General features: G+C 42.2%; 2 protein-coding genes across 14 annotated transcripts; one reads left to right on the top strand and one right to left on the bottom strand.

Annotated features, from left to right (window-relative positions):
* Nucleotides 1-20,731: 20,731 nt before the first annotated feature.
* On the top strand, nt 20,732-30,113 carry LOC310834422 (vomeronasal type-2 receptor 26-like; the record flags this gene model as incomplete). Its single annotated transcript, XM_083717913.1, has 4 exons — nt 20,732-20,946; nt 22,527-22,818; nt 28,904-29,030; nt 29,212-30,113. The coding sequence occupies 4 exons, from the start codon at nt 20,732-20,734 to the stop codon at nt 30,111-30,113; spliced, it is 1,536 nt and encodes a 511-aa protein (XP_083574039.1).
* A 1,205-nt stretch (nt 30,114-31,318) lies between these two features.
* On the bottom strand, nt 31,319-42,803 carry LOC310833382 (CD209 antigen-like protein C). Of its 13 annotated transcripts, none has more exons than XR_014558666.1 (8): nt 42,728-42,803; nt 40,128-40,226; nt 38,201-38,305; nt 36,361-36,459; nt 35,380-35,466; nt 34,112-34,263; nt 32,722-32,831; nt 31,319-31,692 (listed from the first exon to the last, which is right to left on the bottom strand). XR_014558666.1 is itself a non-coding variant. In XM_083716094.1 (8 exons), the coding sequence occupies exons 2-8, from the start codon at nt 40,019-40,021 to the stop codon at nt 31,539-31,541; spliced, it is 798 nt and encodes a 265-aa protein (XP_083572220.1). In that variant the 5' UTR covers nt 40,022-40,226; nt 42,728-42,803; the 3' UTR covers nt 31,319-31,538. The 13 variants fall into 13 exon arrangements, 10 of the variants coding, with proteins under 10 accessions (XP_083572220.1, XP_083572221.1, XP_083572229.1 ...); XR_014558667.1 differs by lacking the exon at nt 42,728-42,803 and adding an exon at nt 40,738-40,964; XM_083716094.1 differs by having other exon boundaries at nt 38,201-38,311; nt 39,937-40,226.
* Between the last annotated feature and the right edge of the window lie 29,286 nt (nt 42,804-72,089).

The following is a 72,089-nucleotide window of genomic DNA, read 5'->3' as shown; positions in this document are numbered from 1 at the left end:
ATCTGAAATTTTAGGTGACTTATTGTTACTGTTGATGCCATTGGCCTGTATAAAGACTTTTAAGGGAACACAATCTGAACACTCCAAGTAAAAATTTTTATCACCATATTTCATAGTTCCATCTTTCGCACCTTTACACACTTATGATTTCCCTTCCTCATAATTTAGCTCCACCACATTCTCAGGAGAATTTCATTTAACAACAGTGTGGGGGAAATGGTGTCCTTTGATCAAAATGGGGAATTGGCTGCTGGCTTTGACATTATAAACTGGGTCACATTCCCAAACCAGACCTTCTTCAGAGTTAAAGTTGGAAAGATAGACCCTCCGACTCTCCAAGATAAGAAAGATGCAGTGACCTCCCTGGACAACGTCTTCACCATTCATGAGGATCTCATCATCTGGCCCAAACAATTTAACCAGGTGCAGTCCTTGCATATTTCAGGGTGCATTTATAATTTTCCTCAATATTCAAGAAGCGAGTTATCTAGATACTCAAATGGTTGTAGTTCAATGTTCTTGAATTTTGAGGTCTCCGGTGAAATCATGCTTTCAAACCAAAACATTCACCTTGCAGAATGCTGGAACTTCATTACTATGCAAAGTCCTTTGGCCTTTTCATTGTTCTAGTCGAAGGTTGCTGGTAGTAGAGAAAATCTGCAGACTGTTCAACCACCCATCTAAAGCCATCCTGGACTCTCACTGGTGTGGCTGAAGAGCACCTTTGCAATCCTCTATCCTTTCAATGTTGCCCTCTTTCACAGTAGAGATTTAGATGAGTTCCTATGCTGGTATAAATTTCATTCCAATTTGGGGATATTTCAGAGGGTGAAGGTGGCTTTTAATTCATTGGGTCAAATCCATTCCCTTACCTTTCCTGTCACATCTCTCAATGGGCCAGAGATGCCCTCTGGAACAAATGTTATTACACAACCCCACTGTGAAGCCTTTTCTTAAATGGATAGAGAAGACTGAGATAAAGTTTCCATAATAAAGGACCTCAATATAAGCACATTGTTCTTTCTTTTATGCACAGTCACAGCCCCTTTCCATGTGTAATGACCACTGCCATCCAGGTTATAGTAGGACCAAGAAAGAAGGGGAGCCATTTTGCTGCTATGATTGCTTTCCATGTCCAGAAGGGAAAATATCAAACCAGAAAGGTAAGAAATTTCATATAGATGGTTGATCTAGTCAGCAGCTCATCAAATTGAACAGCTATGACCTTGCTTATCAACATCAGTTTTTAAAAACAAAGAGAATCTAATTACCACCCTTTTCTCTGTACAAGACAACATAGCCCATCATCACCCGCTCGGATGATGCTTCAAGGAGATTTGCAGCTCCACTTTTCAAAATGTGAATATAAACATATAAATATTTTTAAAACTGCACATGAACAGAAATGTGATATAGAAAGTATGAAGTCTGAGGTGTATGAATATCTAAAACACTTTCAGACCTTTTGAAAATGCATTTTAAAAAATATTTCATCATCCCTTTAAAACACATGGCCTGAACATACCCCTGTATCTGGGAACAGGGATATATACTGTACCATTCCTACTGCAAGATTAACTTTGATATTTTTCTTCTACCAACACTGTTGCAAAGGAAGAAATAAATGAATAGATGCATGGTGCAAGGGCTGAGATTCTCATTTATGCATGCTATGTTCTTTGCATTCTGATTCCAGATATGGATGATTGCTTTCAATGTCCAGGAGATCAATATCCAAACATTGGTCAGGATACATGCCTTCCAAAAACCATCAGCTTCCTTTCTCACAAAGAGCCTCTGGGGATCAGCTTGGACACTGTTGCTGTCTCCTTTTCTTGCATCACAGCTTTTGTGCTTGGAATCTTTATGAAGAATAAGGACACACCCATAGTCAGAGCCAACAACAGGGGCCTCACCTACACTCTCCTCCTTGCCCTCCTGCTCTGCTTCCTTTCTGCCCTGCTGTTCATTGGACAACCGGAGGGTGTGACCTGCCTCCTTCGACAAATACTTTTTAGCATAATCTTCTCCGTGGCAGTTTCTTGCTTATTGGCCAAAACCACCATTGTGGTGCTAGCTTTCATGGCCACCAAGCCAGGGTCCAGGATAAGGAAATGGGTGGGGAAACAGTTAGCCATCTCCATAGTCGTATCCTGCTCCCTGGTTCAAGCCACAATCTGTAGTGTGTGGCTGGCAACCACTCCCCCATTCCCAGACTTTGACAAACACTCAATGCCAAAAGAAATTGTGCTAGAATGCAATGAAGGGTCGACTGTCATGCTTTACTGTGTGTTGGGCTTCCTGTGTCTCCTGGCCGTTGTCAGCTTCACGGTGGCCTTCTTAGCTAGAAAATTGCCCGACAGTTTCAATGAAGCCAAGTTCATCACCTTCAGCATGTTGATCTTTTGCACGGTATGGCTGTCCTTTGTTCCCACGTATCTGAGTACCAAGGGGAAGTACATGGTGGCCGTGGAGATCTTCTCCATTTTGTCCTCCAGTTTTGGGTTACTGAGCTGCATCTTTTCCCCAAAATGCTATGTCATTTTACTGAGACCTGATCTGAATAGCAAAGAGCAGCTAAACATAAGAAAGAATTGAACTAAATAACAAGTCTGTCTGTTCAATTCTATATGGCACGTTTAAATAAATCTTTGAGATTAAATCACTTGTTACTCATTCGTGTGACGTTAGAATTGAGACACTCCCTTCTGCATCCTTTCTATCAGTGGAATGGGAATAATGTTGAACATTGGGGAACTCTAATGAATATAGACTTATACAATTGAAGAGTTGGACAGGGTCTATTGTAGTAATCACAGCAAAAGGATCCCTGACAGATGTTCATCCAAATTTGGGTTAAGAATGAAGGGCATAACAGGAAACCTCAATTCTGACCTCTGAGTTAAATATAACAACAACAACAGCAGCAGCAGCAGCAGCAGCAGCAACAACAACAACAACACAACAATTTATTATTTATACCCTTCTCACCTGGCTGGGTTTCCCCAGCTACTCTGGGTGGCTTTTAACAGAACATTAAAAATAAAATAAAACTTCAAACATTAAAAACTACACTAAACAGGGCTGCCTTCAGATGTCTTCTGCTACTCGGATAGTTGTTTATTCCCTTGACATCTAATGGGAGGGCATTCCACAGAGCAGGCGCTACTACCGAGAAGGCCCTCTGCCTGGTTCCCTGCAACCTCACTTCTCGCTGTGTGTGGGCTGAATGATGGGGGTGGAGATGCCCCTTCAGGTCTACTGGGCCGAGGCCATTTAGGGCTCTAAAGGTCAGCACTAACTTTTTGAATTGTGCTCAGAAACGTATTGGGAGCAAATGTAGGTCTTTGAAGATCGGTGTTATATGGTCTCGGCAGCCACTCACAGTCACCAGTCTAGCTGCCGCATTCTGGATTAGTTGCAGTTTCCAGATCACCTTCAAAGGTAGCCCCGTGTAGAGTGCATTGCAGTTGTCCAAGCAGGAGGCAACTAAAGCATTCACCACAGGCGAGACAGTCTGCGGGCAGGTAAGGTCTCACCCTGCATACCAGATGGAGCTGGTAGACAGCTGCCCTGGATGCAGAATTGACCTGTGCCTCCATGGACAGCTCTGAGTCCAAAATGACTCCCAGGCTGCACACCTGGTCCTTCAGGGGCACAGTTACCCCATTCAGGACCAGGGAGTCCTCCACACCAGCCCACCCCCTGTCACTGCAAAACAGTACTTCTGTCTTGTCAGGATTCAACCTCAGGAAACAACCCCTGCAACCTTGCAGAACAATTTCAGTGGAAACAGTCTCAGGAGGCTTGATAAAAGTTCAAAGTTGGACTCCTGTGTCATTCCTGTCTGAATCAGTTTGGTTCCCTAGCTGAGATGTGTGCATGTAATAGTGTGTATCTGGGGTCCCTAGCACCTTTGGCAAGGAGTTGTGTTATCGCTCCCCCCAAAAACAACTATGGGGGTCTTGCGTGTGCACTGCTCAATGGTGCCTCCTAATAGTGCCAATTCATAACCAAGTCTTACGTACCAAGGAGGGAATCATTTCCTCCCCATCCTTAGTTGGTGAGCCACAGCTTGAGGTTGTGTGACAAGCCCAGAGATGGAGGGATGTGTCCCTAGTAGATTTAGTAAAGATTTCACTCATACTTTGATGAGTAAATTGTTTTGAGTTTTATTCACCGTTCCTCTGACTTTTTATATTTTAACAAATAAACATTTTACTCCGCTTATATCTCCAAGTCTTCTTTTGGGCGTGGGGGCAATGTCAGTGATGTGCTAAGTATATTTTTGAGTGCAATGTTACTGAGGGAAATTATTTCTCCTACTATTATCATCAAGTTCATAGAAATAACTGATTCTTCTCCAAATCCCAGGAAAATTCAAGTAGCCACATGACAACGATGAACAAAGACTCAATAAAGCTGTTAATATCCCCTGTTATATTCAATCTTGGGCTGACCCTTTATGTTCTCTCAGTCTGATCAATTACTCCTTACACTGCAAAGATCTGGCATTTCTTGCCGTTCCAGTGAGACATGAAGAGTTACAACAAATCTATAGCATCAAATGTGTCCTGTTCACCCATCAGAGCTTTCATGTCTTTAGTATGCTTTTGCATTAATGCTATTGCCCATGCCTTTTGCCTCCATAAGGATAGATATGCCTTGTTCAAAATTTTGCACCTCTAGGTGATGCTTTGACTACGATAAGGGAAACATGGTTTTCTGTTGCGATCTGATAGAAAACCTACAACTCAAAAGTGGTAATTATCTCTCCTCTGATTATCAAGTTAATCATAGTCACTTCTGCTTCTTCTCTCCATCCCAGGGGAATCATACAGCAGCCCCATACAAACAAGGAACCCAGGCTAGAAGATGCAATGAATAGCCCCTGTGCCATTCAAGGCTGCTAGACTCAAGGCACTCTTAGACTGATCACTGATTTCTTTGCACTGAGCAGACCAAATTTGCATGGATGTTCCAGTGAGAATTTCCTAACCAGGAATGCTCTGTTGATACTGTGCAAAGAGGTTAATCGTTTCGTAAAACCGTATATTCAAGATGGTGCTATATCCAGTATTAATATAAATATTGCTGACTCCTATGTGTGCATGCCTCCTGTTCCTCAATGTCCTATCAGGGACCCACTTCCAATTCTTCACCAATATTATCAGTCTGGAGATGTCATCATTGCTGGCATTATGTCGCAAATCTATATAGCTTCGAGTATATTGACCTTCAAGAACCCTCCCTCTCCTGAACTTTTCGATCATACTTTGTAAGGAATTGCATTGTGGGGGCGGGAGGACTAGATGACTCTTGGGTCCCTTCCACGTCTAGGAATCTATGATTCTATGTGTTATGAGTATATTTATGCAAATTCACTGCATGGTGATAATGAACTGTGGTGATGATTTCCACTAATCTTCTCCTTTTTAGTACTTGGTTAGGGGTTAGAGAAGATATGATATCTCAAAATGCTTTCTTCAAGCTGTGTCAACCTTTGCTTTGGAATTTTTGCCTATAAAGATGTTCCAGACCTAGAAATTAGCCATTACAACTTTATCACATGGCAATATACATAGCAGAAATTACATTTACTCTGTTAAGGCATTCTGGTTATTTTAAATGGAAGTCTCTGGGTTTCTAGAGTTCAGCTTTGGTTTTTATCAGATATGTCAGGTATCATTAATCGCTCAGACTTGAAAATGATTTTTCTAAAGAACTTTGGTCAATGCCTGTATGATTGGATAGCCAGATATTGGCAGCAACATTAATAATAATAATAGTAGCAGAGTTGGCAGAAACAATTGCTTACATTCTGTGAACAAAGAAACACATTCCTGCTTAAAATTGGGCCCTAAGTCATATTCTGTTGTGTGAAATAGCTATAAAACTTTCAAATATCACTGCAGCATCTCAGTAGAAGATTTGCTTTCTCTGTTTCAAATGGCTGTCATTTTGGTGACTGCAATTAGGAAAATAAAATTGTGTGCGTGTGCGTGTGGGTAATATAATTTGATTTTATGAAGTCTCTCTCATGCATGCCATATATTCGTATCCAGAGTCATTCATTGGATAATTCAGTCATGTGTTGTTGTTTTATATGTACTAAATTAAAACACACTTCCCTTTCTGAGTTTTACCCAAACCAGTTTGGGGCTGGAGGGAGTGTTGTGCATTCAGCTATGCATAGGTTGGCTTAGTTAGCAGCACCAAAGGTACTGTTCAGGGAAGCCAAATGTCCAGGTTTGTGTGTCAATATATCCAGACGGATTCCTGGGCTGTGAGGGATACAATATATTCTTTGCAAAGATGCACTGTTATGCCATACGCAGCTCTCATTCCAGGCCATTGACACAACTCTACCAACATATCCTGGCCTTGGCACTTGCAGTAAAGGAGATCAATGAAACCCCCCAACTCTTGCCCAATGTCACTCTTGGCTTCCACATCTATAACAGCCATTTCAGTGCAAGGTGGACCAATCAGGCCTCCATGGAACTTCTCTCTGGACAAGGAACACTCATCCCTAACTATAAATGTGATGCTGGAAGCACTTCAATAGCAGTCACTGGTGGGCCAAACTCTGATTTATATATTCACATGGCTACAATCCTGTCCATGTACAAGATGGCCCAAGTAAGAACAAAATAATCATAACCGCAATAGAATAGTATCTTTTTGGTGTTGGCCAAAGCATTTCAGCCCGTGTGTGTGTATGTACGCAATAGGGGATATAAACGTTTGTGTGTTTGTGTGCATGTGTATCTGCAGTAGGTGATATTTTTTAACCTAGTGCTATAATTCCTGAAATGACAATTTATTCTTCATGCTCACCTATGTAGACAACATAGGAGGAAGAATTTCTAATTGGACAGAATATTGAAAATTAATATAACCAGTGCTATCAAATTCCTAAATATTTCAAAAATAATTTTGTAAAAATCAGTCCCTCCACTAAATTCCACAACCTGCTATCCAATCTGACCATGATTTCAAAAATATTTGAAATATAATAGCCATATCCCAACCTCTATGCCTTCTCCTTCATTTGTCTCAGCTTGGTTGGTCCCCGTCGAGCATCCTTAACAGATCTCTGAAATGGTGCATTAACTGAGCAACCTAATTCCACCCATTTAAAATATCCGTCCCCTTTCAATGTTTCTAGTTCGTTATGACTCATTTAGTGCTCATTTAAAGAAGCCCCCACACACAATGCCTACATTTGGAATCTATGCCTTTTGTGTGTACTTCTTGAAAAGAATAAAACATTTCATTCTAAATTGCACACTTTCCAAGGCTTTTCAGTGCACTCCTTCCTAAAGTGTGGTTTTTGAAGGTATCTTTTGCACAAGGGAAATATTTCCATGTGCATTGCAAAATTCTAAGTAGTGCATCTTTTGACTGGCAGCTGCAATTCAATCAGTGCACTTCAGAAAGCAGATCAAACAAAATTGTACTGCATCTCTACATTCTATATAAGGTTACCAGATTTTTTTCATTGAATCCAGGGACACTTTTCAACTTCAACTGATTTTGTATAGGGACTGATTTGTAAATCCAGGGACTGTCTGGTAACCTTATTCTATCATAACAATTTATTATTTATCTGCCTGCCACCCATCTGACTGGTTTCCACTTGAACTGGTGCCTGATAGGACAATTGGGTATCACTTTTCCTTTTCCTTTCCTTCAGCTGAGCCTTTGCTTCCTTTACTTTCAGCTCATGTATGGCTCTTCTCCCATTATGAATAGCTATGTGCAAACACTTTTCTTCCACTGGGTGTTCCCAGATGGGCTTCAGCAGTACAATGGGATACTTCGTCTTCTACTGCATTTCAGCTGGATGTGGATTGGGGTGCTTTCTCTGAGTGATGACACTGGAGAGAGATTTGTACAAAATGTTCTTCCCATGTTTTCCCAGAGGGGTATCTGCTTTGATTTTGTAGAAAGATTCCCCCAAGCAACCTATTCTGATGAGCTCCATAAAATGGTAGATGGTGGTTCTAAAATAGTCAGAATTGTCATGAGAAGCACTACCAGTGTTGTTCTTGTTCATGGTGAAATTGATACCATTATGGTAATGAGAATGATGCCCAACCTCGCAGAAACAGATAATATATCAATGCAAGGCAAGGAAAAAGTCTGGATTATGATAGCCCAGATGGATTTCACATCATTTCCCTTTCAAAGAGGTTGGGACATCACATTCCTCCATGGGGCTCTATCCTTTGGAGTTCACTCTAAGGATCTTCCAGGATTCCAGAAATTTATTCAGATGAGAAAGCCTACCTTGGAAAAAGAAGATGGCTTTCTCAGGGTTTTCTGGGAAGCGGCATTTAATTGTGGTTTTCATGATTCTGCTTCAGAGAAGAAAGATGACAAATTCTGCACTGGGGAGGAGAATATTGAGAGCCTTCCGGGGTCTGTTTTTGAAATGAGCATGACTGCCCAAAGCTACAGCATCCACAACGCTCTATATACTGTGGCACATGCTTTGCATACCATGTCATGCTTCAAATTCAAACATAGAACAATCACAAATGGAATAGCATGGGACCATCTGAAACCACAACCATGGCAGGTAATGTGATCCAACTAATGCAGATTTTTATTTTATTTTATTTAAAAAGGTTTCGGACTTAGGTATAGGGGTGATATTCTTCCTTAGGGCTCATATTGAGAGGAAACGCTACCATCCAGTAAGATTTAGAAAAACACAATGTATGGAAAATAGTTGTGCATTCCACGCCTTTGTTTAAAGTGGCCTCGCTTGTGCTCAGTTCTATAATGATTTGAATTGTGCAGTTTGCATGCATTTCCACATGCAATTCCAACACCCCTTTTAGCACTCTGGTGAGACTGGTGTACTCTTGGTCAGTAGACAACTGATTCAGGGAGAGGATTAGCTTTCAAACATAAAATGGACCAAAGCTCTCAAAGGTGGAAGATAATCACACTTATGTCAGATGGAATAATTTTGTTTACCTCCATGGTTTCTCCTCATTCCCAATTTAGCTCCACCGCTTTCTGAGAAGTATCTCATTCAACAATAGTGCCGGTGAAGAGATATCCTTTGACCAAAATGGAGCATTAGTAGCCGGATTTGATATTTTCAACTGGGTCACATTTCCAAACGAGTCCTTTCTTAGAGTCAAAGTTGGAATGATGGACCCTCAGGCTCCAGAAGATGAGGGGCTTACAATCCATGATGATGCTGTTGTGTGGCCCAGTAGGTTCAACCAGGTAAGGCCAATTTCATAGGATATTAGTCATTTTCTCAATGGTAAAAATCCTGCCTAATGGGGCCAATGTAGACTTGACTGGGAGATCCATTGTGATTGCACTTATTTGAGGTCATTTCACAAACAGAAATTACCTACCAAAGCAGTGATTGCAACTGTGATGGGGAGCACACGGATATTAACATAGAGCTGAAAACATCCGGGAGCATGAAGTCATATGTTGAAATGCATATATGAAGGTCCATGAAGCCAAATAATGATTGACTCTGTACTATTTTACTAATATTCTAAACAATAGTAATATTGAGAAACCTTATAATTTGAGTACTTCCAATGTTCTGAAAATAATTCAAGAACCCCAGTTGCAACAGTCATCACTGAAAACAAAGTTAAATGGTTAACATGTAAAAATGAAGAAGATTGTATCAAAGACTGGGAATCATGGCTGGGAATCGACAAGCAGCAGCTGACTGTGTTCTAAACTGCCTTGCCATTGGGGGAAAAAAATGAATGAAATTATGTCAAACAATTCTTGAATGCTTTCTAAAGTGATAAAGCCATAGACTCAGCTTTGAGAGCATTGGCATATTTAACAAGGGGATTAAGATAAAGTTATTCTACTGGATAAATTGAGTTCCTGGTAGTACAACTAGCTCTGGCTGCAGATGCCTAGAAAGTGCTCTCTGAAAAGGAATAATAGCATTTTTCTTTATCACTGTCCTAATGCTTAACTATAGATTTCATATTCTATCTCTGATACTATTATCTCATTTTATTTATGCACAGACACTACCGGTTTCCCTGTGTAACGAGAAATGCCATTTAGGTTATCGGAGAACCAAGAAAGAAGGGAAGGCTTCTTGCTGCTATGATTGCCTCCCGTGTCCAGAAGGGAAGATCTCAGACCAAAAGGGTAAGGAATTTCCTGCAAACAATTCGAGGGATGATCCAGCACAAGCACTTCAGAATTCAGTTTCCCTGATGTGGATGCTGTACTATCAGGTCTTGTCTGATTTATTACCATGGAAAACTGTCCCTGGGTTACAGGTGTGGTGCCTGATGATACCCCTTGGTATTCTGAAGAGCTGCAGACTATGAAACAAGCTGGAAGAAGACTGGAACACAATTAGTGCAAGTCTTGCTCCGAAGCCAATGAAAAGCTTACTAGTGAACACAATCACCCTACTATGTGGCTGTGTGGGCTATGAAAAATGCTTATTTTTGGCTCTGGAGGTTACTGACTCCCATGGGGGGGGGACCTCTGGAAGATTTGGAGACCCACTATGACCAACTGGCTACTAAATGAGTGGATAAAGCCTAGACCAGAGGGGTTGAGGGCTCTGTAAAAGATTAAAAGGTCCTTGAACCTAGTTTGGTAGTACATTGCCAACCAGTACAAATATTTTAATGGTGTCCCTTTAAAGGTTTAACCACTACATTTTACACCAGCTGGGGCTTCCAAACCAGGCCAAAGAACTGCCACACAGAAAGAATTGCAATCAGCCAGTTTTGAGGTTACAATGGCAAGGACTAGAGTTGTTAGGGTACCATTGTCCACTGCTGGAAATCAGACAGCTAGATGGTGGGCTCTGGAGACCGATCTTCAGTGCTGTACCTGAGGGAAACTTCTTCCCATTGACCTTAAGATGCACGTTGCTTGGGGATCATAGCTGAAAATGACTTCTTCTGAACATAAGGACTTGTCCTATCGAACTGGCCTAGGAGTCATAATTCAAGGCCTTTCAATACCAGTGCATGATATCTGCCAAGCACAAGAGATGGGATTTCCATGTACAAATATCTATCTTTTCCTTTTCAGACATGGATGAATGTTTCGAATGCCCTGCAGACCAGCATCCAAACAAGGACCAGGATGGATGCCTTCCAAAACAAAAAACCTTCTTGTCTTATGGAGAAGCTCTGGGGATATGTTTGGCTACCTTGGCTCTCTCTTTTTCTTTCCTCACTGCTTTGGTGCTTGGAATCTTTGTGAAGAACAACGACACTCCCATTGTCAAAGCCAACAACCAGAACCTCACCTACACTCTCCTCATCTCCCTCCTGCTCTGTTTCCTTTGTGTTTTGCTCTTCATTGGCCAGCCTGTAGAGCTCACATGTCTCCTTCGGCAAACTGCCTTTGGCACGATCTTCTCAGTGGCAGTTTCTTGCATATTGGCTAAAACCACCATTGTGGTTCTGGCTTTCATGGCCACCAAGCCGGGCTCCAAAATGAGAAGATGGGTGGGGAAACCGTTGTCCAATTCTCTTGTTCTCTCCTGCTCTCTTATTCAAGCCACCATATGTACAGTGTGGTTGGCAACCTCTCCCCCATTCCCAGATCTGGACACACACACAATGCTCAAAGAAATTGTACTGTTCTGCAATGAGGGGTCAGACCTCATGTTTTATGGTATCCTAGCCTACATGGGCTTCCTGGCCGTTGTCAGCTTTGTTGTGGCTTTTCTAGCTAGGAAGCTGCCTGACAGCTTTAATGAAGCCAAGTTTATCACCTTTAGCATGTTGGTCTTTTGTAGTGTTTGGTTGTCCTTTGTACCAACATACATGAGCACAAAAGGAAAATTCATGGTGGTTGTGGAGGTCTTCTCCATCTTGGCCTCCAGCTTTGGATTACTGGGGTGCATCTTTTTCCCCAAATGCTACATTATTTTACTGAGGCCTCAGCTGAACACCAGGGGGCAGCTGATTAGAAGAAACAAATAATCAGCATACCAAGCCCAACTCAATCTCATTGCATTCCAATGTTTATAATTATTTTCAGATCAGAAAATGCCATGTGAGCTGCTGTTAGTGAGTGGGCCAAGTTTTCCACTAAGCCAGCTATGATTAGAGTAGGGAAATATTGTATCAATGAATTCCTAGGAAGATTGTAGCCTGCTATATTATTTGCTTTTAGCAAGTTTAGAAACCTATATATCTTAATATTTGGACATAACCAAAATATAAGGTATGTGTTGGGATATGAGTACTACGCAGCTGAGAACTAGCAGTTCAATGTTTACATCACATGATGTCTCTGACCATGAGACAGGATGTTCAAGGGAGTTCACAGGGATTTGTTCTTTGTGTAATATGAGACCTTCCTGTTGCTTGTGTGAAGGAAGTTTGTTGCAGTCGCTTGGTGAAGTCTGAGTGAGCAGTCATGTTTTTGTACAGTTGTACAGTCAGAAATAAACTAGAGATGAAATAGAATTTCTGACTATCTTCTTTCTCCTGCTGGTATGCAAGAGGGAAGGGGGTGTGCACCTTTCATCAGGGAGGTGTCGCCTATCAAGATCTCCCTGGACTGCCGGGATGCCAGCCAGGGAAGATCACCGGCAAACAGGCCCCTGGGAGCCTGGGAGAGGGGCCAGACTCTCCCGAGGGGGCCAGTTTTCCAACATTATGTACTAATTTTGCACCCCCAGTTTTGCATTTCAGAGTATTTCATTTAGTTTTGCTGCCATACAGTATCATCCATATATCAATTTATGAAGGCTGTATGTAAATTTAGGAACTTTAAACTGCATTTTAGTTTCCCTGTTTTTTCTCTCTCTTAAGAGACTTTTTTCCTTTTCATGTGATATTGATGTCTTTTTATTTTCAGGTGTTATGTACATAAACTAAGGTTACACAGAGCATTTCTGAATCTATACACATCATCAATGAGTTTAGTTTTTATACATGTGCACTAGGCAGATCTTCTGAATGTTGAAAATTAGAAAATTAGAAAAAAAGAAAGAAAACTCTTCCATTTGATCATGTGATATGAGTCAGACAGCTCTTTTATGCACTTGTTGAAGTTCTGTTGAGGCATCCAAGTTTGCATCTCCCTTTATTGAAACTAGTCACAGATGGATTAACCTTCTTTTTTTTAACCCTAATGGAGCACCTGAACCACAGGCAAACGTCTGTTGGCTGTGACTACCACACAACCATTCAATTGCATCAACACACACACACCTCTCCACCCCAATCCCTGAACAATGCGAGACTCCAGGGGTTCCAGCTTCCTAGGCAGGGTTCAATTTCCTTGGAATGAGGGACAGTGGATACTGTGGTGTTTTCATCCCCGAAAGCTGGCTATCCATCATCTGCATAGAAACTTTTAATGAATGGGGTTCTACTAGCATGCAAGACCACCTGTCCCCTTATGAAACAGCTCACACTATTAGAAAAAATTGCTCTCTAAGGTCTCAGAATTTCACAATTCAGCAGATCTCCCTGATCCCTTCTAGCTGCACCAGCATGACAGAGAAGGGGGATTTAGGGCAAGCTGCAGTGACTCCCAATATCGAATCTATGAGGAAGCAGAGCAGCTTGGGATAAAAATGCCAGTGCTACAATTCATCTTTCCCCCCCCTTAGGACAAAACATTAAATATCAATATGAAAGTAATAATTCTTAGTGATGAATATCCTATGTGAGAAGCCTTTCTTTTTAAAAAAAAAGAAATGGAAGAATTAATTTTTAATCACTTACAAAAATTAATTCTTTTCCTGCTAATCTAATCTCCTACAAACTGTGCCCCTGCAATAATGAATGGACAGCCTATGCTACGCACTACTTCTTCGTGGATTTTGGGAACAGGGAGACTATTCCAAACTATGTCCAGATACAGGGAGAGTGGGCTTGTACAGAAGGAGATAACTAGGCTGCCCCTCTACCTGAGGCAATTCCCTAAGCCTGCCTAATAGAAAAGCAAGGCCCCAGCAGAAAAGCATTCAAAACAAAAAGTAGCTGTTTGAAAATGCCAAAACATAACGTATTCCACCCTAGTAATCAACTTCAGATTTTTCTAGGGAAATATATTCAAATGTTAATTTTTTACTTTCTTTTTAGCTGCTCCTTATTGTTCAGTTCTGGTTTCAAAGATTCTCAGAGTAAGAACCTCAATCTGCCTGGTATCAGGAAAACAAGTAAGGAGAGACCCAGATGGTACCAGCAGTGATTTGATGGCCTTTCATGCACTCATCTCTGGCCTTGTTTAGTGTCCTTGTTGAGGACCTAGCAATGGCATCTGAGGCAAGGCGTTAGGGCTGAATAACTGGATCTCAGTTTATGATGGAAGAGCTGGTATGCCCTGAAGAAAAAGTGTGTGTTGAACAGCTCATGATGGATGTATTTCTTTCCTTGGTAGGCAGCAGACAGGTCGGTATCAAACCTGTAACATTAGTCAACATTTAATAAACAAGCGTATACATTTTGGGATGAAAATTCCAGCCTACTAATTCATTTAGATTTTCTAGTGAAATATAATCAAATGTTAAATTTTTACTTTCTTTTTAGCTGCTCCTTATTGTTCAGTTCAGGTCTAAAAATAATTATATAACATTTAGGGGAAAAGATACAACTCAGTATCCCAGCACTGGAGGCCAAGATGGAGAAGATCTCCACAGCCACCATGTTTTTCCCTTTGGTGCTTAGATAAGAGGGAACAAAAGACACCCAAACACTGCAAAACACCAACATGCTGAAAGTGATGAATTTGGCTTCGTTGAAAACGTCCAGCAGCTTCCGAGCAAAGAAAGCCAGAATGAAGCTGACAAGAGCCAGCAGCCCCATGTAACCAAGAACATAGTAGAACATGTTGGCCGAGCCTTCATTGCATTCCACGATGATTTCTTCGGGCAGAGAGTGCATGTCCAGATCTAGGAATGGAGGGTCGCTACATAGCCAGACTATACAAATGCTTGTTTGGATAAAGGAGCAGCCAAGAACGATAGAGATGGAAAATCTTTTCCCCACCCATTTCCTCATCTTGGATTCTGGCTTGGTGGCCACGAAAGCCAGAACCACAGTGAGGGTTTTGGCCAAGACCAAAGAAATGGCTACTGAGAAGATGATCCTGAAAGCAGTTTGTCTCAGAGTGCAGGTCCATGTCTGAGGCTGGCCAATGAAAAGCAAAGAGCAGAGGAAGCAGAGCAGGAGGGAGACGAGCAGCGTGTAGGTGAGATTCCGGTTGTTGGCTTTGACAATGGGAGTGTTTCGGTTTTTGATGATGATTCCAAGCACCAAGGCTGTGGTTGCAGAAAGAGCCAGAGCCAAAACAGCCAAGCTGATGCCAAAAGTTTCTTCATAAGACAGGAAGTTTTCTCTTTTGGGAAGGCATTGGGTTTTCTCTTTGTTAGGATACAGATGTTCTTGACAGTGGAAGCAATCATTTACATCTTGAAAGGGGTGGGGATGATTAAAAGTAGTTCAGTATTGCAGACAGTCCTTTTTTCTTTTAAAAAAACATTTAGGGGTACTCTCATTTTCCTACTCATTGAAATACTGCCCCTCAGTGAGGCCAAACTTAGATTCACAAAATGTTTAGGGGTATGCGTACCCCTGCATCCCCCCCTGGGAGGAATGGAGTAGATGAGAGCATCTGGGGGTGAAAGGAGCCCCAAATGCACTAATGGAGGTGACAGGAAAGTGTTTTTTGTGGACTGGTTAAATCAGCAATTCCCCATCATAAGCATGAGTCCAATACACATAGAGAGAATGCAATGCCCAGGATCCTGCCACCATCACCACCCCCAGGACACTGGCCTCGTGAGAGTGTAGGGAAAGTGGCACATTCCTCACAAAAAGAAGCAATTATGAAGGCAGCTAAAGAATCAGCAGATTTGCCATGGAAGGGCAAAGAGACCTAGTTTTTTATTATTTAAACAGAGACACATTAAAGAAAAGAAGACACCTCTTGTTTTGCTCATACACAGTTGAAAACTAATAACAATTATTCAAGGAAATGCAGTCGTTCCTACCTGTCTGGTTTGAAATCTTCCCTTCTGGACACAGAGCACATTCATAGCAACAAAATGGTTCCCCTTCTTTCCTTTGTCTGCTGTAACCTGGATGGCAGGGGTCATTACACAAGGCCAGGGGAACCACCTACCCATAAGACAGAACACATTGCAGGTATTCTGTATTGTCCTCATCTTTTGCTTTTACAGTGTGATTATCAAAGTTTGATGCCTTTTCCTTTTACAGTGGACCCTCCGGATATGAACTTAATTTGTTCTGGGGGTCCTTACGTACCCCGAAAAGTCCACAACATGAGGCTCCGCTTTTGCACATGCGCACGGCACGATAGAGTGCTTCCGTGCATGCGCGTGCGGGGGGACCTGGAAGTATACACTTCTGGATTTGCTGCGTTCGCAACCCGAAAGTTACATTACCCGAAGGTAACGTAACCCAAGGGTCCACTGTACTATGCCACAGGACTGCTTTGCAGTATTAATAATTGTATTATAATTTTTTGTTGTTATAATGTAGCTATTATTGGATTGCATTTGAAAACTAATAAAATTTATTACCCCCCCCCAAAAAAATCAACTGTCCTAGCAGAGGTTAAACTTGAGAGATTAGGGAGCTGAGTATTGTAGGGTAGGGACTTTGCCCCACAAAAGCGTGAAGTTTGTAATTGTATTACACAAAGAGGCACCACTGTGTAAATAAATTTGCAAAACAAGATTACCCAGGCATTTTTAATGTTGTGCTAAACTGTCAAACCAGACAGGAGCCAAGTAAAGCATTCATAAGTAGTCAGTTTATACAACATACAGTAATTCTTGACTTAAAAAAGAGAGAGAAATACTGTGTGACAAAATAAAAAAAGACCTAGAACAATCTCCAGCAAATACAAACATTGTCTGACAAAGTATACAGAACACTGCACCTGAAGAGATAGAAAGAGAAAGTGAAACCCAGGCTCCTTTTCCCCTCTTATTATAGTCAGCAATACCTTGACAGAAGAGATTACAGAACCAGTATCTGAAGAACTGTGCATGCACACAAAAGCTTATACCTAGAACATATGCAGTTGGTCTCTAAGGTGCTACTCAACTTTGTACATACACAGCGACCCACAGATTCATAATTATTCTCTCTCTCTCTCTCCTATTTATTTATTTTTTTCACTCTCTTCTTATTCGCCTCTTACTCGCCTCTTTCTTTTTCTTTTTCTTTTTCTTTTGTTCTTTCATTGGAGTCCAATGTCTGGTGCCTTTATTAAGGTCCAGAGATTGTAAGCTCATGGAGGTGGTAGATGGAAGGTTGATGGAGGACCCAGAGAGACAGGGTAATGTTGGTGAAATTTTAAAGGGGGTTCCTAGACTGGAGGTTACCTTCACAGAAACCCAACAGAAGAGGATGCAGACACCAAGTGAAGATATAGGCCTTTATTGAGCGGGACAGCCTCAAAAATAAGGAGGAGGCTGCAAAGAACCACATCCAAAGCAATGTTTTATATACACTTTCAAATTACACACATGATTGCTATCCACTAATCAAAGGATCACAGCAATCTTAATAGATGCAACCCAATGTCGTCATCCTGAAGAAATCAAAACCATTTGGCCCTTCAGAACAGCACTCATCATAATATCATGTGGTCACATATAGCCATATTTCCTTACTAAGACTTTGACTAACTTTCCTATTCATTAAATATCTCCCAATATTCTTTTTTGTCTGGCTACAAAACAATTCAAGGTAAATCATAATTGCCATAATTGCCAGTTTACTCTCCTTAGTGTACTGGAATGAACATTCGCTACGTACAGTACCTAAAAGCAGCTAGTAAGGTAAAGGTCAAGGGACCCCTGACCATTAGGTCCAGTCGTGACCGACTCTGGGGTTGCGGCACTCATCTTGCTTTATTGGCCGAGGGAGCCGGCGTACAGCTTCCGAGTCATGTGGCCAGCATGATTAAGCCGCTTCTGGCGAACCAGAGCAGCGCATGGAAACACTATTTACCTTCCCGCCGGAGCAGTACCTATTTATCTACTTACCCTTTGATGTGCTTTCAAACTGTAGGTTGGCAGGAGCAGGGACCGAGCAACGGGAGCTCACCCTGTCACAGGGATTTGAACCGCCGACCTTCTGAACGGCAAGTCCTAGGCTCTGTGGTTTAACCCACAGCGCTACCCATGTCCCTTAAAAGCAGCTAGTACTGTACAGTAAAAGTTGGATAGGTCCAGGTCTTTTCAGTTTAGCTAGGCCATAGATTGAAAAGAAAATGGAACCACAACATGATGCAATATTACATTATTATTTTCTCCATCGGTGTTGTTTTTCTCCCAGGGTGAGAGGAGAATGTAAAGGTGCCAAGTGAGAACTCAGGGGAGTTACTTTCTGTTGTGGGTGGTAAGGGCTAAGAAGGGTCCCCCCACAGATGACTCTGTATTCTACCCATTCAATTTGTATTTTTCTGTAGCTGCTATCACACTGTATTATGGAAAATAATAATAATAATCTCATTCTAAAAAAAAAAGGATTCCTGAGAGTTGAACCCTTTCTGTTGATCATCTCAACCAAACAAACCTTGAAACATTTTAAAAAGTATCCACATTTGAATATAATGATTTCAGTTGTTAGATGGATACTTATTTATTTTTTTCAACTGTTATTTATTGTTCATTTCATGTCTCAAGATAATTATATAACATTTAGGGGAAAAGATACAGCTCAGCATCCCAGCACTGGAGGCCAAGATGGAGAAGATCTCCACAGCCACCAGGTTTTTTCCCTTTGGTGCTTAGATATGTTGGGAGAAAAGACACCCAAACACTGCAAAACACCAAAACACTTCCTAACCTCCAAATTGCTCCTTACTGCCTGCGGTGGAGGAGGCACTACCAGGCTTTCAAGTGACATGGTGTCAACTGTCTGCTGTACTCTTTCTACCACTTCTGACTTCTGTCTGTGTTCAGGACTAGAGCATATACTGGCTTGAAGAAGAAGAAGAGTTTGGATTCGATATCCCGCTTTATCACTACCCTAAGGAGTCTCAAAGCAGCTGACATTCTCCTTTCCCTTCCTCCCCCACAACAAACACTCTGTGAGGTGAGTGAGGCTGAGAGACTTCAGAGAAGTGTGACTGGCCCAAGGTCACCCAGCAGCTGCAGGTGGAGGAGCAGGGAATCAAACCTGGTTCACCAGATTACAAGTCCACTGCTCTTAACCACTACACCACACTGGCTTGCTCCTCCTCCTCCTCCTCCTCCTCCTGTTTGCCACCACCACACACCTGGGCCCATGCAATCTTCATCTGCCCCCAGCCTGGAAGCCTTTTTGGATGGAGGCCACCACCATTCCTCCTCCTCATCTGGCCAGTCCCTGACAGATATGCTATATATGATGTGATATATCCGATGCCAGCTGTGGGACAGATAATGAGTGGCTGGGCTGATGAGGGTTTGTGGATTCCATCAGCTGTCAGGAGCACCTAGAAAGCCCTGTACAAAGTGCTCTACAAGTGCTGGTGATGAGCTGATAGTTCAGGATTGCAAATCAATTTTCATGGTGCTACGGAAGCCCCAACAGTCAGCTGATCATGAAGGCTACCATAGCTCTGAGAGTACCAGTATGCAAGCCCCAATGATCAACTGATTGCAAAGGGTTGCAGAGTTCCATATTTGGAGATTTTCAACCCCAATGATCAGCTGATCATTCATGTGAGAAAAATCGGTTCTCTGATGTCACTGCAATATCAGATGTTGAGAAATATGCTGCACCTAAAGATGCAGGACACTTTTCAGATCACGTTCCCCACAAGATCACAAGATCAACCATGTTGTTTACAATATGGTTTTAGGCCTCAAAATTTGGTGGTGGTCAATCTAGTTAGAAAAATACAACCTAAATTTTTTCAGCACCAGAAAAAAAGAATTAAGAATATTCATGCTACTATGACAGTATTGCCTTTCTTCTTTGGACATAACTTGTTCAGAATTGACTGCTATATTGGAGTCTTGAACATTTTAAACCTCATTGAGAAAGAGCCTAAATCACTGATTTAACAGATTTCTAAATCTAAACTTGATTATTGAATTTTAATTGAAAATTATGGTATATCCATAATAGTCTATATGGTGTTAGTTAATATAATAGATAATTGATAAGCTTGATAAACTGACTCAATTTAAAGGTTCTGCAACATTTTATTCTACCTCTTTAAATTATTATTTATTCTACCTCTTTAAATTATTGGCTGCAAAGCAGTTATTCTTTTATTATAAATTTTCTTCTTTCACCCAGTTTTCTAGGTGACTTTTCTCTCTCATTTTACTGAATCTCATTAAACTCTTATTCCTCCATACTAAGGAGGACCAGCTGAGACTTTGGCTATGATGTAATAAACATCTCCCCCCACTGCACATCACCAAGAAGCAACAACCCAGCAAAGCTGATTAAGTCTCCTGTAATTATCCAAGAAATCATGATCATTTCTTTGACTCTCTGGGGAGTTCCAGTAGCTGCATGAAAACGATGAATCAAGACTTGCAGATACTATTAATATCTCCTGTGATGTTCAAAGCTTGGCCTTACACCAAGGGCTCTGTCAGACTGATCACTGATTCATTTCCCTGCAAAAATCTGGCTTTCGTAACCATCCCATTGAGACTTTGCTGCTCAGTATCATTCAGATGAAAATGGGCAAAGAGATGAATTGTCGCCTAAAAAATTCCTCTTGCTCCTACCATGCTCTGTGCAGGATGGTACTTTCCATGATGCTGGTGTCAGTGCTGCTTTCTCCAGATGAGTGCAAGGCTCCTGTTGCTCCATGTTCCATCAGTGACCCTCTTCCCATTCTTCACAAATATTTTCAGTCTGGAGATGTTGTTGTTGCTGGCATTATGTCTCAAATCTATATAACTTCAAGCATAGCCTTCGATGAACCTCCTACACCTGAACTCTTCGATGACATTCTGTAAATAAATGTGTGTGTGTGTGCATGTGTGTGTGCGCGCGCTTAAAAACCTTATTGTATATCTGTAATGAATATATTTCTGCATTTGACATATAATGAAGGTGATGCTCATTACACTAGTGGCCAAAATTGTGGAAAACTTTAGGAAAAGCTGTATTTCTAAGGTTTGGCAGCTGATAACAACAGTACTAATGCCATGAAATTAAATATTATTAGAAAGATAATCTAATGCAGAATATAATGCCACAAACTGTGCTGAATAGCCCTGACCTGAATCCAACTGAAAATCTGTGGAGCTGATTAAGAAACCATTTTAGTCGGAAGCAGCCAAGGAATAAAACACAACTGATAGACGCAATAATGCAATCTTGGTTTCACATTATAACTGACAAACTGAAATCTTTGGTTTACTCCATGGGATGCCATTGTTGGGCTGTAATGTCAGCAAAAGAAATAATGAAAAGCTATGAAATACCTTTTATCGTGGTTTTCTGTGTATAACATTTTTATTTGGGTATAACTGTTGATAGAATAAGGATAATTCAACACTGTTGCATTATATTGTCATTCTAATGCTATATACATTTATGGTATTGATCTAAAAACTACTGATGTTGTGAGCTAGAGATACAGAAATACTTTCCAAAATGTTTTCATAATATTGGCCACGTGTGTATGAATTCCTACCACCCTTTTCCTTCCACGTAGTTCTGGTGTTTATGAGACATGGGGGCAGATCTGATAGCTCACACCCAGTTTGTGGTAAACTTTTTCTTCTTATATGGTAGGCTTATACCAATGTTCAGTTTTTTTAAAAAAATAATTGCAAGGCAGTAAGAAGATAACAAGGGACGCGGGTGGCGCTGTGGGTAAAAGCCTCAGCGCCTAGGGCTTGCCGATCGAAAGGTCGGCAGTTCGAATCCCCGCTGCGGGGTGCGCTCCCGCTGCTCGGTCCCAGCGCCTGCCAACCTAGCAGTTCGAAAGCACCCCCGGGTGCAAGTAGATAAATAGGGACCGCTTACCAGCGGGAAGGTAAACGGCGTTTCCGTGTGCTGCGCTGGCTCGCCAGATGCAGCTTTGTCACGCTGGCCACGTGACCCGGAAGTGTCTCCGGACAGCGCTGGCCCCCGGCCTCTTGAGTGAGATGGGCGCACCAACCCCAGAGTCTGTCAAGACTGGCCCGCACGGGCAGGGGTACCTTTACCTTTAAGAAGATAACATCCCCATTCACTTTGTTAAGGCTTTCTGCTCATTTACCATGGTGAGCTAAGGATTTCTTATTGAATATTTGACTTTAATCCAAGCAAAGTCATAATTCATTCAGACTTAGAGGTGATTTTATTGTAAGCTTTTGGTAACCAGACTTCCTCCTCCTCCTCCTCCTCCTCCTCTGTAGAACAGAACTAGTAGCAATCAGGGCCAGGCTGCCTATGCGGTGGCAGGAGTTAGATATTTAGCGCAGCAAAACATCCAGGTTTCAATATTGTGTTTCAATATATCCACACACTTTCTTTCACTGTGGGAATGAAATTCATTTTTGTGAATGTGAACTGTTATGCACTATGTCGCTCTCCATACAGAACAATGACACAACTCTACCAGCATATCCTGGCTTTGGCATTTGCTGTGAAAGAGATAAATGAAAATCCCCAAATATTGCCCAATATCTCTCTGGGTTTCCACATCTACAACAGCCATTTCAGTCCAAGCTGGACCTACCAGGCCTCCATGGAACTTCTCTCTAGCCAAGAAAGACTCCTCCCCAACTACAAGTGTGATGTTCAGGAGACTCCAAAGGTGGTCATTGGGGGGCCACCCTCTGATTTACGTCTCCACATGTCAACCATCCTGTCTATGTACAAGATGCCAAGAGTAAGAGTTCTGCATGGAATATGGGTCATCATGAAAGCCATTTACAGTTGCCTTTGACTAAATCTCATTGGGTTGCATGCTGGTAATTGAATGGCAAAGTGGGCATAGGTTGGTATTTCTCAACCGAAAATGTAGGTTGTGGAAAATATGTCTGCTTCAGTTCCAGACATCCTTAAAAACTCAGGTGGAATAATTCTTCATTGGACATTTTACTGCTGTTCAGGACTGTAATATAACATCTGTGGCCTGTGGCACCACAACTGTATGTTTGCTATGCCTGATGAAAAATCACTTATATCGAAATATTTTCCAAAATAACTTTAACATTTCCAAATCAACAGAGGTAAAGAATATGTGAATCCTTCAGATTAATCAATGTTGATCAAACTGAAATTGAAATCTGGATTTGCATTTAAGTGATATTCGATATCACTTTTTGGTATCACTTTTCCTCTTGTTCAGAAGACATCTGAAGGCAGCACTGTTTATGGAAGTTTTTTAAATGTTTGATGATTTATCGTGTTTTTAATATTCTGTTGGAAGCCACCCAGAGTGGTTGGGCAACCCAATCAGATGGATGGCACACAAATAATATTGTTGTTGTTGTTTTAAAAAATATGCATTTAGCTGCTGTATGGGTCTTCCCTTGTAATGAATGAAAACATCCAAGCTGGTTTTAGCCACCAAATGTTCTCACCTGGTGCTCAGCAACAGCTGCATTTCACATGGATGTGGATTGGCTTGGTTTATCTGATGGGTGATAGTTGAGCATTATTTGTGCAAGGTTTGGGAAATCTGTTTTGATTTTATGGGGGGGGGGGAATCCATAAACAAGCTCTTGCTGGTTAGGTCAGTGAAATTGTGGAGAATGGCCCTGAAATGATCATAGTTGTGATAGAAAGCACAGCCAAGTGGTGGGAATGTTGAAAATTACACCACTCTGGTAATGAGAACGTGGCTCAATACTGCAGAAACAGATGATGTACCAATACTAACCATGGCAAAAGTTTGGAATTAGAACAGTCCTGATGGATTTCATATCATAACCTATGCAAAGGTGGTGGGAAATAGCTTTCCCCTGTGGTTCTCTATCCTTCACAGTTGACTCAAGGAATCATCTAGATTTTCCAGAATTTATTCAGACAAGAAACCTTACATGCAGCAGGGGGAGAAAGCTTTTTCAGGCTTTTCTTTGAACAAGCATTTACCAGTTATTTCCTTTACTTTTCTTTAGATGTGAAAAGCAGCCAATTCTTCCATAAACCTAACTGCAAAATTGCTATATTTGATGTGAAGTCATTAATAGCCAAGTATTTCCCAAATCTGTAGATTCTAAATTTATTTCTGTTTAGATTTTTAAACAGAAATAATGAAAAAGGCAAATCCTCCTGGTTAATATACAGTAGTACCTTGGGTTACAAGAGCCTTTTAATGAGGGTGAAAGAGGGGAGCGCAAAATATGGTCTGAAGCTCAACACCAAAAAAACAAAGATCATGGCCACTGGGCCCATCACCTCCTGGCAAATAGAAAGGGAAGAAATGGAGGCAGTGAGAGATTTTACTTTCTTGGGCTCCATGATCACTGCAGATGTTGACAGCAGCCACGAAATTAAAAGACACCTGCTTCTTGGGAGAAAAGCAATGACAAACCTGGACAGCATCTTAAAAAGCAGAGACATCACCTTGCCAACAAAGGTCTGTATAGTTAAAGCTATGGTTTTCCCAGTAGTGATGTATGGAAGTGAGAGCTGGACCGTAAAGAAGGCTGATTGCCGAAGAATTGATGCTTTTGAATTCTGGTGCTGGAGGAGACTCTGGAGAGTCCCATGGACTGCAAGAAGATCAAACGTATCCATTCTGAAGGAAATCAGCCCTGAGTGCTCCCTGGAAGGACAGATCCTGAAGCTGAGGCTCCAATACTTTGGCCACCTCATGAGAAGAGAAGACTCCCTGGAAAGACCCTGATGTTGGGAAAGATGGAGGGCACAAGGAGAAGGGGACGACGGAGGACGAGATGGTGGGACAGTGTTCTCGAAGCTACCAGCATGAGTTTGACCAAACTGCGGGAGGCAGTGGAAGACAGGAGGGCCTGGCGTGCTCTGGTCCAGGGGGTTACAAAGAGGCAGACACGACTAAAGGACTAAACAACAACAACCTCGGGTTACAGATACTTCACGTTACAGATGCTTCAGGTTACAGACGCCGCTAACCCAGAAATAGTACCTTGGGTTAAGAACTTTGTTTCAGAATTAGAACAGAAATCGTGCTCCAGTGGCGTGGCGGCAGCAGGAGGCCCCAGTAGCTAAAGTGGTACCTCAGGTTAAGAACAGTTTCAGGTTAAGAACGGACCTCCGGAACGAATTAAGTTCTTAACCCAAGGTACCACTGTATATCAATTAAATAGAGATTGAAATCTGGTTTTGAGTCTAATTGGTGTTTTGATATCATCATTTGTTATCATCTTTCCTCCCTTGATTTTAACAATGACCCTCTTCAGCTCATCTATGGATCTTCTCCTTTGACGACTAATGACATTCAAGCCCTTTTCACCTACTGGATATTCCCAGATGGGACTCAGCAATATGAGGGGATCCTCCAGTTACTGCTGCATTTCCGTTGGGTGTGGATTGGTGTGCTTTTTCTCCTTGGTGACACTGGAGAGAGATTTGTACAAAATGTTCTCCCCATGTTTGCCCAGAAGGGTATCTGCTTTGATTTTATAGAAAGTTTCCCTAGGCTTACCTCTTCTGGTGAGTTTGATGAAATGGTGGAAGAAGGTTTTAAAACAACCGGCATTATTGTGAGAAGCACTGTCAATGTTGTAGTTGTGCATGGTGAAATTCACACAATTATGGCAATGAGAACAATTCCCAGACTTGCAGAAACGAATGATGTGCTAATGCAAGGAAAGGCAAAAGTCTGGATTATGACAGCCCAGATGGATTTCACCTCATTTCCCTTTCAAAGAGGTTGGGACATCACATTCCTCCATGGGGCTCTATCCTTTGCGGTTCACTCTAAGGATCTTCCAGGATTCCAGAAATTTATTCAGATGAGAAAGCCTACCTTGGAAAAAGAAGATGGCTTTCTCAGGGTTTTCTGGGAAGAGGCATTTAATTGTGGTTTTCCCGACCCTGCTTCAAAGAAGAAAGATGACAAAATCTGCACTGGGGAGGAGAATATTGAGAGCCTTCCGGGGTCTGTTTTTGAAATGAGCATGACAGCCCACAGCTACAGCATCTACAATGCAATCTATATTTTGGCACATGCTTTGCACACCATGCAGTCCACCAAGTTAAATTGCAGAGCAATGGCAGGTGGAGCAAGGTGGAAACTTACAGATCAACAGCCGTGGCAGGTAATGTCGTCTTCCAGTTAATACAGATGTCTGTAATCAACTCTGGAGCTGAGCTAAAAGGGGGACTTTTCTTGAATACCTCTGTCAGTAGGGGAAACTCACTGCGTGTCAAGGCACTGAGCCCTCACCCAGTTGTTGAATAATAAAACACATGGACACCAATATTTTAGATTTGTGGTCTAAGTTCTATGAAATTTAGGCCAAGACTAACTGTAATTCTTAAAAGAACCACATCTTACCTTCACAATGAACATTGCTACAATTGAAATTAGCCTTCACAAAACATTTCAATGAATATTGTGTTCCACAATGTCGAACTTTTGTATATCCTCATGAGCAGGTTTTTTTTTCAGCCATAACTCAGGGGAACTCAGTTCTCTCCCCTCTCCAGGGGGCACCATTGCTATTCCAAGGGAACGAAGGAGGTGTTTGTGGTGAGTTCCAGTATCTCTTTTTCTAGAAAATAGTACAGCTCATTAATTCATTTTTCCTTTTTAGCTCCATCCATTTTGGATAAGCTTGATAAACTGACTCATTAAAAGAGACTCATTAAAAACACAGAGAGAAAGACACTAACATACATCTTTTAAGGAGACCATGAACTATACCTCTTAGATGTTAAAGATAAACACTCTATTTGTACAAATATTACCTATATTTAATTATTTTTGGCATCTTCATTTATTGCTTTTTTCCTCTTCAAACTTAGCTCCACCACTTTCTGGGAAGTATTTCATTTAATAATAGCATTGGGGAAGAAGTTTCCTTTGACCAAAATGGGAAATTAGTAGCTGGATTGGATGTAATAAATTGGGTCACATTCCCAAACCAGTCATTTCTGAGAGCCAAAGTTGGAACAATGGACCCACAAGCTCCTCCAGAAAAGAGGTTAACCATTCATGATGATGGTATCATGTGGCCCAACTGGTTCAAGCAGGTATGAAGTTGTTCTGGATTGCAACACATTGAATCACCATCAATTATCAGACTAGGTATATTAGAGGAAACACCTGACTGTTAAAAAGAAAGCTATTGTGTTTCCAAGCCTATTTGCAGAGGTATCTGAGCTGCAGAGTGTCACTAGTCAATTAAATTCAAAGTAGCCCAGTATGTCTTTTAATTAGAATATCCTCCCTCCCTCCCTCCCTCCCTCCCTCCCTCCTTTCTTTTTTCTTTCCTTCCTAGTATTTTGCATGCGCACACACCACTAATCCATTCTGGAGTTATTTGGCCCCAAATCAAATGGGGATAAGGCAATGTTTGATCAGGGTTCTTAAAATTCCAATTGAACATACTGTCAGAAATGCTCTCCACATTTCTTTAGACCATACTTCAGACCCCTGCAGTCAGGATTGGACCATTTACTCAGAGGTTGGTGATCAGAGGGCTCAATCCTGCTCAATTTGATGGCACCCATGTGTCCCCCTGCTTGGAACAGGCACATATATCCAAAGTGCTATTTGAAAGCTCTGTTGTAAACAGCCCTGTGATGGTGCTATTTGCAGATGCTTCCTGCCTCCCCTTCCCATCCGGCAACCCAAACCCTAACATCACTTGGGGGGGGGAGTGTAATTCCGTTTGATTCAGGACTGTCTCTGTCCAACTTGGTTGAAGTCTGGTTCCTTCTAAATCAGCCCAATTCACTTGGGGATTTGGTCAAATCTGTTCCACAGCTCTAATTTTTATCCCACAATTACTCCAGACAGAGTCAATTCACTGTTGAAACCTTCTCATGGGTTTGCATAGAAATATTATCCAAACTTTTACTTGCAAAACTCTTCAAAAACAGAACATAAACATCAAAGATACAACCAAATATTTATGCAGTGTCTTGTGCTGTGCAACACAGGCTCAGCATCTTAGAAAATGTGACATAATCTAAACAGACTTGGAAGCAAAGTCTCTCTCTCTCTCTCTCTCTCTCTCTCTCTCAGCATCTGTTTCCCTGGAGCTGTTTTACATCTTCTGTTCCCTGTGGTGTTCAGAGAAAGACTAAACAGGCAACTCCCTTCAAAATGGAGATTTGAAACCAAATACCTTCATCACATGATCAAAGGTTCACTTTCAGCACAGAGTAGAGGAACAATCAACATGTTATTACTAACTAGTTAAAGATCTGAGTCCTGTGAAACAAACCCCAAGTTAGCAATACACATTTAGGCATTCTAATTTCAGTGTCATTTAAACCATTACATTCAACATGGCAAACATGCAAACATTGGCTGCTGAATTAAAATGATTAACAGTAAATGTTCACACAACCCCCTGGTCAAACTATTGTTTTTAACAGCTGGCTCTGCAGAAGGCTTTATAGAAAACAAAATTAAATTGTAAGGCACATGCAGGTGATGAAGAAGGTAACTCTAGAAACAAATAGCACTGAAAGATTGCATCGAGAGCCAACGTTTATGTCAAAAATGCTTGAGCAATTTCTATAGTCATGAGATATTGACCCAATAAGCTTTCACCTGAACATTTTCTAATTTGATAGAGATTAGCACTGCCATGCTAATATCTGTAGAAATTTAAATACTTACTAATATGGCTTTCATAAAGGGAAATGTACTGGAGTTCCAATGCTATAATTAGTGCTGGATTAAAGGTCATCTTTAGAAAAAAAGCACAAAACCTCTAGCAAGCTATTGTTTTACTGTCGTTTTTATTATTTGAAGATAGGTCAGTGAGATGCGAACTCCCAAACCATTTCCTTCTTTCATTTATGAACAGGCACAACCCACTTCTCTGTGTAATGAGAATTGTCATGTAGGTTATAGAAAGAACAAGAAGGAAGGAAAGCCATTCTGCTGCTATGATTGCCTTCCGTGTCCAGAAGGGAAGATCTCAAGCAAGGAGGGTAAGGAATGCATCACACGCTTTAATTTTACCTGTGCATCAGAAGCTCCTTTCTCTAGTGGGAAAACAGTATGGAAGTAGCACATATATATTCTGGCATCTCTTAGCTGCATTATGACAATTTGAGGACAGAAGACCTTTTTGTTTTAATAAGATTTGGTTTTTTCCATTTTCATTTTCAGACATGAACGACTGTTTAGAATGCCCTAGAGATCAGTATGCAAACAATGAACAGGATGGCTGTCTCCCCAAAGACAAAACATTCTTGTCTTATGGAGAACCGTTGGGGATCAGTTTGGCCACGTTGGCCCTCTTCTTTTCCTGCATCACAGCTTTGGTGCTTCAAATATTCACAAAGCACAGAGATACTCCCATAGTTAAAGCCAACAACCGCAACCTCACTTATATTCTCCTCCTTTTCCTCCTGCTCTCCTTCCTTTGTGTTCTGCTCTTCATTGGCCAGCCTCAGGAAGTGACCTGTCTCCTTCGTCAAACTGCTTTTGGCATGATCTTCTCAGTGGCCATTTCGTGCATATTGTCCAAAACCACCATTGTGGTTCTGGCTTTCATGGCCACCAAGCCAGGGTCAAGCATGAGGAAGTGGCTGGGGAAACAATTGGCCAGCTCCATTGTTCTTTCCTGCTCCATTATTCAAGCCACAATCTGTACCATATGGCTGGCCACTTCTCCTCCTTTCCCAGACATTGACATGGACTCATTGACTGAAGAAATAATACTAGAATGTAATGAAGGCTCCACTATCATGTTTTATTGTGTCCTGGGATTCATGGGTTGGCTGGCCATAGTCAGCTTCATTGTGGCTTTCCTAGCCAGAAAGTTGCCTGACAGTTTTAATGAAGCCAAATTTATTACCTTCAGCATGTTGGTCTTTTGCAGTGTGTGGCTCTCCTTTGTTCCAACCTACTTGAGTACCAAGGGCAAATACATGGTGGCTGTGGAGATCTTCTCCATCTTGGCCTCCAGTTGTGGGTTACTGAGCTGCATCTTTTCCCCCAAATGCTATGTTATTTTACTGAGGCCTGAGCTGAACAGCAGGGAGCAGCTAATAAGGAGACAGTTTTAAATAATCCAGAAGTCTGAATCATGCTTGTAATTCTAGGTGTCTGTTATTGCTATTTTATTTGCATGTATGTAATTAGAAATTAGTAATGCTCATGAGAAACCATGTGCCTTGCCCCCTCCTGGGTAATGTCTGCCCCCCAGCGACTCCCAAGCCTCCCCCAATCTGTCAAAACAAAGGGAGAAGGGGGCAGGAAATCGAGGAAGGCTCAGGAGTCACAGGTAGGTGATGCACCATAGCCCAGTTTGTAAAAAAACTTTGCATTTATGTTTTGCAGGGTGCGAAAGAAGGGCTTTGCACCTTTATAGAATATGCATGTGTGCTTGGGCCCAGGGACTTTTGCCTCACCATCCCAACTACTGACTCCCTGTTGCTACTCAGCTTCAAAAAAACAACAATAAATAAATAAATAAATCTGGTAACTATATCCTATGCCACACATTTAACCCAGAGATGCATGTTAAATAAAAGCACACATTCTACTCATGTTAAAACATGCTGATTCCTGGGCAATCCAAAGGCCAGATTTAGAAGGCGATTGGGCCAGATCTGGCCCCCGGGCCTTAGTTTGCCTACCCATGGTCTATGAAAATAACCTTGAACTTGGCTCTGTCATAAGTGGGCACCCAGGGCAGCTGTTTTCACCAAGGCCCCATGTTCTCGACCAGAAGATCCTTTCAGCATCCTGGCTCCTGCATTCTACACCAGCTGGCACTGTGAAACCAGACTTAAGGACAGCCCCACAAGGAAGTGCTTTGCAGGAATCCAGCCTTGAGATTATCAACACATGGGCTGCAGTGATCAGGCTACCCCTGTCCAGGAACGGCTGCAGTTGGTGAAGCAGACAAAGCTGGTTTATTGATCCTCATCCAGTCCCCAAACGCATCAAGACACTGAAGAGCTCAATTGGCTAGACCGTGGTGCTGATAATGCAAAGTCTGCAGGTTCAAGCCCTGTAAGGCACAGCTGCACATTCCTGCATTGCAGGGGGTTCGACTAGATAATCCTCAGGGGCCCTTCCAACTATGATTCTACCACCGGGGATGAAAAAGTTACGGTCTCCACCCCCCAGGCTATGAACTCACCGGTTGCCCTTATGTGCCCTGTAAGGTAGTGACCATGCAGATCAGAAATCAGAAGAGGCAATGGGGCATCAGACACACAGAGTTAGGAAACAAATATTGGTGTGCATTGAATGGAAAACAGGCTATGATTGGATCCTTCCATTCTTTATTTTTGTAGTCATCTGCATTTGAGCTTGCAGAATAAGGTCTTTTCAAGGTGGTTTTGAGGGCTGAGGCCAGAGAGTCCCAAAACGTAGGTGGCAGAGTGTGGATTGTACATTAAAACAGTGGGGTGGGTGATCTCTTGGTTTTGTTTTTGTGTAGTGATCATGGGATCCAGTTACGTTCATTTTAAGGGGTCTTCTTAGAGCCAAGTATCCTTAGGCACCTTCTTACAAACATAGTTTATTGGTATATCACATTTTACTGCCATCCAGCATTTGTTGTAGTAGCAGTCAAAGGACATTGCAATACAGTCGTGGTTCGGTTCTCTATTTGGCTCATAGTAATTCCAGTAGCTGAAAAGAAAAGAAATAGCAGCACTGATCGATCAAGATTGGATGTCTACTTCCTCACTCACTCCCCATGCTTTCTACTGTTACTTCGAAACGTATCTTTTAAGAAGCGTATCTTCTGGGATCAATAACAAATGACATCCCCATACATAAGAAAAGGATATTCTTATGCATCCGCTGCCGCAAGAGTTCTTATAGCAAAGAACTGGAAGGGAGACAAAATACCCACAATAATAGATTGGCAAATCAAACTTATTGAATTTGTTGAATTGGCCAAAATGACGGCAGCTATCAGAGGTCAAACAAATCAAAATTTAATAAAAGAATAGAGTTTCATGAATGAATATACGAAACAACACTGCTCCGGTACAGAAATATTGATATGTAAAGAACAAAGTTTGTAAGGGGAAAAGGTTACAAATGCAAGTAAAATCAGAATATTTGTCAAATACAATATAACAACACAACTGTAAAGATAAGTTATAGAATTAAGGTCAAGCAACGATGGAAGGAAGTCAGATTTTAACTCACATTTCAAGTTATGTTGAACCAATGGTGGGGAGGGGTGAGGTGGGGGGATGCTTTGTGTTACTAACATGTACATATGTGTAAACCTTTCTTTCTGTTATTTTGTAGAGATAAAACTTCAATAAAAATTAATAATCATAACAATAATAAACTGTAGAAATATTTTCCTAAAGAGAGTGTTGCTCAGCTTTAGGTTCCTACAAGTCCCGTTGAAGCTGAGCTAAGCAGCACAAACCATTAAAAAGCATGTTTCACCCTCTTCTGAATCAGCACATTCACTTGTTTAGAGAAGCAGGAAGAGTAGACTTCCTCCCTCTGCAACCTTGTGAGAAGAAGCAGTCACTCACCTGGATAATGATGTGGAGGAGTACATATGTAGATCTTTGGTAGTAGAGAAAAGTGCATGGCAAAATATATTTGGAGAGCAAATGGATCAATTATGTAAACAGAATCTGCAACTTTTTGGAACGTATGTCATTAACAAATATTTTTTCAAAAACTTACGTTTCTGAAGCTATCTTCCCTGACAGCCATTTCCATGTCCCTCCCTCGTCTTTAAAGACTCCAATCCAAAAAACCTTTTTAAGGTTTTGTACTTCAGTGCTCAAAAAAAGCTAGGGAAGGGGTGGAGAAAGAACAAATAAAATATTTTAAGACAATGTCCCTTTCTCTGGGAGACGACAGCCCTTTACAGAAATTCAACAGGCATAAAACAAACACATTTTAAAAGGAACAGGTGTCACCTTTGAAGACCCTACCCACATTTTTTTTGGAAGCAGTGATCAAAACTATACATAGTATTCGCATCACCAATAATAATTTCATACAGTGGATGTGCTATTGTCCCCCTGATCAACATTATGATGATGATGAATGATGATGATGGAATCAAGGAAGCATTCCAAAGAGGAAATATTGTAGTGAAGGGTAACTTCACCTGCCCTCACCAAGACTGGCTACATATGTATTCCAGTCATGACACAGAGTTAAAATTTCCAAATACTGTTAATGACTGTGCCATAGAACAGTTGGTCTTGGAGCCATCTAGTGGGACAGTGACCTGTGTGGCAAATACTCCGGTTTCTGCATCCATGTTTGTTGGTTGGTTCCAGGGACACTGGAATCAGTCTGGTTGTGGTATGCTTAATGGCATGATGATGGGGTCTCACCCATGTCTATGCCCTGTAGCACCCCAGTAGCCCTTCTGCCAGGGCTAAGGCTCTGGGAGAGGGATCTAGAAGAAGAAGAGTTTGGATTTGATATCCCGCCTTTCACTCCCTTTAAGGAGTCTCAAAGCGGCTAACATTCTCCTTTCCCTTCCTCCCCCACAACAAACACTCTGTGAGGTGAGTGGGGCTGAGAGACTTCAAAGAAGTGTGACTGGCCCAAGGTCACCCAGCAGCTGCATGTGGAGGAGCGGAGACGCGAACCCAGTTCCCCAGATTACGAGACTACCGCTCTTAACCACTACACCACACTGGATCTACCCTGCAAGCTCCTCTGGAGTCATCTCCATGATACTGGCATGTCAGAGGGTTAGTGTGGTGAGCAAAGTCTTCTTTCTAAGCACTCAGTACATCTCACAGAGTAGAGGAAGAATTTACCAGCAAGCCAAGGGATAGATGCCCCTCAAGTATCTCCTCCTTCACTCCCTTCAAAACCTCCTTCCTGAATGCCAGCTTCATTCTATTAGAGCTCAGCAGCTCCAAGAAACCTTAGTTAGTCCCAGATGGTAGCAGCTGCTCCCTGCCCCATCCACCCCTTGGCTTGACTGATGGAGTTGCTGTCTTGGCTGCATACAGGTAAATGTAACCTTCTTAAATGGATAGTGATGATAGGAGCCCATTGGCTCAAGAAGATCTCCTACCTTCCTATACTCAGCTTTGATGCTCACCTGTTCTTCCACTGATTCCGCAGTAATAAGGTTGGCGCCTTCCCGCTCACAATTTTTTTGGGCATCCATCCATGAGGCTACCTCACTAGAAAACCAATATAAGGTCCTTTCATATACAACCCAGCCATCGTTCAAGTTTTCAGTAAGGATATCTTTGAGTCAAGCCATGTATGGAGGAAGTAGAGAGAGAAAAATAGGGAATTTAATGGGAACCACCTTGTATGTCCGTGCAGATTTCAATTATTTTTGTTAAGTTCATTTCTGTGGCCATGTGATAACATATCTAGGAAGCTCAGGAAGATTAAAACAAGAACAACACTAACTCTTCAGCCCATGCTGATGCTGCAGTAAATACCTGGGTGGGCATAGCTGGGAGTGCAGTCAAGAAGCTTTTATTTGAGGGAATAGACAAAAGAGTATGTCCCCTAACAGGTCTTATCTGAACCTCAAGGGCCTCACCTATTTGTTTCCACCTGGATACTCAGGACAACATCAGGGCAGACTTGAAGATTGGGGAGGGGAAGTAGCTGTGGCTTATCAAAATTCTCTTTCTCTCTCTAGGCTCTCTGTGGAGGCGGGGAGGGGAACCCTAGATTGAAGGAGGCAGTGGTAAAACCACTCCTTAAGAAATCTTCCCTGGGCTCGGCTCAGAAAATTTACGTAACTGACTGTCAGTTGCTAATCTCCCCTTCCTGGGCAAGGTTCTTGAGCGGGTGGTTGTGGACCAGATCCAGGTGCTCTTGGAGGAAACTGATTTTCTAGATCCATTTCAATCAGGATTTTCTGGACCCTTTTCAGTTTAGGCCTGGTTTTGGCATAGGTCTTTAAAGGCAATGATATTTCCCAAAGACAAAGTGAAAGAGGGGAAATGGCATTATACAACTCTCACAAAATGTGTGTTTTGCTGCTGACCATCTTTAGCTTGCTTCTATGTACAAGTAAGGTAATAGGCATTCATTCCCTTTCTTTGCTTTTACATCTAAAGCTTTATAGACAATTTCATAATCGCTTTACCAATTATGTATTCAGTGGCCAAGGGGTCAATTCACTGTGTGAGTGGGCATGAGGGCTTCTTTCTGATGACGGGCTTGTCTTTCCTTGCAATAGAAGCTAAATCTCAACAGTTCAGGAGAGCTGATCTGAATATCTCCGATGTTTCCCTCTGGTGGCTCTGAGAGTTTTCAGCTAGAGGAGGGGCTTTCAGCTGGTGCAAACTCAAGACAGGTTCCCATTGCACTACAATTCCTCAGCATCGTAGGATAGCTTACCAATTTCTTTTTGCAGTTCATCATTTTTATCAGCAAAATACCGCATTTCCTCTGATATGTTTTGAGCTGCAGCAAGTATTTCTAAGTCTAAAAAAAATGAAACAGTTTTAAGGCAGGAGTATCTGAAATAACAATCTGCAAATATCAGGAAACCATTTCCAAACACTTAAAAACGCCCAAGTCTGAAACAAGAAGCAGAGCTCCAGGAAGGGTTTCTTGTGAATACGAGGGCAGACTTGATTCTCTGTGGCTGAAATCACCAATGAAAAGCCTCAGAAGAATCCTGCAGCTGGATCAGACCAAAGACCTATGCAATCCACTATCCTATTCTCATATTAAAAGTGGCTCATGAAGTATCTCTAATGTTCCCCTCCTATGTCCTCCTTTTCTGCTGGGAATCACAGGGTCACAAACAAATTCCTGCCTCGAGTCCCACAGGAAAGCCAAATGTACAAAGAATACTTTGCAGTTTTCAATTATGCTTTGTGAGATCTAAGAAAATAGAGGCGCCGAAACTCTTTTTCTGCTGAATTCTGGGTTGCATCCCACATAGAGCTAAGTAGGACATAATGTCAGTGCAAGGATTTTCCCTTGTGAAATGCAATCTTCAGCCCCCTTCCCTCCAATCTGTTCTGAAGTCCCGTCCCCCCCAGGAGAGCAGCTTTGGTTGATGGCATGCAGGGTGAATTGGGGGGAACATTCCCTTGTGCTAGTGCTAAAATCTTGCACTAGCACAAACATTGCGAATTACAGTTTGATGGGGGAGGACAGCATTTCTAGTGGGGAGATGTGAGAATCACGACCGTCTGCTTTTCTTCCTGCTGAGCAATGAAAAAGTGCTAAACTCTGTGGGGTGATGAGTTTCATTGAATATATGTTTTGTTCACACAATTTGAATCCCAAAGTGAACTACATGAATTGAACTCTGTTTAATTTAAACATGTTAGAGCAAAAGTGTGGATGTTCATATAAAATGCTTACCCTCCTTGTCTATATAGACTGGATCAATCCCAACCAGAACGGTTCGAATCATATCCACTGCAATTTGAAACTCCTGTCTTTTTTCCAGTTCCTTCTGATCTAAAATGGAAGCAGGTAGAAAATAAATGAAGAAATTGTGTTCTGGCACACTAGTCTGATAAACTGGGGAAGGGGATACTTGGTTTCAAACTGCTATTAATATTGAATTTAAATTGCAGACTTGTACAACAAACATTCTCCTTATGGAGAAGGACAAATAAAAAATCAAATCAACAAAAACATGAAAATGACTTCTATTAACATTTTTTTTTGCTCTTAGCCCTTAGACTGAGGGTTCCCATGCCTTGATTTAAGCTGCCCTGGTGGTCTGAACTCCTGTTTCCATTTGACCTGCTACTTCTGTCACCAGATGGTTGGCCTTCCTTAGAGAGCTTTAGATTTTGGGGTGTCTAGATACACCTGCCCTCTTTGTCCTACAGACTTGCATTTGCCAGGCTGTCTCATGCTTAAAATATGCAAATTCTTGGTCATTTGGTTCCCTCCCCCTGAGCTTTGCTTACTTTGGAGTGCCCTTTAAAAACAAATTATCTAGGCAAATAGGCCATGTGTTCATCTATCCAGTGCTATTTTACTAGAAAAAGAGGCACCGGAGCACACCATGAATGCCTCCCTTGTTCTCTTAGAAAGACAGGGGCACCCACCTGAGAGGGGCCGGAACTGAGTCCTGATTAATTCTAGCTGCAAAAAGCCCAGCATATATCTCAATATTTAGGTAGGCTCTGGACTCACCCACATTGGCCATGGCCTTAGCCTCTGCAGCCTGTTTCCCCCAAGCTCTTTCCTTCATAGGACTGGAGCACTAGCAGAGGGCATGTAGTGATCAGGTGGGATTGCGATGAGGAATTATAAAAAATATGGAGCAAGCCATCTGTGTCAGCAATGAAAGCATTGCGTTGACTGGGTTTGAGCCATTTTGATATGATTTCTGATCAATCCACGCCTCTACATCTCTGTCTTATTTCTCTGCCTGACAGGCATGTATAAGCATTCTAAACACAGGCCAGTTGTTCATCAGGCATCCTGGGTCATAAAGCTAGAAGGTAGCTTTGATGTAGTTTGTTAATCGTTCACAAGGAGGTGGTAAATACTATCCTTCCTCTCCTGTTTACTCCTGTTTATGACCTCCGGGGTTTCCTAAAAGCGTTCCTCCTTGCTTCCTCTTTCATTTACTCTGGACTACTCTGCATGCTCAAATTAGCTCTTTGTAGTTTTAACTTTTAACTTTGTCCCCACGTGGGGGTTTTGAAATGCTCAGAGGAAATCGGATTGGTTCTTAGGAACACTGTGTAAAAAGTTCTTTTGTGAATAAAACGACCTGGGCCGAGGGGTGGAGAGAATTATTATTCTTATACACACATCTCCCAGAGTCTTGCTGGTCAAGCCTTGTGTGTATTTTATTAATCAGAGTCCAATTCTTCCTTGCTTTGGGAATGCTACAGGGCAGGGTGGTGAGATCAGGAACGGGGGCTCTCCCACAACAAATGAGGATTAGTTAGGAAAGGAGGAGAGAATTGCAACTGGGAAAGGGAAGAGTCCAGGGTGTCCCAGGGACTTGTGTTAGCCTATGCCTCTCTTACAAGTGCTGGAACTCACTTTTTCAGGGAGAACAAAACAGTGTCATTGCTCTCAATGGGTGACAGCTGTAACTCACCCCTGGAAATCAAAGAGAGATGAAAGGGGTAAAGGGAAGGTGGATCCTGCCATCTCCTTTTGGAAATGCTATTGGCATTAAAGCAAAGCCCATGACAGTAGTATCAACGTACGCCAATTATGTTCTTACATAGCATGTAAATCAGCAGTGTCAAGGCAGCAGTGATGAAAATCTCAAGAACGATCAATCTTTCACCCACTGGAGATTTGAAGAAAGTAACCAAGTCGTGAAAAGCTGATGCTTGAAGAAAGAAAATTTTACTTTAGCCATCAATAGCCAACATACCATTGCCACCCCAGGGAAAAGGATTTCCATGTGCTGTGGCAGCCATCAGCCAGAGACACTCAACTGTTCAAGGAGTGGGCACTTGGGAGGATAAAAGCAGGTGGAGGGAGCAAGCCGAGATGCCTTGCTGCTTGAGGAAACTTTTCTGACCAATGTCTGGATCAGAAGACAGTAGCCTTTGATACTACTTTCTGCCCCCAGGCAAATGACAATTCCATTCACACAATTCCATATACACAAGCTGAGCTGGGCTGGCCATTGGCTGCTATTTCTATGCTGCTGATGGGGCAGCAGACTAACTGAGGAGGTGCAATGCAGCTTATGTGGTCTACACCAGGGGTCAGCAAACTACGGTCCGTGGGCCGAGTCAGGCCCATAAGGGTTGTAAATCCTGGCTGCATGACCATGTAAGGATCCTCCAAGAGTCTGAGGGTGAAATGCACGCTGGAAAAAATTGCATTTCTTTGGTAGAGCCAACGCAGAGCCAGGGTCGTCCATCATCCCAGCGCTGTGTTTCACTGGTAGAGCTGACGCCGCAGCAGCTCTACCAATGAAACGCAGCGGCAAGATAATCCCTGCTGCTGGGAGGGCTGTGAATGGTGGGAGGGCCTCCAGAGACCTTCCTGCAGTCCAGAGTTTGCCCTCCACTGCCGGCAGGAGGGCCCCCATCCCACCCCCGAAGCGCAGAAGAAGTGCCGACAGCAGGAGGCCCAGCAGGGCGCAACGCAGCACCAAACCCAGGCGAGGACCCCTCCCATCCAATGACTATCATCAGTGCAGGTAATTTTTATCGTCTACAACACTGCCTTATTTATTTTACAGTACAATGCATTGTTTATTATGGGACACGGGTGGCACTGTGGGTTAAACCACAGAGCCTAGGGCTTGCCGATCAGAAGGTCGGTGGTTCGAATCCCCACGATGGGGTGAGCTCCCATTGCTTGGTCCCTGCTCCTGCCAACCTAGCAGTTCGAAAGCAAGTGCAAGTAGATAAATAGGTACTGCTCCGGCGGGAAGGTAAACAGTGTTTCCGTGCGCTGCTCTGGTTTCGCCAGAAGCAGCTTAGTCATGCTGGTCACATGACCCAGAAAAACTGTCTGTGGACAAACGTCAGCTCCCCCGGCCAGTAAAGTGAGATGAGCGCCACAACCCCAGAGTCGTCCACGACTGGACCTAATGGTCCCTTTACCCTTTACCTTTTACATTGTTTATTTCTTTCATTTTATGGCTCAGTGGTCTCGTTAGATAGGAAAATTCATGTTAAATTGCTGTTTTAGGGTTTGTTTTTAAAAGTCTGGAATGGATTAATTTTATGCAGTGTGCATAGGAATTCATTCATTTCCCCCCGAAGAAATATTCATTCATTATTTTTTTAAAAAAAAAAAATTTCAAGACCCCCACAAAGTCTGAGGGACAGTGGACCAGCCCCCTGCTGACCTCTGGTCTACACATCTCACAAACGTCTACCCACCCCAGCACCTACTACTTGAGGCAACTGCCTCATTCTGCCTAATTGTACATCCATTTCTGACTGCACACACTAAAGGAACACAGCAGCCAGCAGCAAAGAGTGGGCTCACCCCTGGGGTTTCTATGGGGCTTAGTGGATCTCCGGCACCTAAAGAGCTGCATGGGCTTTCTCCGCACTCCTCCCTGGCACAACATGACCAGTTCCACTCCCTGCCCATCTCTCCATAAACTTCCCTTTCCTGTGCATTCCTCTACTTTATGAGAAACCTCAACCCATATGACTGTGCTGTATACAGATCACCAGTTTCCTTTTCTTTTCTTTTATGCTTTCTGGACACTGCGTGTCTTCTGAATGCTGCACGCTTTGCAAGCGCTGGCTTCCCCATCCTCTCAGTTTTGTCTGTGAAACAACAAACTAGAATAAGACAACAACAAATGGAGAATAACACTATGCGCACATTAGGTACAGAGTGGCATCTATCATTCTATGATTCTATGATTCTATCAGTATTAGACCATCAGTCAAGAAGTTGTTGAGTCCAATGTAACTGAAACATCTTTCTTTTTCTAATGCTGGATCAGTCTCAGTTTTAAACCAAAAGAGATGTTCTATATGGATTCAAAGGCATTTTTGAAAATTGTTTCAGGTAATATAGCACATTTATATTTTGCATCCTATCCCTCTCTAAACTCCTGGACATCTAGTTTACAGGACTCCAGTAAGATGTTCACCATTTGACAGATTGTGTGGGATCTATGAGGTCTTCAGATGTTCCTGGCTGCCAGTGCCCTCCATCACAGGAATCATGGTCAATAGTTGAGGGTGATATGTGTTGTAGACCAATAACATCTGGAGGGTCACATGTTCCCCACCCTTGATGGAAGGTATATACATTTAATTATAGAACTACCTCCTGGTCATCAGAAAAGATGGCGTACAAGATCCAGTCTCAGTGAGATGCATATAAATCCAATTGAATCTAGCAAGATTTTGGAGACCATGAGTTGGAACTGGAAAAGAAGCAGAGGGGAAGCTGTTACACAGGCTCTCCAGGTGTGGCATTTTATTTTCTGTTTGCAAAGACCCAGCCTGACAGCTGATGCTGTGGCTTAAAGAAGAAACGAAGAGGGTTGCTGTCTAATTCCGTTTTGAAGCCATCTGAGCTAGCAAATGGGATTGCCAAAGACTTGTATTTTCTGATCATGATCTGGGACCAGGCAGGGGATTGGGGCCAGGGTGGGGCTGGCTTAGGCCTCACCGTGGATGGCACCTCCTTCCTGGCATCAGGGTTGGTTTGGTGCCGCGCGGGTGGTGCAGCCTGAGGCCTGCTGGGCCTCCCGCAGTCAGCACCTCTTCCACGGCTTTGGGGGTGGGATGAGGGCCACACAGGGTGGGAACATAATTACATCAAAGGATGGGAATGTAATTACATCATGAATTACATCTGTTGCCAGCGTGGCATGAGACCTAAGCTATGGACTATATAAGGGCCAGCAGCTGAAGGAGACAGTGAGACCTTGATACATTGTTCTATGTTCCATTCCAGAATAATAATAAATAATAATATTTTTTTATTTGTACCCTCCCCGACTGGAGCTGGGCTCAGAGAGGCTAACATCATATAAACAATACAATATGCATAAAACAAGCAATCAATTAAAATGCATCCAAAAATTAATTCAAATCAATTAGAAGAAGAAGAAGAAGAAGAAGAAGAAGAAGAAGAAGAAGAAGAAGAAGAAGAAGAGGAGGAGGAGGAGTTTGGATTTGATATCCCGCCTTTCACTCCCCTTCAGGAGTCTCAAAGCGGCTAACATTCTCCTTTCCCTTCCTCCCCCACAACAAACACTCTGTGAGGTGAGTGGGGCTGAGAGACTTCAGAGAAGTGTGACTGGCCCAAGGTCACCCAGCAGCTGCATGTGGAGGAGCGGAGACACGAGCCCGGTTCCCCAGATTATGTGACTGCCGCTCTTAACCACTACACCACACTGGCTTAAAATTAAAACTGGACAAATGATGATCCTCAAGTTAAAATTGAAAGCGGTTAATACTCGCCAGGACCAACTGTTTCCACTGATATTATAAGGACCTATGAGTAGGCTGGGAAACCTCCTTCGTGCTTATTCTTATACAAAGAGAAAATGAGTCAGACTGAACCCAGACCAAAGGCCTGGAGAAACAGCTCCATCTTGCAAGCCCCGAGGAAGGATGTCATATCTTGCAGAGCCTTGGTCTCTTGTGAGAGAACATTCCACCAGGCCGGGGCCACAGCCAAAAAGGCCCTGGCTCTGGTCGAGGCCAGTCTGATCTCCCTGGAGCCCAGGATCTTCAGGGCCCAGAATGTGAAGAGAACAACCATCAGCCAGTCTGAAGTGTCCCAGATAAGTCTTTCAAATCTCTCTCAGCTGGGGAGATATGTAGAACTGTACCTATTCTATCTGTATTGCGATTATTGTTGCCTAAGATTTTTTGCTTATTGGTTATATTGCAATTTTGTAGTTTATTCCCGTTGCTGTTGGCTTTATATTAGACTCCATTCTATGTTGCTGATCAATTTCTTTGCTAATGTTTACCAATTAATAAACGTTTGTCTCCACCTAAGAGTCTGTCCAGTGAAATCCAAAGGACCTCTTGCTTATTTGGTGGTTGCCATTGGCCAAATAGCCATTAGGGGGCACTGGCAAGAGAGCACCTGTAGACAGCCCTAGAATGGACCACCACTCAGTTTGATTGGATGAACCTGAGTTCTAGTATTCAAAAGAGAAAAACGATCTGTAGTTTCATAAACCTCCTGATCATTTCCCCTCTTTGTGACCTTTTGGCCCTGGAATAGGACCCTAGAAATATCACAGCTCATAATGAATGTTTTCCACCCTCCAGACCTTTTTCTGTTTGGATACCTTGGTGATGTCATATACCAATCTCTTCTCTAATTTCTTCTTCAGGGTGCTTCATCCTCCCACTGGCTAAGAACCACCTCCCTTGTGACGTCAGGGATTCCAGAACTCCTCCCATTTAGCATTCTACATAAAGCATAAACCCAGCAAAATGTTTCTTTCAGATCTGTTATGCTACTTATTTTTCCAATCCTTGCTGCAGTTGTATACATAAACAATTTTATAATTATATGTTATCATTGAAAGGTTAAAAGACTATTATCGTTACAGTAAAGCATTGGTTGTTGAACGTAATCCATTCCAGAAGCCCATTCGGCTTCCTAAATCTTCGACAACCAAGGCGCAGCTTCCAATTGGCTGCAGGAGCTTCCTGCACTCAAGCGGAAGTCACACCAGACGTTTGGCTTCTGATAAGCGTTAAAAAACCGGAAGACTTAATTCTGGGTTTTTGGCGTTCGGGAGCCAAAACATTCCAAAATAGAGGCATTTGGCAACCGAGGTTTGACTTCATAAGGTCTCTGCAACCAAAATAAGCAATAGTGGTGAAAGTAGGCAACCTTCTATTGCACCTTTCATAACTACATTTCTCGGAAAGTATCCCATTTACTATTAAATTTGCATATTGTTCTGAACATATGGCAGTAATAGCTCTTCCTGTTTTCTCCAAATTCCATGATTTCAATTACTTTTCTTAAGAGGACCCAAGATATATTATCAAAAGCCTTTTCTGGGTCCCAAAAGAACATTGCAAAAGGTTTATTGATATTTCTTTCATAAAACTCCAAGGCATTTATTACTATTCTCACCTGGCCCTGGCCCCAGCCTTGTGGAACACTCTGCCGCAAGAGACCAGAGCCCTGCAGGATTTGACATCTTTCTGCAGGGCCTGCAAGATGGAGCTACTCCGCCATGCCTTTGGTCGGGGCCCAGTCTAACCCCCCCTCCTTTATAAGGACCTTCTATAAGACCCTGCATGCAGGCGGCCTCCCTAGCTCTTCCAAGCAGCCCATATAAGACCACCATAAATAGTTGGACCATCTGCCATCTGATTTTACTTTGATCTTAATCTGATTTTAAGCTGTATTTTAATTGATTGAAGCTCTTAATACATATTGGGAAATACATATGATAACTCTTATACATTGGATATTTAATTTGGATTATGGATGTATTCAAGTTTTGAAAAGATGGCCCTGTTAGAATTTATTCAAGGTTATATACAACATCAATAAATAGGTTTATTAGAAAATGGTTATCCATTTGTAGAACTTGTGTGTATGTGTGTGGTCCCAATTTCCACAGTTGTTTCCACTGTTTCTCATTATAACTTTCTTGATCACCCATTCAGGAGCGCCAGTTAAGACTTTGGTGAGATATGAAAAACATGTTTTTTTCTTGCAATGTGACAAAAAACTTAAAAGCCAGAGCAGATTATGGTCTGTCCTGTAATTACAAAATTAATCATAATTATGTCTACTTCTTCTCATTGCTGCTAGGGAATTCCAGTGGACAAATGCAGAATTATGAACCAAGACTGCTGGGTGTTATTAATATCCCCAATGTCATTCACTATCTGTGTTACTGAGAGCCAGGGCTCTGTCGGTCTGATTACTGTATTTTTACATCGCGTAATTCCGGCTTTGCGTCAGCTACATGTGTAGCTATTCTGCTCAGATGTTGTCATTCAGGGACAGTCAAATGACAGTATGGGAAGAAATTAAGATTTTCCCCTTCAAGATAGCACTATTTGCAAACTTGTTACTATTGCTGCTGCTACCAGTTGCATGCAAGGTTCTTATTTCTCAATGTTGCATCTGGGACCCTCTTCCTATTCTTCACCAATATTATCAGTCTGGAGACCTCATCATTGCTGGCATTATGTCACAGCTTTATATAGCTTCAAGTATAACAACCTTCGAGGAGCCCCCATCTGCTGAACTCTTTGATGACAATGTGTAAGGAGATGTACTTTGCTAACCATATTATACACCTGTAATCAAAATATTCCACATTTGTGATATTGTTGTTTAGTCATTTAGTTGTGTCCACCTCTTCGTGACCCCCTGGACCAGAGCACGCCAGGCACTCCTGTCTTCCACTGCCTCCCGCAGTTCGGTCAGACTCATGCTGGGAGCTTCGAGAACACTGTCCCACCATCTTGTCCTCTGTTGTCCCCTTCTCCTTGTGCCCTCCATCTTTCCCAACATCAGGGTCTTTTCCAGGGAGTCTTCTCATAAGGTGGCCAAAGTCTTGGAGCCTCAGCTTCACGATCTGTCCTTCCAGTGAGCACTCAGGGCTGGTTTCCTTCAGAATGGAGAGGTTTGATCTTCTTGCAGTCCATGGGACTCTTAAGAGTCTCCGCCAGCACCAGAATTCAAAAGCATCAATTCTTCGGCAATCAGCCTTCTTTATGGTCCAGCTCTCACTTCCATACATCACTACAGGGAAAACTATAGCTTTAACTATATTATTTCATCATTATGCACCATTTTTTCCCCTTTTAACAGTTCCAGTGTTTATGGTTGAGGGTAAATTTGCTCAATCAATATTGGTAACTATAAACAGTGTCTGTTCGTAGTGAGCAAACACACAATTGTGAGTAGCTCTTTTAAACTATTTTTGTTTTGAAATCAACAGCTTTTAGTACTTTCCACATTATTTGTGTAGAGACTCCCCCCGCCCCCCGCCCGCCATATTTCCCATTTTCAGTTTTGGATTCATTTATTGTTTATCGGTCACCTATGCTGAAAGGAATGGTTCATCACTTTCAAATAGTGAGTTTTAGGTTATCCTTAGAATAATGAGAACTACGATGTCCTCAACTCATTTTAAAAATCTTCCCCCTGATCTTATCATTTGTACAAGCAGCAGCAGCAGCAACAGTAATGGGATGAGGACTAGCAGTAACAAAAATAATAATATTAGTAGCAACAACAATGGTATATGAAGTTTCTGCCCTAGAAAAATACATGCACATTGCTGTGGGAGCATGACTCTGAGACACATGTAAATGTGTGATGAATATGTGAAATTTCCAAATGCACAACCTTAATTACAAAATATCTCAGGATTTAACTCAAAATAAATTGCAATTAATATAAGAAAAGCACTTTCTATTTTTTGAGTTTTCCAGAATTCAGTAGTAACTAAAGTATTGCTATGGGACGCGGGTGGCACTGTGGGTAAAACCTCAGCACCTAGGACTTTCCGATCGCATGGTCGGCAGTTCGAATCCCCGCGGCGGGGTGCGCTCCCGTTGTTCGGTCCCAGCACCTGCCCACCTAGCAGTTCGAAAGCACGCTTAAGTGCAAGTAGATAAATAGGTACCGCTTTCTAGCGGGAAGGTAAACAGCATTTCCGTGTGCTGCGCTGGTGCTGGCTCACCAGAGCAGCTTCGTCACGCTGGCCACATGACCCGGAAGTGTCTCCGGACAGCGCTGGCCCCCGGCCTCTTAAGTGAGATGGGCACTCAACCCTAGAGTCGGACATGACTGGCCCGTACGGGCAGGGGTACCTTTACCTTTTTAAAGTATTGCTATGTATAGTTGAGTGATATGAATGCATATGTACTCCTGCTCATGGGAGCAACACATCCATATTTGTCTGCCAATGTTACCAAACATTCTCCTGCACTGGGTGCATAATAATTAATAGAATCATAAAATTGTTGAGTTGGAAGGGACCCAGAGGGTCATCTAGTCCAACTCCCTGCAACACAGGAATCTCAACTAAAGCATCCATGACAGATGGCCACCCAAATTCTGCTTAAAAACTACCAATGTAGGTGAGTCCACAACCTTCCAAGGGAGTCGGTTACCCTGTTGAAGAGTTTTTACCATCAGGAATCTCTTCCTGATGTTTAGTCAGAATCTCCTTTCTTGTACCCTGAAGCCATTGGTCTAGATATCTTTATAGAAAAAGAAAGGAGAGAAGAAAAGAAAGGTAAACAGGAAAAAATAAAATAAAAGGGCTTCAGATTCTGTCTGTCAGTTACATAAAAAGAATGATTCAGAACATTCACTCCACAACGTTCAAGTATTCCATTACCCATAAACCAGTATTTTTCCAATCTTGAAATCCAGTTATTGTGTGTTCATCTTCAATTTCAAACAAGCCCAGAAACAGTTCCCAATTTATAATATTGTTAAAAGTCAGCAATAGTTTTTCAGTAGCTAAACATACCAGCTTTGCCTCCAACAATTTCAGCAAGCATACCTCCATATTAAATAACGATAAATCTTTGCCTCTCTGTATGTATAAGAGTATCACATCTGTGAACATGCATTGAGACAATATTCAATATACATTGGTCCACACTCAGTTCTTTACCTTCAATTTCCACTTCTTGTAGTATTTGCTATGTCTTTCCAGCCTGATCCCATTTATGTTTCCATTTGCATTTCTTCCATTCTTTTTTCACAAAGCGTGTCAGGGATTTAATAGCTTTGTAACCTGGGATCACACCGAGTCGTAGGGAGAGCTCTTTCTCTCTCCATTCCGCAGATGCCCAGAAATCTCTCCATGTCTCCATTATAACCTCATTTATGTTTCCCAGAATCCCAGTTCTATCACTGAGTTGCTTCATTTCTCTATATGCCTGTATTCTCCCAATTCATCAAGTGAGTTCTTCCAGCTCATCAGTTGCTCCTTGTAGCTTTGCCATAGTTTCATCTCTCAGTCTTGCCAGTTCTTTGTTGTCAAAAGCTGCCATCAATTTCATTCACCTCTGGTTTAATTTAGTTCTGTGCATTTTTATATATGAATCTCATTTCCAGGTCAGTGACACAACTCTACCAGCACATTATGGCCTTTGTATTTGCTGTAGAGGAGATCAATGAAAACCCCTATATCTTACCCAATGTCACACTGGGCTGCCACATATATAACAGCCATTTCACCGCAGGCTGGACTTATCATGCTTCAGTGGAACTCCTCTCTGGACGGGGCAGACTCACCCCCAACTACAAGTGTGGTGGTGAGAGCACTCCAGTAGCAGCCGTTGGGGGACCTAACTCAGACTTATGTCTCTACATGTCAGCTGTCCTGTCTATGTACAAGATGCCACAAGTAAGTTAGGTGTATAGACATTTGCTGGTGAGAGATTTGTCCAAAACATTCTTACCCTGTTTGCTGAGGGAGGTTTGTGTTTTGATTTCGTGCAAAGGTTTACGAAAATCACATTTGCTAATGTTAATTGAATCAGTAGAATAAAGTTACAAAGCAATCAGTACTAGTACGGGAAGAACTGAGTGCTACAGTGGAGAGAAGCATTTCCTCTCTAAACATAATATCCATAAATGCCAGTTAGAAAGATTTAGTCTCACCCTTTGCCTGTACAGGGAATGTCTTTCTTTCTTAAGGCTTCAGAAACATGATCCATGATCTGCATTGTTTGAAATGGAAAATGCTTTTTTATCACCTTAACACAGTATTCAATCAATCAACTATTACTGGCAAATCTGTACAACATAATTTCCTTTAAATCAGCATGCTGTTGTTGTTGTTTAGTCGTTTAGTGGTGTCCGACTCTTCATGACCCCCTGGACCAGAGCACGCCAGGCCCTCCTGTCTTCCACTGCCTCCCACAGTTTGGTAAAATTCATGCTGGTAGCTTCGAGAAAACTGTCCAACCATTTCGTCCTCTGTCGTTCCCTTCTCCTTGTGCCCTCCATCTTTCCCAACATCAGGGTCTTTTCCAGGGAGTAAATCAGCACGCTAGCTGACCTTGTTGCACCTAGTTATATCTCTCTCTCTCTCTCTCTCTCTCTCTCTCTCTCTCACACACACACACACACACACACACACCTGTTCCCATATCTTTCTAAGATACACTTGCTTTCTTGTTCTACTCACTGTTCAATTACTAGCATGCCAACTGCATATATACATCACCCAAATTTACAAAGCTTATGTCCAGGGTACCTCAAGGACTGCCTGAACCCTTATATCCCAGCTCAATCACTAAGATCATATGCAGGAGCATCTCTTGTCATTCCATGAGTTGACAAGGCTCATTTGACTACCACAAGAAGCCAAGCTTTTAGCGATTTGCACAGTATTGACTCAATTCAGTTCAACCCAATCTCCTTTATAGGCATAAAAAGAGTGCATTGTATATATGGATCAGAACACAACACAGGTAACAAAACATAGTAGGAGGTAAAAAAAAAAAAAATTCCTTCCAGTAGCACCTTAAAGACCAACTAAGTCAGTTCTTGGTATGAGCTTTCGTGTGCATGCACACTTCTTCAGATACACTGAAACAGAAGTTACCAGACCCTTCTATATAGTGAGAAGGAAGGGGACTTCCGGAGGCGGCGCGAACGGTAATGGCTGCCCTTTCCTAACCGGGAGAGGGAAGCTACGCTGGAAAAGGGTCGTCCGCTACGGCGAAGCGGAGACCCATTCTGGAAAACCGCAGGCAGCGGAAGCCTGCGGTCTCGGGACCCGGCGGGCGCCAGGAGCTACCCCCGAAACGCTGAGGGAACCCCGTAAGGGGCTCCGGATCGCAGAGGGGGTAGCGGCGCTGTGGGTCTATGCGCATTCAGCGGAGCGAAGCCGCGCTGCCGTTGCCGGTGAGCGCCGACCTTTCTTCCTTCAACACAAGATTCTAAAACGCAACAACCCGTGAGTAATTGAGGACTTTACTAAATTTCGGGACTAAAAATATTGAAAATAAGCTGAAAGCGGAGAGACGAGGAAAAGGAAGTCCGTCCTCCGCAGCCATTGACTTTTAAAGCAAAGAGCAGGAGGAGTGGAGGCATAGAGAGAACTTTTGACAGCTCAGATTGAGCACCCGCAGAAATTACTTTTAATCCCTTTAAAGACTGTGAGCAATTGATTTTTGGACTTTTATTAGGACTTATATACTCTCTTCTTTGTGGATTACAATTCTATTTAAGAAGCCCAGGTGTCAGAACTGCCTGAGCAGTAGAACTGTCAGACTGCAAATTTGGATAACTTTGAGACAGTCTGAGGGAGTTCAGAATGGTTACGTTCTTGCATTATGGAACTCCAGTAAGCACAACTTGAAATATTGTGGCAAACCTAAAACCAACTCTGCTAAAACTACTTTTGTGAAGATCCCTAAGTATTGCTTCAGATTTTGTATGTGGAATGGACTCTTCTTCCTAGGACATTTTATGCTCCCCCTAGAGGATTGAGGATTTATAACAAAAACATTGTTTTACTTTCTATTTCCCGGCCCTCTGTTTGATTGCTACCACCTGGGCCGTAGCTTTCCCATGGGAACAACTCAGCTTGACCTTGACTGCTAGATAACTTTGGAATGAGTGGCGCAAAAAGAAAGGGATTAAGAACCAGACAAACAACTCTGACAACCGTAACTGCAGCCTCACAAGCACGCAGATCATCTGTGCCCACTTTGCCCTCGGAGGAAAAAGCTACCTCCCTGTCACAGGCAGGGGAGGAAGAAACTGAGGATTTACAACTAGAAGAGATGGCCTCAGGAGGATCTGGTTCTGTATTAGAGAGAATTCTTGAGAAATTGGAGTCTTTGGACAGGAAAGTTGACCAACAAACTGCGAAAATTGACCTTAATACAGAAACTTTAAACAAATTATCTGGGCAAGTTGCACAGAATGCACAAGCAATCGGACAACTGAAGGAGGCTGCAGGTGAAAATCAGAAACTGGCCGAAGAGACCAGCCAAAGAGTGGGAGAGTTGGAAAAAGAAGTAAGGCCGCTCAGTAAGCAGGTTGGGGAACACCAGACCTACCTCTCCATGTTGGAACTTCGGAACAGGGAGATTAATTTAAGGATAAGATCGATACCAGAAGTGGAAGAAGGTAATCTAGCTGAGTTTCTGACCAAAGAATTCTCCAAGTTCTGGGGTCTAGAGGAGGAAGACTTTAAAATTGTGTCAGCCTTCAGACTTGGAAGACTCACAAAGAGAGAAAAGCCCAGAGACTGTTTGATTACGTTGAGATCAAAGGAGGAAAGGGACAAGATTTTGGGCCTGCACTACGGAAGCTCCCTGAACATTTCGGACAAAAGAATTGAGATTTTTAAGGACATTCCTAAACAGCTGTTGGATCTTAGATCTGAATATTTGGACTTAGTAAAACTGCTGAGAAGCAACTCAATCATCTTTAGGTGGGACTTTCCCCAAGGATTATCTTTTACCTTTAGAGGGAAGAAGATTAAAATTAGAACTTTGGAAGATAGGGATAAGTTTTTGACTGCCTACGGAGAGGACCTTCATAAAGGACTTGAACTACCCTCAGGGCCTGAACCACCACAGGTGCCTGTACCTCAGAACCCTGAAGACTCACAGAACAAAATACCATCCCAAGGAAACTAAACAGATTCATCCAGGATGTCTCTGCAACTTTTAAGTTGGAATATAAATGGCTGCAACAGCCCGGAAAAAAGGAAGAAAATCTTTCACATATTAAAAAAGGAGCAACTAGACATTACTTGTTTACAAGAAACACATGTGACTAGGCTCCACAGAAAAATATTGGTAAATAAAAGGTTAGGCCAAGAATTTATATCTTCGGACTCAGTTAAGAAGAGAGGAGTGGTGATATATGCAAAGGAGAGCCTCTCACCAAAATTTCTATTTAAAGATGAACATGGAAGAATTTTGGCAATTGAAATACAGCACCAAGGAGAGAAAATTTTGATATTAGGAATTTACGCTCCAAATGAAGGGAAATCAGAATTCTACAAGAAGTTGCATGAGATTATGCTGGATTATCTGGACTATGATAACATCATCATGATGGGAGATATGAATGGGATCGTTTCAACGAACATGGATAGGTCACAAAGCCAAAAGGTTACTAAAGATGGCAGACTACCAAAGACCTTTTTTGAAATGACAGACAACATGGACTGGATTGATATATGGAGGACAAAAAACCCCTTGGGGAAAGAAGGAACATTTTTCTCTGAAGCCCAACTGACTTGGACAAGAATTGACCAAATATGGATTTCTAGAGGTCTGGCTCCTAAGGTGAAGAAAGTGGAAATCTGCCCAAAGACCTGCTCCGATCATAACGCGTTGAAAATGGACATGACATTATTACCAACCGGCTCCTTTAGATGGAAGATGAATGACAACTTGTTTAGAGATCAGGAGATTATCAAGAAGGCCAAAAAAACAATAAAGGACTATTTTGAGATAAATTTGAACACTGCTGTGGAAAAAAGAATAATCTGGGACGCAAGCAAAGCTGTGATGAGAGGGTTCTTGATACAACAGAACGCCATAAAGAAAAGACTACAAAATGAGAAAAAGGATAAGATTTTGGGGAAAATTAAAGAGTTAGAGAAGAAACTAAGAGTAAACCCGAAGTCACAGCCGATCTTGAGAGAAATTAAACTTCATCAGGCACAATATTCCAAACTGATAAATCAGGAAATAGAATGGAAGATTAAATCAATGAAACAAAAAACATTTGAATCGGCTAATAAATGTGGGAAACTGCTGGCTTGGCAGTTGAAGAAGAGACAAAAGCTGAACATAGTAACAAATTTGGAAATAGAAGGAAGGAATATTCAGAACCCGGTGGAAATTAGAAAATGTTTCCAGAAATATTTTAAGAAATTATACACTCAAGGGCCACAAAAGGAGGAAGAGATTGCAAAATTTTTGGAGAAAAATGGACTTAAAAAACTATCACAAGAAAATAGATCACTCCTGAATAGTAAAATAACACGATTAGAGATAGAACAGGCCATTCAGAATATGAAGTTGGGCAAGTCTCCAGGGCCAGATGGCTTGACCTCCAAGTATTATAAGATATTAAGTGACTATTTGATTCAACCACTGATGGAGGTCAGCAATGAAATTATGGAGGGAAAGAAGGCGCCTGAATCGTGGAAGGAAGCTTTCATCACATTGATACCAAAATCAGAAACTGAAAAGACACAACTTAAGAACTACCGTCCCATTTCCCTTTTAAATGTGGATTACAAAATATTTGCTGACGTTTTGGCAGGAAGACTCAAAAGAGTTTTAAATGAGACAATTCATAAAGACCAGGCAGGCTTTCTCCCAGGAAGACATTTGTTTGCTAATACAAGGAATATTATTGACATTTTGGAACTTTTGCAAACAAATATTAACACTAAAGCAGTTTTAATTTTTATAGACGCGGAGAAGGCCTTCGATAACATTTCTTGGAAATTTATGAAGGGGAATTTAAAAGAAATGGGAGTGGGGCGGGGTTTTGAAAATGGGATTGACGCGATTTATTCAGAACAAAAGGCAAAACTGATAGTCAACAATGTGGTTACAGAAGAGTTTAAGATCGAAAAAGGGACACGACAAGGCTGCCCGATTTCCCCCTTGCTGTTTATTTCTGTCCTGGAGGTGCTCCTGAACTTGATTAGAGGGGACCGGTTGGTGCAAGGGATTCAGATCGGAGCGAAACAATATAAACTTAAAGCTTTTGCAGATGACCTTGTTTTGACATTGCAAGAGCCAGAATCTAGTACAAAAAGAGTGTTACAATTGATTCAGGACTTTGGTCGGGTAGCGGGCTTTAAACTAAACAAACAGAAAACTAAGGTGTTGGGAAAAAACTTGACAGACGCAGAGTCAGAACGGTTTCAGAGAGAAACAGAACTAACTGTGGTTAAAAAAGTAAAGTACCTAGGGGTAAACATAACAGCAAAAAATCTGAGTCTATTTAAGGACAATTATGAAAAATGTTGGTCTGAAATTAAGAGAGACTTGGACAGTTGGTCAAAATTGAAGCTTTCTTTGTTAGGCCGAATTGCTGCTATTAAGATGAATGTATTGCCTAAGATGCTGTTTTTGTTTCAAACATTGCAAATTGTGGATAAGACGGAGTGCTTCAGGAAGTGGCAGAGAGATATTTCTAAATTTGTCTGGCAGGGCAAAAAGCCCAGAATTAAGTTTAAGATATTAACTGATGCGAAAGAAAGAGGGGGCTTTGCCCTGCCAGACTTAAGGTTGTACTACGAAGCCGCAGCTTTCTGCTGGCTAAAAGACTGGCTACTTCTAGAGGACACTGATGTGTTAGATTTAGAAGGTTTTAACAATGCATTTGGTTGGCATGCATACTTATGGTATGACAAAGTTAAGATCAATAAGGCCTTTAAGAACCATATTGTCAGGAAAGCAGTGTTTAATGTCTGGACAAAATACAAAGACCTATTGGAAAATAAAACTCCAAGATGGCTATCACCTCTGGAGGCTAAGGCCCGAAAAAGACCCAATATGGAGGCCAAATGGCCGAAATATTGGGAAATAATAGAGAAAGAGGGCAATAATTGGAAATTGCAGAGTTTGGAAAAAATGAAAGACAAAGTGCGAGACTGGTTACATTACGCTCAGATTCAAGAAATTTTTAAAAAGGATAAAAAGTTAGGATTCCAGGTGGAGAAATCGAAGTTGGAAACAGAATTGTTAGAACCTAAGACTAAAGTACTCTCAAGAATGTATAACTTGCTGTTGAAATGGAATACACAAGATGAAATGGTTAAGTCGGCCATGATAAAGTGGGCACAGGATATTGGGCATAATATTATGTTTGAGGATTGGGAAAGGTTGTGGACCACGGGGATGAACTTCACGGCATGTAATGCTCTGAAGGAAAATGTAATGAAAATGATATATAGGTGGTACATGACCCCAGTTAAACTAGCCAAAATATGCCATGTGCCAGACAATAAATGTTGGAAATGTAAGGAAAATGAAGGAACATTCTTTCACCTCTGGTGGACTTGTCCCAGGGTGAAGGCCTTCTGGGAAATGATATATAATGAGCTGAAAAAGGTATTTAAGTATACCTTCCTTAAGAAACCAGAGGCCTTCCTCCTGGGCATTGTCGGCCAGATGGTGCCAAAGAAGGACCGAACATTCTTTTTGTACGCAACAGCAGCAGCAAGGATACTTATCGCCAAGAAGTGGAAAACTCAAGATCTACCCACTCTGGAAGAATGGCAGATGCAGCTGATGGACTATATGCAACTGGCTGAGATGACTGGCAGAATTCGAGACCTGGGAGAAGAGAGGGTTGAAGAAGATTGGAGGAAATTTAAGACTTATTTACAAAAATATTGTGATTTGGTGGAAAGTTAAGTAGGATGTTTGATCATAAATAATTGGCCACCACAAAATCGGATCGGAATGGGATGTAAAGTGAGATTAAGAGAAATTAATTTATAGAGGATTATATTTAAATAAGTGGTTATAAAATTTGCAAATTAGATGATAAATTGCACGGAAAAAATCTATGATGATGAAAATGGCAGCGGGAGATGTGAGGAAGTCCAAAGAAGTTATGAAACTCTGTTGAGATAAAAGAAAGGTTGTTTATCTTTGTACTTTATTTTGTAAAAACCCCTAATAAAAATTTATTAAAAAAAAAAATATATAGTGAGAAGGAAGGGTCTGGAAACTTCTGTTTCAGTGTATCTGAAGAAGTGTGCATGCACACGAAAGCTCATACCAAGAACTGACTTAGTTGGTCTTTAAGGTGCTACTGGAAGGATTTTTTTTTGTTTTGACTATGGCAGACCAACACGGCTACCTATCTGTATAGTAGGAGGTACTTTGGGATAAAACCATCCAGACAATGTGAGAAACAAAGATGGCTCTAAAGATCAATGGGGGCCTAATTTCATGGCCTCACTCAAAATTTTTGCCACATTCTCCACAGAAGTCAACAGGGACTTAGCAGGTGTCTTCTGCTTCAACTTGTAAATGCCTGCTGAAAAGTTTTATATACAATCAGTTTTATGTAGACAATGAAGAGTCCATCTTTCTACCATAGTTGTCTGATTTCTGATGTTAACTCTTTTTTCGTAGGGTTTTTATGGTATAGTTATTATGTCCAGTTATTGTAAAATTATTTGATGTTTTGTATGAATTGATATATATGCACCCACCTGCCTTGTACAGTGGTACCTCGGGTTAAGTACTTAATTCGTTCCGGAGGTCCGTTCTTAACCTGAAGCACCACTTTAGCTAATGGGGCCTCCCGCTGCTGCTGCGCCGCCAGAGCATGATTTCTGTTCTCATCCTGAAGCAAAGTTCTTAACCTGAGGTACTATTTCTGGGTTAGCGGAGTCTGTAACCTGAAGCGTATGTAACCCGAGGTACCACTGTATAATTAAAAGTCACCTACATCAATACTTTTCCAAAACCACTCCCTTCTAATTCTATTAACCTAATGGAATTATTAGGGACGCAGGTGGCGCTGTGGGTTAAAGCCTCAGTGCCTAGGACTTGCAGATCGAAAGGTCGGCGGTTCAAATCCCTGCGGCGGGGTGCGCTCCCGCTGCTTGGTCCCAGCGCCTGCCAACCTAGCAGTTTGAAAGCACCTCCGGGTGCAAGTAGATAAATAGGGACCGCTTACCAGCGGGAAGGTAAACGGCGTTTCCGTGTGCGGCTCTGGCTCGCCAGATGCAGCTTTGTCACGCTGGCCACGTGACCCGGAAGTGTCTCCGGACAGCGCTGGCCCCTGGCCTCTTAAGTGAGATGGGCGCACAACCCCAGAGTCTGTCAAGACTGGCCCCTACGTGCAGGGGTACCTTTACCTTTACCTTTAATGGAATTATTATTATTTTTTGGGGGGGGTGGGGAACCTTCTTGTCCATAAACATTAATCAAATAAAAAAAGCCCCAAAATATTTAGTTTTGTTGAAACCTGATATCTTAATGTTGTGACACTTCCCTCTTTTAAAAATTATTCTCTTTAGCTCATCTACGGCTCTTCTCCTGTGACAAATAGCAACATCCAAGGAGCTTTTCTCCATCAGATGTTCCCAAAGGGGTCTCATCAATATAAGGGGATTCTCCAGCTCCTGCTGCATTTCAGATGGATATGGATTGGGGTGTTATTTCTCGAAGACGACACTGGAGAGATGTTTGTACAAAATGTTCTTCCCATGTTTGCCGAGAGAGGCATTTGCATTGCTTTTCAAGAAACATTTCCTAAACTAACATTTTCCAGTGAGTTTTATGAAACACTTGAGGAATATTCAAAAGCATTGGATATTATTATGGAAAGCACTGCCAATGTTGTGCTTGTGAATGGTGAAATTCATACCATGATGGTAATGCGGGCCATGCTCAAGCTTCAAGGAACAGATGATATACCAATGCAATCCAAGACAAAGGTCTGGGTTATGACAGCCCAGATGGATTTCGCTTCGTGTTCATTTGTGAAATATTTGGACATACAAGTCTTCCATGGAGCTCTATCCTTTGCAGTCCACTCAAAGGAGATTCCTGGATTCCAGAAATTTCTTCAGATGAGAAATCCTAACTTGGAAGTTGAAGATGGCTTTATCAGAGACTTCTGGGAAGCAGCATTTGAATGTGTTTTCCCTCATCCATCTCTAGAGAAAGCACACAAGAAACGTTGCACCGGGGAGGAGAAGCTTGAGGACCTTCCTGCATCTGTTTTTGAAATGAAGACAAGTAGCCACAGCTATGCCGTCTACAATGCTCTATATGCTCTTGCACATGCTCTGAATGCTATGCATCGCCACACAATAAAATACAGAGCAATGGCAGAAGAAGAGAAATGGGATTTCCTAAGTCTACACTCCTGGCAGGTAATGAGAGAGTCCAACATAGGGTTCCCATATGTCCAGATTTTCCCAGACATATACAGAATACTGCAGCCAGCAGAAGTGTCTGGGTGGAAATTGTCAAATGTCTAAGTAATCGGTCAAATGTCAGCAGTGCCGTTTTTGCTGATTTTCCATAAAAATAGCTCAAAAATGGTAGTTTTCCCCCTGCAATTTTGCCAAAAAACCTCAACAACTTTGCTCCCAAAACAATTGTTCTGTCCGGATTTTAATGCCTTGAAATATGGCAACCCTAAACTAAAAAAGTTTACTATATCTGTGAGTATCTAGAAATTGTTTTATGTCATTTTATGTCATTTTGCACCCTATGGTGTTAACTGCTTTGAGAGTTGTGCAGGTGGGATAAAAATATTATAGTAAATGCATATCACTACTAAGACATGGAGGGCAGGAAGGTGTAACTGTTCTCTGGTTTCTTTTTTTAAAAAAAAAGTATATCATTTCCTCTGATTAATTAATCAATTTGTTACACAATCAGTTTCTAATAAGTCCCTTATACAAAAATGACAAAGATTAACCTGCATAGTTTTTTTTAAAGAACAATGAACCATAGCCCTCACATGTGAAATGTAATCAGCTTCTTGTAAATGTAAATTGTTCAACAAATCGTTATGAATTCCATTTTTTATTCTCCCTTTGATCTAGCTCCACAAAATTCTGAGAAGAGTCTCTTTTAACAATAGTGTTGGGAGGAAAGTTTCCCTTGACCAAAAGGGGGAATTAATTACTGGATTAATACTGGAGTGAGCACAGGACTGGTGGAAGAATTGCCGCAGGGGCCTGATCCAAGAAAGAAGGAAGCCCAAAGACCTCCTCCCCACTGCTGCTGTGGCCTCAAGTTCATAGGCAGGCAAGGAGGAAGGAACAATGTTATTTGCCTTGGAAGCTAAATTTATTTTTGTTTTCCAGACATGGATGACTGTTTTCAATGTCCACAAGATCATTACGCAAACAATGCCCAGGATGGATGCCTTCCCAAGAAAATAACCTTCTTGTCTTATGGAGAACCCTTGGGGATCAGTCTGGCCTCTTTTGCCCTCTCCTTTTCTATCACCACAGCTTGGGTGCTTTGGATCTTTGTTAAGCACCAGGACACTCCCATCGTCAAAGCCAACAACCGGAGCCTCACCTATACTCTCCTCATCTCCCTCCTGCTCTCCTTTCTTTGTGCTTTGCTATTCATTGGCCAACCTGAGAAGGTGACGTGCCTCATTCGACAAATTGCTTTTGGCATGATCTTCTCATTGGTAGTTTCTTGCATATTGGCCAAAACCACCCTTGTGACTCTCGCTTTCATGGCCACAAGACCAGGGTCTAAATACAGAACATGGGTTGGGGGAAAATTGTCCAAATCCATTATTCTTTTCTGCACCCTTACTCAATCTGCAATTTGTTGTGTGTGGCTGGCAACCTCTCCCCCATTCCCAAATCTTGACATGCATTCAATGACTACAGAAATTTTACTGGAATGTAATGAAGGATCAGCTGTCATGTTTTACTGTGTCCTGGGTTTCATGAGTTTACTGGCCTTTGGCAGTTTCATTGTGGCTTTCCTAGCCAGAAAGTTGCCTGACAGTTTTAATGAAGCCAAATTTATTACCTTCAGGATGCTGGTCTTTTGTAGTGTGTGGTTGTCCTTTGTTCCAACCTACCTGAGCACCAAGGGCAAATACATGGTGGCTGTGGAGATCTTCTCCATCTTGGCATCTGGTGCTGGCTTACTGGGCTGCATCTTTCCCCCCAAATGCTATGTCATTTTACTGAGGCCTGAGTTGAACAGAAGGCAGGTTTTAATAAGAAGAGAAAATCAAAGAATCAACCAGTTGTGTTAAATTCATCTCTAACTGCATCCTGTTTGATTCAATAACATATAATTAGAAAACAGTGATCCATCTTTCCAAATAATTTCCTCACTTGAGTAGGCACCATCTCTAATTCCAACTCTTCTCCCACTTCTGCCCTGGAAGCATAGGGTGGCTTGCTGTCACCCTGTAGATGTAATCTGATATGTTAGAACCCAGGTAGACAAAATTGTCTTCTACCTCAAGTGTGTGGTCACCAGTGCTGATGTGTGGAGTGCTGGCAATGTCCTGACCCAGGATGTTGGTCTTTGTTAGGCTGATGGTAAGACCAAACTCCTTGCAGGCTTGGGCAAAATGGATGATGGGACTCTGTAGAGCTTCCTTGGAGAATGTTGTCAAGGCTCTATCATCTGCAAACAACATCTCTCAGATAAGGACCTGCTACACTCGTCCTGATGCAGAGACATGTCAGGTTGTACAGACCTCCATCATGCCTTCTTCAGTTGTGCTGAATTCATATGAGAGCATCAGGGATAAATGCATGCCAAAGAGAGTTGGGACAAGAACACAGTCCTGTTTCACAGCACTCTTTTTCGGTCTCCAAGGATGAGCTGTCATCTAGTTAGTGGATGGTGGTGTTGTATATCACTTGCATGCCAGGAGCTGATGTAACCAAATGCTTCACCAATAAAAAATTAGAAATCCAGTCACATCTACTTATTGGTCTGGATGTGCTCAGAACAGGATAGCTGTAGGACTAATTGGGACATAGCCGAACAAGACCTAATGGTCTAAATGGATCCATAGTATTAATGTTCATTGCCCCATCTGCATTATTATGCATTTTCCTTTTGTATATGTTTGTTGTAGTATATTTTAATATATGTGTGTTTTATTGTTGATTGCACCTGATAGGGACCCTCATTCTGTGTTGTAAACAGTTTGGGACCAGGTTGCCTAATGAACCCCTAAATGGGAACTGAGATCAGAGTAAGTGGCCCAGATATCTAACCTGGGTATTAGAAAGGGGGGCTTCCCCCAAATTCACATCTTCAGATCTCTCACCACAAAGCAGAATGGGGGGGGAGTGTAGCACCTTCTAACATTTTATCAGCTTCCTTCTTTTCTGGGCCCAAAATTTATCAAGTAAGCTGGAATGACAGGTGTTAATTATTTATACGACAATGGGACAGAAATGTCTGCAGACTTCTGAAATAGGAAAATACATATGGAAAAACTTTGAATACTCCAAAGAAGTTGAAGTTTTCTTTTGAACTTTGAAGTATTCCAATTGCATTTGGGGAGAAAGAATTTCATCCACTTTTATGAATTAATAGCACTTACTCATATTTGTTAGACTGTGCTTTGGCATGTATTGCTGACTTTTTTTTGCCAAAGTCACTGAGAATGTATAACCCAGAACAGGTGATTATGCCTTCTGTAATTATCATTAATCACAATTACTGCTACTTTTCTCTCCATCCTAAGGGATATCCAATGACCACATTCCAAATAACAGACTTACACTTGCAGATGTTAGTAATACCCCCCAGTGCCATTGGGAGGTTGAACTATAGACACACAAGGCTCTGTAGCTCTGATCACTGATGATGTATGTTGCATGCTTCTAGCATTGAATCAGCTGAGTGAGTTGCCATTCTAGTAAGGTTTGCTATTCAGGGGTGGGGAGAAAGATTAACTGTCTTCCAAAATGAAGATCCCCTCCTGTAAAATGGTAGCATTTGTATTGTTGGTATTATTGTTGCCGCCTCAAGTTGTGTGCAGGCTTCCTGTTGCTCCGTGTTCCATTGTAGACCCTCTTCCTATTCTTCACCAATATTATCTGTCAGGAGACCTCATCACTGCTGGCATTATGTCTCAAATCTATATGACCTCAAGTGTCTTGACTTTCAGGGAGCCTCCCTCTCCTGAACTTTTTGATGACTTTCTGTAAGGAGTTGTCTTCTTTTAACCATATCATACATATATAATGAATGTATAGTGAATAGTGATGCTACTACTACATCCCTCTAACTTCCCAGTAGTTCTGGTGTTATGGAAGCTCTGGGCAGCCATCCTATGCACAAGGATCTGGTATGAAGCAAGATGCAAAGCCACTCAATGGCAGCTCTGCTGCGGCTCAAGCTAAGCCTGGCAATTGAAAAACAAGTCTTGAAACGTCTTTACAAAGTCAGTTTTTTATGCTAGGGTGTTGTGTTGGGGGTTTACATCGGTCTTGGCTCAGAATGAACAAGTTACACTGGTGTATCTTAAACAGAGTCATGGATGGAGAGCTACTGCTCTGTCCCAGCTGACCCAGCAATCAGCTAGCTAAGCAGGAGGTCCACAGTATCCCTTTTTAATTGTGTTTTCATGAGTCACTGCCAAAGCCAATGCTTCAGATGCTGCAGTCTCAATGCCCTATATTCAAGATCCTGATGCGTTCATTATTTTTCCTCCAAAAGTTCACTGGAGCCCTGTAATATCTATACCTTGAGATATTTAGGTTGTTGAGTCATGCAACGTTCTCCTCCAAGAAGCTGTCAGTCTGAGCCCCTTTCAAAGCTTTTTGTATTTGAGGCACCATCTTCATTTATTCTCCCTCAAAAGAGAGTTGGTGAGCTGCTGCTGCTGGTCCCGTAAACTGATAAAAGTTCATTAGGAAAGAGTTTATGTAACTATTTTTGGGTGCCAGCTTGCTCTAGATAAGGAAATAATTTAAGGGAATTTTTACTATACAGAGTTCCCATTTCAGGGCCTGACTTCTACAAGCATTATCAGAGGTCCTCTAGCTTGTTTCCTACATCCAAGCTAAACACTCCCTCCCATAGCTGTCAACTTTCAGATTTGAAAATAACGGATCAGCAGTCTCACCTGTCCCAGGGAGCCTCAAAAATAAGGGATCAGCAGCCTCACCTGTCCCAGGGACAGTCCACAGGATATCTAACAATCCGGGATAGCAGCAGGAAGCAGCAGGAAATGGTGCTGGAATAAGGGAATTTCCCACAAAACAAAGGGAAGGTGGACAGCTATGCTACCTCCCCACTTTCTCCTGATCTACTGCATCCTAAGCTTCTTATTCTGACAGATCTTTCCATAGGATTGCTCCTGTAGAAGCTGGTTTCAGCAACAGCATCTCTTGAGTCATCGTCATCATGCACATGTAAGATTCCAAAGCCAATATCAATGTTCCCTTATTATCAAAACATCATTTTAATAAACAATCTTAGTCAATAAGGTTGTCCTCCACCTAAGCCTATTATCCCAAACTACTAGGAAGCTTTAAAGCATTTTAAATGAATTTATGGCAGCCCTGAGGGAGTCTGAAAAACCCTGAAATATAAAAAATAAAGAAGCACAAATATCTAAACTAGTGTTTATAAAATTAGAATTTAGGAAATCATTGTTCAATACTTGCCCTATACCACAAGGTCACAAAGTGGGTTTAAACAATAACAAAATGCAATATTAAAATCAGTTCAAACAATCTGCAATGCTAAGAAATGTTTACCAGTGTATCCATGTGATTCACTGGACTATAGGCATAAATCTTTTTTTCTGTGTGAAGATGCATTATTTTCACAGCAAGTAGCTCTCTTATTTCAGAGTAATGACACAGCTCTACCAACATGTTGTGGCTTTGGCATTTGCTGTAAAGGGAATAAATGAAAATCTTGAAATCTTGCCCAACGTCACCTTGGGATTCCACATCTACAATAGCCATTTCAGTCCGAGCTGGACTTACCTGGCCTCAATGGAACTCTTCTCCAGGCAGGGAAGATTCATTCCAAACTACAAGTGTGACACTGAGAACATTCCAAGAGCAGTCATTGAGGGACCAAACTCTGATCTAGGTCTTCACATGGCAACCATCCTCTTTACGTACAAGCTGCCACAAGTAAGATATGGGCAGGGAATATTGATTGTTAACGGTCCATTTTCTGTTTTCCACTATGTCCTTTAAGACTTATATTTGAATGTTTGGGTGGTTCTCAATGGAGATTTAACTCCTCCTAAAACATAATATAGTACACCGTCAGGTCACTGCTATATTCTGTTTGGATGTACAATTCATAACCTACAGCCTAAAATGATTCACTCTTTGATTTTGCATAACCATACCTGTATATCAAGTACTTTATTATGGTCATAGAGCAGCATAAGCAAAACATCTAAATAAATAGCATAACAGTTTGAATCTAAGTGAATAATTATTAAATAAATGGGAGCAAGAACCAAATGTAGATTTAAACATATACATAGAATACTTAATAAAGCATAGATAATGGGTGAGTAAAAAAATTAAAAAAAAATTAAAAGATCGGTTAACACAGCTACAGTGGTGCCCCGCAAGATGAATGCCTCGCAAGACGGAAAACTCGCTAGACGAAAGAGTTTTCCGTTTTGGAGGTGCTTCACAAAACGAATTTCCTATGGGCTAGCTTTGCAAGACGAAAATGTCTTGCGAGTTCCTGCGGGTTTTTTCCCTTCCCCCCTTTTTCTAAGCCACTAAGCCGCTTATCCACTTATCCGCTAAGCCGCTAAAAGCCGCTAAAAGCCACTAAAAGCCGCTAAAAGCTGCTAAACCGCTAATAGCGCTAATCCGCTAAGCTGTCAATGGGCTTGCTTTGCAAGACGAAAAAACCGCTAGACGGAGAGAATCGCGGAACGGATTCTTTTCATCTTGCGAGGCACCACTGTATATGGGGTTGGCTTGAGAAGTGCAGATCTAACAATATGGGCCTTCAATTTAGGATTGAATTGTAGCATAGACCATTCTTCATCGAATATTTACCATGGCAGCGCAAAATCTGGCGACTGAATATGTGACTGCTGTATATCCATTTGTAAAGATCCTGAAATTCCAAAGAGTTCAGAGCCATAATGATATGGAAGCAGTAGTGCTATTGACATTTCTTGTGTGTTTGGAGTATGGTTGACTAACATGCCATTCTCAATTGTCACTGACTATGTCCCTGCAGGCTGCATGTTGATACTTGAAAGGTTGAGTGATTCATACTGAAATTCCCTTTACCCTCTTTGAGAATTAGAAGGGTTGTGAAATACCACAGGAACAAAACAAGAATTAGCTCAAGAAAACGACACATTTGGGGAACAGGTTGAAGGTTTTCAACCAAATGAAGAAAGGGAGAGGAAAGAGGAGGGGGGGGGGCAGAATAAAATGTTTCTAAAGTAGCTCCGTGTGTGTGTGTGTGTGCGCGCGCGCGTGTGCGCGCGATTCTAAGAGCATTCTCATGCCAAGAAAAAAAGGATGAAAATTTTTTCATTGGGCAACATCAGGGGTCGGCAAGGGTTACCTTGCTTGGGCTCATACACTGCCGCAGAGCCCCCTTCATGGGCCAGATTTCCAGCACCACGAAAGTGAGTCCCTGCGCTGCATTGCACCGGTTTAGTGCAGCATGCAGGAACTTGCCGAGTGGGTGGCTCAGTTCGGGGGCATCTTGTGGGCCGGTAAAACAACCCCTGTGGGCCACTTGTGGCCCATGGGTCTTAGGTTGCCAACCCCTGTGCTGTTAGAATTCCTGCTCCGTGGTTGCAGTCATATGATTGTTGTCTATCACATGACAGTGTATGTTTTGACTCCACAGACTGGGAAATGATGAAGACAGGATGTTTGTGTTACTGTGTTCCGTGAAGTGGGACTATTGTACTTTGTTCTTTTTCTCTTTGCTGTCTGATGCTAGAGAGAGAGGGAGCCATGTTGCAGTGCTCCGTGTGTGTTTATATGTAAATAAAGTAGATTAGCCAAAATGCTGAGTTGCTGAGGTCTGTCACGCAAACTGCGAAGACACTGCGGATCCCTAAGTGTGCCGATGTCGGTTGGCATCGGTTGCTGTGATGTTTGGGCTGAAGAAACATGAACATTCCCTAACCTTTTCCATACAGCCACAGCAAAATCAAGTCCATCACATTAAAACTGTTATCATATCTAAGGGAAATTTCAATGAAAATTGGAATATATTATCTCTCTTTGCATGCTTCTGTCTGGTTTTCTGTAGAAAGGGTGTATTGATCCTTATGCTTGCTTGTTGATTTATGTCAAATGTCCTGGGCCCCAGGGAGCAGCAATGGAAAGGGATCTAGCAGTATAGGACCCTTCTGAGGTTAGATAAACTTCCAAATGGACTTTCCTCACCTGTACAGGTCACAACAAAACTTTCACTGAATGTTTGCTGTGCTTTCAAGGGTCACTAAATGTTTTAGATCAGCAGGAAACACTCTGCATTTTGAGAAAGTGCTGCGGGTCCCCATCACAGAATAGCTGGCATGTGTGGCATCAAACAAAGCAGCTGTTGTGGGGTATGACACAAAGACTTAGGGAAAAATGGCTTCTACACCTAAAAGGGCAGAAAAGGTCACACAAAATTGGGGCTGGGGAGGGCATGTGTCCTTCTGACAGAATGGAAGGGGCAGCGGGTGTCCAACACTGGGTGTTTAACCCAGTGAAAATAAGAACTGGGCAGGAAGAGCAAATCATTTTTCATATATTGCAGATTTTGGAGGGGATACTTCCTGACACCTTTTGCAGGTACTGTAGGGGGTAATGGAAGGCAGGTTGGCACCCATAGCAGTCATTTTAGTGACACTTGTGTTGAGTCATTAATCAGCATATTTTCCCACTCAGTTACATTCATATAAACAAATGGGAGGGGCAATCCTCCTAATTAGCTATTTTATTTTCATTTTTATTGGGAAGACATTTCTTGTAAATGAATGGTATTTCTATTTATAAGGCACAAGGCATCACACAGTAAAATCAATGGATCAGCGAATAAAAACTATTGAATGCTACCAACTAAACAGGAAAACAATTGTATTTGGTATCCCTTTTTCTTTTTCTAAAATCTTATTTTTAGGTCATATATGGCTCTCATCCCGTAACAGATACCGACTTCCACGCAGCTTTCTTCTGCTACATGTTCCCAAATGGAGCTCATCAGTATGTCGGGATTCTCCAGTTGCTTCTGCATTTCACCTGGACGTGGATTGGGGTGCTTTCTCTGAGCGATGACAACGGAGAGAGATTTGTACAAAATGTTCTTCCCATGTTTGCTGAGAGAGGCATCTGTTTTGATTTTATAGAAAGATTCCCCAGGCTCACCTTTTCTGGTGAGTTCATCGAAACAGTAGAGGAATCTTCTGAACTATGCCATATTATTATGGGAAGTACTGCCAATGTTGTCATTGTGAATGGCGAAATTCATTCCATTATGGCACTAAGAGTGTTGCCCAATATTGCAGAAATAGAAGGGGTAGCCATGCAAGCCAGGGCAAAAATTTGGATTATGACAGCCCAGATGGATTTCACATCCTTTCCCTTCCAACAAAGTTGGGATGTAAGTTTCCTGCACGGTGCTCTATCCTTTGCTGTTCACTCAAGGGATATTCCAGGGTTCCAGAAATTTATTCAGATGAGAAACCCTATCTCTGAAAAAGAAGACGGGTTCATCAAGGACTTCTGGGAAGTAGCATTTAACTGCTATTTGCCCCATTCTTCTTCAAACAAGAAAGACAGGGAATTCTGCACTGGGCAGGAAAAGCTTGAGAGCCTTCCTGACACTGTTTTTGAAATGAGCATGACTTCCCACAGCTACAGCATCTACAATGCAATCTATATTTTGGCACATGCGTTGCACGCCATGCATTCCACCAAATTAAAATCCAGAGCGATAACTGGTGGAATAAGGTGGGAACTTATAGATCAACAGCCGTGGCAGGTAATGTTGTATTCCAGAGGTCTGAATGCTGTGGAACATGCTTTACAAGCCAGGCATGCAACAAAACTCAAACACAAAGCGATGTAGAGTGTATTGAGATGGGAGGTTCTGGGTGAACCTATGTGGCATGTGATGGACTAATCAGACTAATGCAGAAAGTGCTTAACAACTGCAGGTGCATAAATAGGTTGATGGGCTGTCATGTGCTTTGTACAGCCCTAGGGCTGAGCCCAAGGAAGCACATTTCTTGAACACAGAGTGGAAAAGCCTGTTCCCTTTCGATGATTTTGAGGGAGAAAATGAGAGGGTTTTGGGGGAGGGGGAGGGGAATTGATGAAATATCACCAAGACTCTAGTGGGCTTGTCTGTCTTTAGTGATACTCATTTTAGATAAGTACTTCATACCATGCTGCCGTAGCATTTAAAAAACCACTCCGGATTTCCTGGGATTATTCCAGGAAAGTTAAGAAACCCTGAACATTCCAGTAGCAAAGTTCAATAATATGAAGAGGAGATGGGAAGATGAGGCAAAAGTGCTTCCCAAGATGCCCAAAGGTTAACTTGGCTACTCCTCTCACACTTCTCTTTCTTTTGCTGCATTCCTCCCTTCCCCTCACTAGAGCATTCTTGCCATATCCACTCTTTTCAGAATCCTCAGCAGTTCCCTTCCCTTCCAGCATATGAAGCAGTAGAGGGATCCTTTTTTTTCTCCCTTTTAAGAGACATTGTAGTGTAGCCAGGAATGCTGCACAGAAAAGCAGAGGCCCCTGATTCAGGCACTCCTGCCATCTTCATTGCTCCAGGGAAAGGGCGGTGCACTATCACCCTGTTGTTTATTTGTGTCTGTATGTACATTGTTTTTAATACTTTATTCTCCCCCATTTGGCTCAACCTGTTTCTAAGAACAACCTCGTTCAACAAGGTAAATAATAAATCCATATACCGTATTTTTCGCTCTATTGGACGCAGTTTTTCCCCTCCAAAAATTGAGGGGAAATGTGTGTGCGTCCTATGGAGCGAATGCAGGCTGGTTCCATAGCCGCATGCAACCCCTCCGGCAGGGAGAGATTGCGCGGGGCTAAAGAGGAAGCCGAAGCAGCGAGTGGGATCTATCCTGCTCACTGCCTTGGCTTGTGCGATAGCCGAGCGCAACCCCTCCGGCAGGGAGAGGTTGTGTGCAGCCTGTATGCTGCTCTTTGGTGCTGGGGGGGGGGAGATTTTTTTTATTGATTTCCCCGTCTAAAAACTAGGTGCACCCTATGGTCCGGTGCACCCTATGGTGCGAAAAATACTTCTTTTTAACAGGCCATGTACCAAAGTGCTCAAGTGTCAAAGATTATCACTGACTTGTAATATCGCACCGTTTCATACATCATTATTTATTGCTTTTTCTCTCTCCACTGATTTAGCTTCACCACTTTCTGAGAAGTGTCTCGTTTAACAATAGTGTTAAAGAAGAGATTTCCTTTGATAAAAATGGGGAACTGGTATCGGGATTTGATATTATCAACTGGGTCATATTCCCAAATGACTCCTTCCTTAGAGTCAAAGTTGGAAAAATAGACCCTCAGGCTTCACCAGACAAGAGGTTCAACATTCATGACAATGCAGTTGTGTGGCCCAGCAGGTTCAACCAAGTAAGGTCTATTTCAGGTTGCCTCCAGTTATTTATTCAGTGTTGAAAGATTGGTTTCTGGTTTGAACCCTGAAACAGCTGCCTGTCAGGGTCAAAATAGATATGGCAGGTGAGATCTGAGGCCATTGTCTCCCAAAACAGCTATTGACTTTGTAATGGAGGACCTACTGAAAATAACATGGTGCTTAAACCAGCATGATGGGAGGGAGAGTTCGTGTTAAAAAGTGCATAAGTTGGTGAGATCATCAGTTCCTTGATATTCAGAAAAGCCTAAAATTTCAGTGAACTGGTAATTTAAAAAGTAAAGGGACTCCTGACTATTAAGTCCAATCAGACGACTCTGGGGTTGCGGCGCTCATCTCGCTTTACTGGCCGAGGGAGCCAGCATTTGTCCACAGACAGTTTTTCCAGGTCATGTGGCCAGCATGACTAAGCCGCTTCTGGCGAAACCAGAGCAGCGCACAGAAACGCCGTTTACCTTTCCACCAGAGTGGTACCTATTTATCTTCTTGCACTTTGACGTGCTTTCGAACTGCTAGGTTGGCAGGAGCAGGGACTGAGCGACGGGAGCTCATCCCGTCACGGGGATTCGAACCGCCGACCTTCCGATTGCCAAGTCCTAGGCTCTGTGGTTTAGACCACAGCACCACCTGCGGCCCCTGAACTGGTACTTTACTAAGACATTAAAAAGGAAATCCAACCACACAGTGATTTCCAAAGCTATGAAAAATGTAAAGGCAGCACAGTTCCATTGTCCATAGTCAACACGATTTTCTCACTGGACCAGCTGCAGGAGAAGTGCTGAGAGACAGAGAGAATTCTGAGGAGATTTCACCCCTCCCATATCCAAGAATCTCCTGAGGAGCTGCTGATTCTACAGAGAGGAGGAGCAATGTTCTGCTTTCTACTTAATTAGTCAGTGAGTGAATCAGTCAGCGTGTGAGTCAGTCAGTGTATCAGAGAGAGAGAGAGGGTTAGAGATCGTGTCTAGAGATAAGATTGCTGCTAAGAGCAGCTGCAGACTCTCAGTGAAGCATTGATTTATGCTTAGATCTTTTAGCTCTGTATATAGTTTTGTATCATAGTTGTAGCTATAGAATAAAAGGAAGATATCCTACAGAGCTGCTCTCCGAGTGGTTTATACTCTGCAAGACTCTGCAAAACTCTGCTGCGCAATGACTGTATTATTGTGCAAGTGAATCCGGTGCTCTCAGCTCTAAGCTGTGAGTCCACAGCACGGTGACCTGACCCTGTGAGAAAGGTGGTCGCTGGCAGTGCTACCCAGCTCGCCTAGCCCAGTCGGGGTTGAAGTGCATGCGTCCAGTTGGTGCACTGGCTCAAGGGCGATGCTGACAAATTCCCCAGTGTTTCACTCTCTTTAGCTAACCAGGTCCCAAGTTTCACAAGAATTAGTGATGGCTGGTGATCATTACAATTGGAAGAGCAGTAGATGAAGCTAGGGCCAATGACAGGCTCCTTGAAGACCAGATTTGGAGACCCCTCCTCTCCTCACACAGATGCACCAGCACTACAGTGACCTGTCTGGGGCACCAGGACACCCCAGCCACAAGGATCTGGGTTATGGGGAGATGTGGGGATAGCAATTAAAAAATATTTGTACAAGACATGAATGTGCTGACAAAGAAGCTAACTTGAAGCAAGGAACATTGGCAAGGTGGTATGAAGGGCAGATAATTGTGTTTAACACCTGAATTTGATCTAAATAAAGACAATGGACCATGCTTTGAGAAAGTCAATGCATATTCCAACATCTTCGTCATAAATGAAACACAAGCGTAGTATTGCCAGGTATTCCACAACTAGAATTGGCTTTGGTGCCTAAACAATTCTCTCTGGAAACAATATGATTTTGCTAAACGTACCAGAATTAACACATTTCGTTACAGCAGAAGGCTTCTTCATGGTGATATGCAAACTCCTACACTATCATCTGCTCTCATTTATTTACAGGCATTACCCCTTTCGGTGTGCAATGATCATTGCTATTTAGGTTACAGAAAAGCCAAGAAGGAAGGAGAGGAATTTTGCTGCTATGATTGTCTCCCGTGTCCTGAAGGAAAGATAACAAACCAGATGGGTACAGTATACAGTATACATTGTTTATAAATTACATATGGTGTGATCCACTACATGCTTATGTCAAACTAATTTCCCTCATAACTGGAGCGACTTGTGGTTACTGTCTGATATTACCCCTGAATGTCATAGTGACTTAAGGTCATAGTGGGCCGAAGGATTAAGCATAACCTGAAAAATGAAAGATGAAACATTAAAAAAATCTTAAAGTTGAGCTACCATGCATACTTTTATCTCCTAATTCTCATTTTTGTTTCGGTTTGGCTCACGCAGACACCAGTTTTATTAAAGTAAGCATTTTTAAAAACAAATATGTAATTGTGTGCTTCCATACGATAAATACAGTCATACCTTCAATCTCAAACGCTTTGGCTCCTAAAGAAATCGGCTCCCAAATGAGTGTTCCAGTTTTTGAATGATTTTTGGAAGCAGAATGTCTTCTGCAGCTTCTGATTGGCTGCAGAAGCTTCCTGAAGCCAATCAGAAGCCGTGCTTTGGTTTCCAAAAGTTTTGGAAGTCGAATGTACTTCCAGAATGGATTCTGTTCAACTTCCAAGGTATGACTGTATTTTCCGGTGTAAAAGACAACTGGGCGTATAAGGCGACCCCCCAACTTTTCCAATTAAAATATAGAGTTTGGGATATACTCGCCGTATAAGACTACCCCTCTTCCAACACACACAAAATAAATATTTAAAAAACCAGTCTCCAGTCCAGCTTGGAAATTTGCTCCACTTCCCAGTGGCCGGGGGCTTCTGGGGCCAATTTTCAAGCATATTTCTGCTTCATCTAGAGAGCTTGGTGTCCTCTGATTTAATTTGCTGTCATTTTATCCTTTGGTGGGGAGTTGCTGCAGGAGCTGCTGCTGTAGCCAGCGTATAAGATGACCCCCGACTTTTGAGAAGATTTTCCTGGGTTATAAGGTAGTCTTATATGCCAGAAAGTACAGTATTATATACCTAATACAATGTGCACAGAAAAAGTGACTGCTAAAATGGACAAGCTAGTTACTCTGTGAAGTAAAAGATGCAATCTAAACTTGTTCTGTGTCTTTTATTTCATTTTATTTATCTAGAAAATTTCTATACACTTTAATATAAATAAATATATATATATATATAAATAATAGTACAATATAAACCAAAATATGATAAAAATTATTAGGTACTGTCAGGGGTTCAGAAGGAGAGACACAGGAGGGGGAGCAAATGGAGAGTGAGGAGGAGGAGTACGAGGGGGGCGCAGGCAGTGACAGTGGCCAGAGTTATTCCACAAGCCTCTCTAGTGAATCGGAGGACTCACAGAAGGGAGCGCCGGTGGCCAGAGCGAAGGGGGGTCCAGGGGGGAAGCCCCAGGAGGAAGGGGCCAGCGGGGAGTCCCTGAGCAGCAGCTGGAGATCAGGACCAGCGTCTCCACCAGAGCGCAGTGGGGAGGGGGAGTCCCAGGAGTCGGGACCAGTGTCCTCACCACCAGAGGGAGGAGAGGAGTCAGGT

The sequence above is a fragment of the Podarcis gaigeae genome (genome assembly GCF_964106915.1).
Source record: "Podarcis gaigeae genome assembly, chromosome: 16".
Classification (NCBI taxonomy): Eukaryota; Metazoa; Chordata; class Lepidosauria; order Squamata; family Lacertidae; genus Podarcis; species Podarcis gaigeae.
The sequence above is the reverse complement of the archived record's forward strand: the minus strand, read 5'-3'. Positions and strand labels throughout refer to the sequence as shown.

What these genes read in the sequence shown, in the direction of transcription:
- LOC310833382 (XM_083716094.1), bottom strand. Translation starts at nt 40,021, where the DNA reads ATGTTGTGCCAGGGAGGAGTGCGGAGAAAGCCCATGCAGCTCTTTAGG. An exon ending in ACTGCTGATTTACATGCTAT is followed by an intron (nt 36,460 to 38,200) that starts GTAAGAACATAA and finishes CTTCCATTTTAG; the next exon opens with ATCAGAAGGAACTGGAAAAA. An exon ending in CGGAATCAGTGGAAGAACAG is followed by an intron (nt 32,832 to 34,111) that starts GTGAGCATCAAA and finishes CCCCTTCCCTAG; the next exon opens with CTTTTTTTGAGCACTGAAGT.